Source organism: Meles meles, chromosome 21, assembly GCF_922984935.1.
Source record: "Meles meles chromosome 21, mMelMel3.1 paternal haplotype, whole genome shotgun sequence".
NCBI lineage: Eukaryota > Metazoa > Chordata > Mammalia > Carnivora > Mustelidae > Meles > Meles meles.
In genome coordinates this window covers 26,896,384-26,951,299 of record NC_060086.1, presented here as the reverse complement: position 1 = coordinate 26,951,299, position 54,916 = coordinate 26,896,384, and the positions used below count along the sequence as shown (strand labels likewise).

At 50.1% G+C, this 54,916-nt stretch overlaps 1 protein-coding gene and 2 pseudogenes across 1 annotated transcript; 1 reads left to right on the top strand and 2 right to left on the bottom strand.

Moving 5' to 3' along the window:
- The first annotated feature begins 3,029 nt into the window (after positions 1-3,029).
- Positions 3,030-7,391, top strand: LOC123933606 (thyroid receptor-interacting protein 11-like). Its single transcript, XM_045992946.1, has one exon. The coding sequence runs from the start codon at positions 3,030-3,032 to the stop codon at positions 7,389-7,391; it is 4,362 nt and encodes a 1,453-aa protein (XP_045848902.1).
- Positions 7,392-17,171: 9,780 nt separating this feature from the next.
- Positions 17,172-29,053, bottom strand: LOC123933605 (annotated as a pseudogene).
- A 15,519-nt stretch (positions 29,054-44,572) lies between these two features.
- Positions 44,573-45,917, bottom strand: LOC123933604 (annotated as a pseudogene).
- Between the last annotated feature and the right edge of the window lie 8,999 nt (positions 45,918-54,916).

The window sequence follows — 54,916 nt, the reverse complement described above, 5'->3', positions numbered from 1 at the left end:
ACTTAGGCTGGTATCTCCACACTGTGGCCCACTAGGAGAGTGCTTCCCAAATAGGTTGTAGTGAGCATCTTTAAAGGTTTTGTTTCAAAAACTGTGAAGTTTATTGTGGATGATATTCTACAACATGCAATAGAAATGATTTTCTAGAAACGTAAAATGCAAGATAACCTATAAACTACAAGCTCAAATTATTTATTAGGAGAATCAATAGACCTAGAACTCCTGTATCACATTGCAGTACGCTTCTAAATGCTACTCAAATTTTGTTCTTAAGATAGTTCTACTTTAAGCAACAGGACTTTTAGAACACAGATTTTATATTCCTTTCTCCTCTTTTATTTGCCATCTCCTTTACCCATGCTCCCCACCCTGGAGCTGAATAAGTCCATTTTGGGGGCAGTGTTTGCTCATGCCTTCCTCTCCTGCAGATGGTCTATGAGGGCAATTTATAAGCATAGAGGCTTTTATCCACACAGGGTAAAGATGAAGAAAACATGGTAAGAAATAGGGCTTTATGTTATTTTATTTTATTTCATTGTGCTTGGACATTTATCTGCCCCATATTCTGACTGCAAAATATTATTTCATCATGATCTCACATTTTGAGGTTTAACTGAGTCCTAAGTAGTTTCTACCTGGCCACGAAAAAGCATATTTCCAAGAGGAACATTAAGATCTGATGTTTTGATGTAAAACACTTGTGTTTCCTATATACAATCATGGGACATCTTATTTTAATTTTTAAAGATTTTACTTATTTATTTATTTATTTATTCACTGGAGAGGGAGAGCTTCAGTGGGAGGACCGGAGGGAGAGGGAAAAGCAGGTTCTCAGCTGAGCAGGGAGCCCGATGCGGGGCTTAATCCCAGGACCCTGAGATCCTGACCTGAGCCAAAGGCAGATGCTTAACCGACTGAGCCACCCAGGTGCCCCAAGGGACAATTTAGTTCTAAGATCTTTAATTCCATCATTAAATCATTAAATAGATTGCACTTACTTTGGTTCCAGCAGCTTTAAGTAAAAAAAAAAAAAGAAGAAGAAGAAGAAGAGGAGGAGAATGTGAAAGTCCTGATTTCTCCCGTGAGTCCAGAGAAAAATCACGGACCCCAAGAAGAGAGCAGACTCCTCATTTGCCTGGGTGACTCAGTGCGTTAAAGCCTGTGCCTTCAGCTAGGGTCATGATCTCAGGGTCCTGGGATCAAGCCCCACATCATGCTCTCTGCTCAGCAGGGAGCCTGCTTCCTCCTCTCTCTCTCTCTGCCTGCCTCTGCCTACTTGTGATCTCTGTCAAATAAATAAAATCTTTTAAAAAAACAAAACAAAAAAAAAAACAACAAAAGAAAACAAAAACACCCCACAGAGACCAGAGAAACCTGGAGAAGGATCTGCTTCCAAATCCAAAGGGAGAAAGGCTTTTTAAAAAGCTCTTAAAAAAAGAAAACAAACAAACTAAAAGTTGCCCAAAGCAATTCCACAGTCTGACCGCCCAGAGGCCTGTGCTCGGAGGCAGCAGCACCTCTACAGTCCCTCCATGGACACCAGGAACTCCGGAGGCGGATCCTGTGCACTCTGATGGTCCCTTAATTCTTTCCTGCCATCAGGCACTTGGAGGCATAGGGTCTACAGAGGCGGGGCACCCCCGAAAGGCAGAGAACAGTGCCCCCAGAGCACAGCATGGGAAGTCCACCAGGCCTCGGGCACATCCCTGACTGGAGTTTGGCCCAGGGCAAACCCCCGGGGAGGGCAGGGAAGGCTCAGGTGTAGTACCCCCAGGGTGATGCGGGCCAGGGAACCGTGCAGGGAGCCTCTCTGAGGGCCGACCCACCAAGTGGCTCCTCTGGGACTCTGGCGACGCCCCGGAGCTGGGCTCTAGTCTGTGGCGTGGCGCAGTGCTGGGCCAGGACCCCCTGTGCCTGGTGCGTGGTGGCGGCAGGGGACCGGAGCACGCCACCAAGAGAGCAGCCAGTCCTCCTGTTCCGACCCCGGACCGCACCCCCGCGCGATTGCAGCGGTGGGAATGGGCGCACTCCCCTGCCAGGGTCTGGTTGGTTAGCTGCGGCTTCACCATGGCGATGGCAGCGGGCCCTGGGGCTCCGGCGGGGCAGCTGCGGGAGCGGTTCCTAACCATCACCAGTGGACTAGCGCCAGGCCCGGACCCCGCGGGGCGGACTCGGGTCTCTGCCGCCCCACACCTGGGCCACTCTGTGCAGAGCAGAGGACCCGCGGACCAGGCACCTCCACCAGCCTGCGCAACCGCCTGCCTAGTCTAGGCGCATAGCCTCGGGAGGTGACAGAGGCGCGGCGCAGGCGGCGGCCAGTGAACCGCCAAACCAAGGCACTGGCCGAGATGTCCTCGCAGGGCTGACGGGGCAAGGAGGGACAGGACAGTCTGGAATCTCTGGAGGCTGGAAATTTCAAAGTCTCCGTGAGGTCCGTTCTCTGCGCTAGGGTAGACATCTGTGAAATGCACTGAGCATCCTCTCTCCTAGCTGGATGGTTGCCTGTGACTGTACTTTTCACCTCAATGAAAAAGATACTGTTGTGTGGAAAGCTCATGCCACCAGACTTTGTGTACTGGGATCCCACTTAGGGGGAAGTGGAGGGCCAGGTGCATTTTCTGGCGGCTGGCACCAGGGGGCAGTCAGGCAGGAGCATGCACAACCCCCCCCCCCCCGCCCCCTTTCCCGCCCCCCCCCCCCCCATAGCCAGCAAAGCAGGGGAAGGAGGGCAAGGGCCCAGGCCTGGCATGGGAAGTTGCAGGGAGGAGTGGTTGGGACCCAGACCAGTGGCCAGAGGACCTTAGCTGTTTGGAACTACCTGAGCAGCAGTGGCATGCGGGAGCGCGGGACGCGCGCGCGCGCGCGCGTGAGGAGGGGTAAGGGAGGGGCACGCAGGTGCTGCCTAGAAAGGCCAGTTGGCTTTTGATTCTTTGCCTCGCGCAGGCAGGGGTTCTGTGACACTTGGCGGGGTAGTCCGACTGGACTGGACGCTTTCCCACGGCGGACCAGGGCAGTTGTAGGACCGTCAGATGTTCTCCTGGGCTGGTCGCCTGGGCTGTGGCCTAGGCCGTTCCCTAGGGGCCGTGGACAACAACAGCCAGACCTCTTTGACCAGGGACATCTCTGATATTAACAGACATGTGCTGGGGAAAGGGACTTTCCCTGGGGACGCCATGGATTTGCCTGATGTCATCTCATCCCAGACCCAGATCAATAGACGCCTCCGTGAGATCGAAACACTAGAGGCTGAAGTGACTCATTGGATGACGTTGTGGCCGTGTTCCACCCAGGGACCCAATACCATGGACCCAGAAACTGTGTGGAAACTGAAGAGCCACATCAGAGACCTAGAGCAGCGGCTGATGCGGGAGATGGACGAACATCAGCTGGAAGTGGCGGTGTTGCAAAACGTCCACCAGCAGAAGCTAGCAGACCTCACTGACCGGCACCGCCAACAACTGATGGACTATCAACGACAGCTGGAAGACCTGCAGAACCGAGACGCTGCCGGGAACGTGAACGATGACCTTCTTCAGAAAAGGGAAGTGGGGCTCAGAAGGTTAAAGCAACAACTTACACAAATGCAGCGAATGAACGACAGTTTGAACAACCTTGCTTCGGATCTCCGAGCAGAAAAGCAAAAGTTGGTTCGCGAGCTCCAAGATGCAAGACATCAGCTGGAGGAATCCGTTCTGCGCAACAACGAGGATTCTCTGAAGAACAACATTGCTGTGAGGGCTTTAGAAATAGAGAAAGAACGGTTAGTGGCAAAATTGTGTCGGGCCGAAAAGAAGCTGTTTGAAGAGAAGTCTGAGCGAAGTCTCAAAGACTGCTTACCAGTAGATAATTCACATTTCTCTCAACTCGGTCAAGAGAAAGACCTGGAGATACTACATCTCCGAAAGAGGATCGAGCAGATGGACGCTGACCATCAGAAAACGAAGGAACAGCTGTCCTTTGCTTTGGAGGAGCAGAAGCAGTTGACAGAATGCATCAGAGAACAAGACGAGTACATCAAAGAACTTAGAGAAAGGCCAGAGCTTCAGGAGGAATTCGGTAAGTCGACCGAAACCTTGAGAAGCCATGGCATTTTACCCCCATCCGTGGAGGGCAAAGACATGCGTCTCCCATCCATGACAGACCAACATCCTCATGTGGACCAAGACCTGGAGCGCCTAACACAACAGAGTCGCGCTGTCCCTCTGGTTGACCCTAAAATCCTGGAGGAGATGGTAGAACTAGAAGGTGAGGTCTTCCAGCTCAACAGGTTAAAAGATGGTCTCGAGGAGGAAATAAAAGAACAACAGAAGATCATTCACAACCAGCAGCAGGGGAAGAGAGCACTGCTTCAGTCCTTACAGGAGCAGAAGGAGAAAGTGGACCGTCTCCAACACCGGCAGGAGGAGATGAACACTGAACACGCTCAGCTCCTTGCAGCGAAAGACGAGACGATTCGGAATCTGCAGGTCACGCTAGAAGAGCTGAAAGCCCAGTTGCCCGACAAAAGCCCACAAATTCCAAGAGATCCCTGTGAGGATGAGGAAGTGCGAGGGAGCCAGCCTCTCCCCAGAGAAAACGGAAGTGAAGAGCATGATCCATCTAAAGCCGAAATTCAAAGATTAGTCCAAGGAATCAAAGAACAGGAACTGGAGGTGAAGCTTCTCACTGAGCAGAACGTCCGACTGACCGAGCAGGTGGATCGGCTCTCCAAAGAGGAGATCGGGAACCTCACTCGGATTATCTGGCAAAAGGATGTGGAGATTCAGGGTCTTTCCAGCAGCCTCTCTGCGGCTTCTCACAGCCAGAACAGGCACGTGGAACAGCTTCAGCGGCAATTGCAAGAGTGTGCTTTGAAAAGCGAACAGGTCTTGGCCGTCCTAAAGGAGAAGACGAGGGAGAAGAGCGATCTGAAAAGGGACTATCAGGAAATGGCCCATCGACTTGCTGCCAAAGAAGCAGAGCTCCAGAGGATGCAAGAGGAAAATCAAGAACTGTCCACGAGAGTGGAAAGCAGCGGCCAGGAGGTGTTTAGAGAAACGATTCGGAATTTGTCACACGTGATTCGAGAAAAAGACCTGGAAGTGGATGCGTTAAGTCAGAAATGCCAGACTTTAGTGACGATCCTGCAAACACCGAGCACCGGTCATGAGGTTCGAGGAGTTTGTATCGATCAGTTCCAGCAGCTTCTACAGGAACGGGACATGTTAACACAACGAGTGAAGATCATGGAGGAGTGGAAAGAGCAGGTGCTGACCACGGTCCAAAATATGAAGCGTGAGTCACCCCAGCTTCAGAGAGATCTGGGACAACTCCAGGCGTGGGCTTGCGCCAACAGCGAGAACGTTTTGAAACTGCAGACAGCCTCTCTTGACCAGACCCTAACTTACCAAGGACATGAAATCAACCTACAAGAGCTAGAGAAGGAACTGGCACAAGTTCAGCTCCACATGGGGGAGCTTTGCAATGCCAAGGACCTCCTTTTGGGGAACCTTGACACGATTTTCCTCCAGCCCTCCAGCGACTCCGCAGAGACCGCCAACTCCCTGAAGGCCATGAAATCTGACCTAGTGAGTGAGTCTTCTCAGGGGCTCCAAGAGGAGGTAGAAGAGCTCCGAAAATCAGGGCAAGGAAAAGAGACAATGATTCGAACCCTCCAGGAAGATCAGCAGAGATGGATTGCTTCTGGGGCTGCCACGAGGGAAGGAGAAGGCAAAGCACAGGAACACAGCGATTCCGAATCCGACATGGAGCAGCTGGAGGAGAAACAGGCCGTTCTACAAAACTTCCTTCAGGCTGAGGAGCTCCGAATCCAAGCGAAAAGTGAGGAGCTGCTTTCTTTACAGGAGAAGCTCAGTGGCCAGCTGAGTGAGAATGAGCTGCTGAGGCAGGCAGTCACCACTCTGAAGGAGAGCATAGCAGATTTCGAAATGGATGTGTGTCGGCTGAAAGAGGAAAATGCCAAGATCGTGGAAAGATCTAGAGAAAAGGAAATGGAAAATCAGGCGTTGCAGGAGACAAATCGGCTGCTTTCTGGGATGCGGAGAGAGGAGGAGGCATCCCAGCACGCTGCGATGAAAGAGAAGGCACTGGCGTTGGAGCAACTGTTGCAGGAGAAAGAAGAGGGCGAGACCGGGGAATTGAAGCGGCTCACCGACGCCGTTCGGTCAATGCAGGAAAAGGCAGCTGTGTGTCAACGGGAGAGAGATGAGGTGGTGTTGGCCCTGACACAGAAAGAAACGGAAACCTGTGCCCTCCAGAAGGAGGTTCACCAGTTACGTGAGAGAGAATTGCTCCTAAGCCAGGAGCTGGAGAGAGCGCGGCACCTCGCTGCAGAAGCCCAAGATTCTGGTCGCCGGGAAGCCTTGGCCTCAGAAGACCAAGTGGCTCAGCTAAGAGAGGAAGTGACGGTCTTGCAGGGAAAACTCCTTTTGTCTTCCGCTGCCATGGAAGAGGCCAGCCACGGAGCCAGTCTGCAGGCAGAGTCGCTGCGGGAGCAGTTGCACGTGGTCACCCAGCAGAAGGAGGAAGCTGAGCTGCGGCTTGCTACCTCCCAGGAAGAGGGAAGGCGCTATGAGCGAAGACTAGCGAACCTGAAGCTGGAACTGGCCGAATGGATGGAAAAGGCAGACGCCCTCGAAGGAAAACTGAAGTCGTTACAGGGACGATTGCATCAAACAAATGCCGACTTGGAGGTGAAGGAAGACCAACTCCAAGAGTTCAAGAAACAGAATGAGGTCCAGCAGGAAATACTGGAGGACACACAGAAGAAACTGATGACCTTAGTAAGTCAGTCCGAAGGAATGGTGGACAAAACCCTCCTAAGGAGACTCTTCGTGGGATCGTTCCAGGCAGCTGATGCGGAACGGCAGGAAGCGTTGAGGTTGATGGCAAGCACGCTGGGGATCCGAGAAGACCAGCTGCGGCAGCTGCGCAGCCAGGAGCCCGCGGGTGTGCCCAGCGGGGTGACTGGGGGGCCTGGATCCCAAAGCGCCCCCAACACACCTGCAAAACCAAATCACCAGGCTGTGGCCAAACATTCCTTTTCAGAACTTTTTGTCCAGTTTCTAGAAGCAGAATCTCATTCAGCTTTTCCACCCCCAAAATCCTCTGGTTGTGACGTGAAGCCCCCAGATTCAGGAGGAAGGGGAAAACTGGCTAAGAAACAAGGCCCACCACGACTGAACGCTACCTTGGGATCCACACCCCCCCAAAAAGATGTCAAGCCCCGCACCACAGCTGTGTCTCTTATTAACCCACCGGGACCGGAAATGGGTGGATCGCAGCACCTTCTTCTGAGTGCTGTCCCTGATGCTTTACCCACGTACACACCGCATATCCTGTCACCGGCCAGGAAGGTTGGAAAGGCGGCCGAAGACCTCTCAACGAAATAGACGATTGTCAAGCCAGAGACGAGACCACGGTTTGAAGATCCCAAGTCACTCTGTGTGTCTACCTTATCCCCTAATGTCCTTTTTCAAAATGTCCAAAGTTCACAGTTTTGCTTTCAGCTTAGGAAACATATTCTTTTATGACTTAACAAAGAAGGGGTCTCTTAATGACTGCAGATGTATTTGCCAAAGTGAAAACACTGGTGACTTTTTTTTTTTTTTTCTTAAGATTTTATTTATATTTTTTTGACAGAAATTGAGGGCACACATACAGGGGGAGCATCAGAGGGAGAGAGAGAAGCAGGCTCCCCACGGAACAGGTATCCTGACCTGTGACCTGATCCTAAGACCCCGGGATCAGGACACGAGGCAAAGGCAGACAGTTAATAGACTGAGCCACCCAGATGCCACAACAGTGCTGACTTTTGTAGCAGAGTCGACACTGATGGGCCTGGAGGCTGTGGTCCAAGGATTCTTCCAACAATGTTTGTAATGCTTAAGGTTTTCACAAGGGCCAGGTGTCTAGGTATACTTTATGTAGAGAACACGTCAACTTGTTTTAGTGTTCCAAATTTACCAGATACACGAGCACACACTCCTTATATGGGAAACGAGGTGAATCGCACGAATGTACAAGATGAATATAAGGTAAAAAAAAAAAAATGCAAGTTGCCTTTCCCAGTTAAGTCTCATTTCTCTTTGTTTATTTTTTATTTTCTAGTTTTTAAAAGTCATTTCCTTTTCTGTTGTCTGCAAAAGCATGCTAGGCGTAACCCGATTTCTCTCGGGCCTTATGTATGTTGGCCTGTTTAGGAGTATACTATTCTCTGACTTGCTTTTTTCCCTTTTTTTCCCGAAATCACTCTGCCTTAGAGACTATTTGAAATGAAAATGAATTCCATCTTATTCTTTAAATGAAAACCCAGCAGCTTATGGTTCTACCCTAAATTATATAAGTAGATCTTCTTGATCAGCCTTTAAGTGGTTTTTACCTGGAACGTCCATGGTCAGCTCCCTTGTTCATTTCTTCAAAAGCCCCTTCAAATCTTCATTTGCCCTTCAAGGCGAATTGCTCCATTGTACCTTGGAAAGGATCCATTCATATCTCTTTAAGGACCTCATTCCATTAATTTTCCATTCTGCTGTCTCTTCAACCTGCCAAATACGGTAATTCCTTCCCTGCCTTCCTGTTGTCAGTGCTCAGATTCACCCACTCCTGTCTCAGACTGGTGCAGTCGACTCCCTACCGATCTTGTTTGTTCCACTCTTGGCCTCCCTTGAATCCATTCTGTACACGGCTGTCAGGGTGAACTGAGATGACAATGTGACGTTCCTTCCATGCTGTAATTACTGGAGGGTTCGCCCACTGCCTGGAGTTGGACATTTAAGAGACCATCTAAGCCCTTGCCTTCGCGGTCTTCATTCCTCTTCATCGTTCCCATAAAAGCCGCCCTTTAGTTCCAGGTGAATTCTTGCAAGCCCCAAATACATTACTGTCCAAATCACTTCAAGCCCATGAGCCTCATCATTGTGCCTTGACAAAGGTACAAGTGAGAAAGATTTCATTCTTCTTTTCTTCACCCGTTGATAAAGGGAGGGATTTCCACCCTAAAGTTATGGGATGTCCAGAGGCTGCACAGCTGAGCTCCACCATAATTAATTCAAGGCCTATCATATGGTTATAGGAAAGGAGGGACACACACACCATGCAGGGCCACGGGGGATGTTGCACCTGGGACCGTAATGGACAAAGGCTGTGCATGCAGACTGTGTAGTACCAGGAGAGCGAAGGTGAGACCTACTTCCTGCAGGAGGCACTGATTGGCTTGCTGGGTCATTGCACAGGCTATCAGGGAACTGCAGCTTACTTGGGAAGAAACTGCCTGGTCCCTGTGTTAAGTAGGGCTTGTTGGTCAGGAGATCTGATCTGTGGGAGCAGAGTGGGAAGGGAACATGGAGTGAGGCCATTTGAGGCCCTCCAAAGTTCCCGGATGCCAAGACAACACTTGCTATTGAATCTTCATCTCAGGCTTTCCATCACAGTGGACTCTGATGTGTGGACATCACTTTCAACCTGAGAGTCTTAAGGCTTAGGACGGGTGCTTCTCTAGGACGTGAAGTTGTCACGTGAGCAGGAGGGAGATGTGGTCATCAAGCCCCAAATGTAATAACTTCCATTGATGTTCACGCAGTTGATCCCAAGGGAATCCCTGGGTGGCCAAGGCGTAGAAGGAAGAGCTGACGTCCTCCAGCACCATGGAGTCTGGCAGTGACTGTGGACAGAAGCCGCCACCTCCACCTGCAGGTAGGATGTGCAGACTTTGGCTTCAGCCTGTAGCAAGTAGGCCTTGGTGACTCTATGGAGCTGGTGGGGGTGCCATGCCCCAGAGAATAATAGACAGCTGGATAGGAAGGCTCAGAGTCTGTGGGAGACTGTGTTTCCAGGAGAGCGCAGTCATGGCCAGCAATTGTTGCTTTCATGGTCTCTACCCAGGGCCGAGGAGGGCCGTTTCTTGCATTGGGAGCCCATGGACAATTGACAGATGGCATGGGTGGTCCAGGGACTCCAGGAAGCAGGAGCAAGGCTGCTACAGCCGTTTCACCTGGGCACAAGCAGGTGGTTTTTTCGAAAGCTTTTATTTATGTAGTTCAGAGAGAGCTCTGGCTGAAGAGGAGGTGAAAGGGAGAGGGAGAAGTAGGCTCCCCACCGAGCAGGGAACCCCCTGCCAGGCTCGATCTTAGGATCCCAAGATCAGGACCTGAGACAAAGGCAGACGCTTCACCAACTGAGCCACCCAGTCACCCCAACAGTTGATTTTTACTTTCACAGATCCTAGAGCCTTTTGTTGAGGGGAGACCCTCCCTCCTCAGCTCATTACCATGTAACAGCTGAAATGGGCTTCCATAAAATTTATAAACAAGGAATATGTTGCCTCCAGAACCCAAAAAGTACTGAAAGAGGTTGGACTTCTGTGTCCTTTTTTCTTTTTACGGATTTTATTTAGTGACTTCATAGAACACGAGAGAGAGAGACACAGAGAGAGACAGTACAAGGGGCTGGTAGGGGCAGAGGCAGAGGGAGAAGCAGCCTTCCCGCTGATCAGGGAGTCTGATGCAGGGCTTCTTGCCAGCACCCTGAGATCAGGACCTGAGCCCACGGCAGACACTTAACTGACAGAGCCACCCAGGAAGCCCCGCATTTGTAGGTCCTTAACAAGTTTGCCAAACAAATATCCTCACAGTAGGATGTCCTAAATGTGACGTCCCATCTATGTTCCTGGAGAAAGCTGGGTGCAGTAAGGTCCTGCCCACAGTTTGCCTGTGATAGCAGAGCAGTTTGGGTGCCCTGTGCATAACCAGGGAAATCGTGTCTCCTTCAAGGTCAAGGCACGTGTGACCGAGAGGATGTTGAAATGGGCACTGAACAGAATATATTGGCCAAATCTATAATAGCAAAATATTCACCATCTTTAAATTTGTTGGACTCCCTTGTGGTTTTTTGTAATGACTCTGTTTCTTTATTTTAAGGAGAGAGCAAGAGAGAGAGAGAGCTAGCAAGGAGCGGGGGCAGGGGGTGGTGGTGGGGAAGGAAGGGCAGAGGGAGAGAAAATCCCAAGCGGACTCCACCCTGAGCACATAGCCGGACATGGGACCCGATCTTATGACGCTGAGATCCTGACCTGAGCCAAAAGCTCAACCCACTGAGCCTCCCAGGTGTCTCCAGTGTTTTAAGGGTACAGGGATTTATTTTATCAGGTATGGTAAGACAAGCAGATATACAAGTAACTCTCACAACGCATGAAGCATTTGTAGACTCACTGATCCCAAGAAAGGAGGTCCTGAGAGCCGTGGAGGGCCACCCAGGGAAGCACCAGGGTCGGTCAGCAGAAAGAGGGAGTGAAGGGACAGACAATATGGGCAAGACCCTTTATTGTGGTTTCCATGGCAAGGGGCAGGTGAGTCCGGGTAAGCACCTTTAAAACTGCCTATTTCCTGTCATCTCAGTGGGTACTGGACACAGTGGTGTCTGCCTGGAGTAGTCTGTCCCTGCCCCTGGGGTGATCAGGGCAGAGGATAGTGGCCCAGAGTAAGAGTTTCTTACAAGAGGTGGTTGGGGGTAAAGGCTCTGAATTGGTTGGTTTACATGTGAAAGGTTTGCCGGCAGGCAAGCTGTTGACCATCTCTAGGAATTAAGTCAGCCTGCCAGGGACAGTCCCTCCAAAGTCAGCAAGGCCTGAGATGTCAAAGCTTTAAATACAGAAGGTAGAATCTATGGTTATTATACTTGCTATAAACAGAACTTGAAATTCCGTGAAGGTTAGCTAACCGGTGCATGTTAGCAACATTAGAGTTCATTCAGAACCTATGTTGTAGAGGCACAGAAGGCAATCGGCCTCCTTTTAATGTTGCCAATTAAATTGTTCTAGTAAATTTTGGATTTCCTTTTTATTTTTTATTTTTTAGAAATTTTATGTATTCATTTGAGAGAGAGAGAGCAAGCAAGTGTGACAGAGCAGGACCCAGGGGGAGCAGCAGGGAGAGGTAGAGGGAGAAGCAGACTGACTCCTTGTCCAGCAGGGAGCTTGACATGGGGCTCTATTCCAGGATCCCGGGATCAAGACCCGAGCTGAAGTCAGAAAACTAACCATGTGAGCCACCCAGGTGCCCTTGTAAATGTTGGATTTACAATTGGGTCAAATTTTGAACCTATGTTGAATTAGTTGTTGGGTGGGTTGGGGGTGGTGTCCTGATCCTGTATTCAGTTTTCTCTCTTCCACTCCTCCTTTGCTTGGGTTTGTCTTCCTGGATATGCATGTGGGGTGGGGGAGTGTCTTTTTGCCCTGCTCCTCTTTCTCGGTTTTTTCTTCCAGACAGTCTCAAATCAGCATCATCAACCTTGGAGCTTCTGTCGTGGCAATGGTTGTATGATTTCAATCTCCTGGCATAAGTCAAGGTGGGAATTGATCCCCTCACTGTGCCTACAGGGTCCCCCATATGTGTCTCCCATAACCCTGAAGATCAGGATCTTGTACCAAACAGGTTTAGGCATAAGAGTGGTCACTGGAAGCCCACAGGACCCACAGCCTAGTCGCTGATGAAGCAAAACCATCTTCTGCTACAGCCCTACCTTCTCTCAGTGTGGACTGTTTCCCCTGCCCCCTTTTCCCACTCTACAGATTCCCTCAGGATAGATTTTCATTTATAGCCATGTAAACTCAGGAGTTTTTGTTTCTCTCCCCTTCTAATCATACATGGTGCACACGTTCTGGGTGTTTATGGGGAAGGGGACTGGGTGGGTCAGCCCACAGGTGGCTGTCCTCTTCCTGTGGGAATGCCAGTCCATCTCCCCAGTGTTGGAGTCCACAGCCAGCAAAATCATTCTCTCCATGGCCAGAGTCAGAGAACCTCAAGCCCCTGGATCACAAGAGGAGTCTATGGACGAGTTGGGGAGCAACACTACGAGAAAGGCAAGTGTGCTGGGGAGGGGTTTGGCACTGGGAGAGAAGTGGAACACCAAACGCCCCCCCTCCACTTTCCTGTTCTTCATCAGCTCATGGGCCCTGGGCTGCCATGGATGCGCACCTCAAAACCCTGAGGGCTCAGGAAGACACATGGTAACCGGGAGAGGAGCCGGGCAAGGCCACTCCCATTGCCTGAACCACAGTGACTCAGGAGGCAGCCAGGGAGCCATTCTTACATTTCCCTGGGGTCGGGGCCTCCCTCCTTTGCACCCACAACACAGAGGGTCACCTCCAGGACTGTGCTTGGGGTGTGCTTTCCCCCATAGGATCTGGACGTCAGTGTCAAGCACTGGCCCAACACCCAGTCCCTGGAACTCAAGCACACCAGGCAGCATGTCCTGCGGTTGCCAACCTCAGGGGGGAGCCTTGGAGACCAATACAGGCCACATGCAGGTCACATAGGTGACACCTCCCCCCAAGATAGAGTCAATTCTCATTCATTCTCACCTTGTTGGCAAGGATGGGACATTAGTTTGGAGGTGGATGGCGACCTCCGTGTGAGATAACAGAACACGAGCCAACACACAAGCTGGCCAGCGATGGCCAGTTCCCTCCCAGATCGTGACTCTCGGCTCTGAAGCCAGTTAGTTAGTGAAGGAGGAGGTCAAGCTGACCCCCGTGTCCTCATTTAATGTGAGTACACCCTGTTTGTGATACCACTTGTTTTAATCCCCTTCTGATGAGAGAGAGATTCCTGATCCAGACTTGTGGGGATCCCCTGACACCTGACACGTGTGATTGACAACAGTTTACTAGTCACATACACTCACACTTCAGGGGAGGAGGATACTACACACCGTGCAGGGCTGCACCGAGATTGCGCTTGCGAACAGAGAGAACCAGCAGGGCCTTGGAAGGCAAGACTTGCTTGAAACAAGAGGGTGTGGCAAGTCCTGGTTCCCATGGGAGGGTGTGAGTGGCTTGCTTGAAGAATTCAGTGGGCTTCTAGGGAACTGAACGCTGCTCCCCAAAAACCAATAGGCACTATGGCTAGTCCCTGTGATGAGAAGGGTGTTTGGTTAAGAGACCTCCCCTGTGAGGGAAGCGGGAGAGGAGAGCATGCGTGATGCCATTTGAGTCCCTTCTTGATCTTCCAGGTGTCAAGACAGCCCTTAATACGGAATCTGAATTTCAGGCCTTATGCCACAAGAGGGTATGAGAAAGTAATTCTTCTTAGAACTAATAATGGAATTTCACAGTGAAACAGTATACGGGATAAACACGTAAAGGTAAGTTGTATTGCTCTATGGTAGCGATGAATATGTAGGCTCCACAATCAAACACACATTCACAATTACTCGTACAAGGAAACTACTTCGGGATAAATCTAACAGTGCCTGTCCAGGCATCACATGCTGAAAGCACTGATAGAGGAAATCAAAGATATGAATAAATGGAGAGATACCCCATGTTCGTGATTTGGAAGACTAAGCATCGTCATGATGTCAGTTCTCCCCAGATTGATAGAGAGATTTAATGCCATTCCTATCACAATCCTGTCAGCTTTGTTCATTTTTGTAGAGATAGACAAAAATACTCTAAAATGTATGTGGAAGGACAAAGGAATTAGAGTAGTTTCAACAACAGTTTTGAAAATAATACTAATTTGGGATCACAGTCTCTGGAGTTTCTGAACTTAGTAGTAGTTACAATAAGAAAGCCTGTGTGGTATTTGCAGAAGGACAGACACATAGAACAGAACAGAGCAAAGAACCCAGAAAGAGTCCCCACAAATATGCCCATCTGAGTTTTGAAAAGCGTGCTAAAGCAATTCCATTCCAGATAGCTCGGTCTTGTACCGAGTACAGCCATCCAAAGCTTGTGATGAACTCAGAGAGGCCAAACTCAGAAAACAGCAGCAGCAGAGAAGGAGGATGGTGGTGTGAGCGAGGCCATACCAGGTGGGAATGGGAGAGAGAGTGTGTGCCCAGGGTTGTGCGGGCGGGGTCCAAAGAACCATCCTGTGATGCTTTCCGAAGACCGAGCGAGCGGGGAAATTGTCCATTCAGCATGTGGGCACAGGTGCCAGTGAGCGGGAAGGTTGTCAGGACAGCTGCCGTGGGCGGGTCACAGACGCCTCAGCTGAGCCTGGGCAGAAGCAACTCCCAATTTGCAGCCATCTGTGAGGCTTGCTTCTTGCCTGGCGTCTGAGGATCCCGCAACCTTGCCCCGGTGGGTGCAGCACCTCAGAACCTCCAGCCCCATGGCCACTGGTCCGAGGACCCCCCTTTTCACCTCCTGTACTTCCTCCTCAGGGTCGACGCAGAGGACGAAGGAGTGAGCGGCCCTTGGGAAGATGCTTCTCTGCACGGAGGTACCTGTAGGGCATGGTGTCAGGGCCCTGTGTCCCCGGGGGCTGGGGCCTCGCTGGGAGGCGGGCCTGTGTCTCAGGAATACGCTGGTTTGCCAAAACATAGCCGTCAGCTCGTGTCCCCCTCGTTTCACAGCTGTGAAGAGCCCAGAACGGGGCTTCATTTATGGAGCTGCTAACTATGTGCGCGGCCTGGAGACAGCGAGAGTGGAAATGCGGCCGAACCAGGCAGATGAGGTTTCAGCCTTGTTGGGGCTCAAGCCCTGCTACAAGATCGACTTGAAGCCAGTAAGTGTAGTGTTGACAGGGGAGAAGTTCCGTTCTCCTTCTTGAGTAGGTTACATTCCACTATGGGTTGTCAGGATCCCCACCGTGCACCTGAGATCAGGCCAGTCAGGGGTCGGGGTGGGTGTGTGTGTGTGTGTGTGTGTGTGTGTGTGTAATGGCCTTCTTTTTGGGTGGGTTGTGGGTATCAGTGATTTGGAATACATGATAAATAGGACTGACAGGTTGTGTGAGGGACTCACCACCTGGCTGGAAAAGACAGGAAGGAAATAATGAACTGTGAAATTCGTCATTACTGTTTTGCATTGAGTGCTGAGAAATATAGGGTGCATTAGAGTTTGTAATGTCCTGAGTAATGTTCGAGCTGAGACCAGGAGGCTAAGAAATCAAGGCGGATGTGGGAAGGTGGTCAGTTAGAGCCAGGAAGGATGTGTATTGTTCAAGGAATTGAGAGAACGTCCTTGAAGCTCGGGGCATGTGGGGACTGTAGGGTGGGGAAAACCAAGGTTTGGGGTGAAGACTTGGACTTTTTGTAGGGTCTTGGAAAGTAATCCTAGTGATTGAAAACATGGGGTCCAGACCCAAGCAGATCCTAGCTCTGCCTCTTCTTATGAGCCGTGTTGCTAAAGCATTGTACATCTCAGTTTCCTCATGGGAGAAATGGGGATGATGATAATCCCACTTCATAGATGATCGTGAAGATGAAGTGATATTTAACATGAATAAAACACTTAGCGCCATGTCTGACAGGTAGTAGGGGTCAGTGGTGGTTGGTTCCAGAAATAAATAAACACATGGATAAGTTTTGAAGACTCGGAGGCAGTCCGCGGAGACATTTGTGAACAGCTTTCAGGTGCTGCTGACCACGTGTGTCACACTGTTGAACTCGAAATAATTTTTCTCAAATGGACAGTTATTTGCCCAGAGAATCTGCAGTGCCATTGAAATGACGAGAGGGAAATAAAATGCTTTTCAGAACCATGTCCCAATTAGGTGTCCTTAAAATTTCCTGATAAATTCATTTATTTAATATTTGTTGGTAACCGTTTGTGCAAACTTGCTTACTTAAAGTAAATTGACTATAGAGTAATGGAGACACACAGTGAGGTCAGAGAGCTTGGCTTTTCTTGACTCTCTATGGGATAGGTGTTTTCTGTTTTGTTTTTGTTTCAGGTAGGAAACATCTTTATTATTGGCCTTGATTCATTCATCATATAGTGTCCAACATGGATTCCGGATCCAGACAATCTGCCTGGTGCATTACTACGCTGGCCCCTCTAGTCCTGGCGCCAGGCCGTCCCCCGAGGGAAGCCAACCCCACCTGCCCCAAAAGTTCATACTTGGGGTGCTGAGTGCCAGGCTGTCCCAGGAATGGGCCCCTCGGTCTCTGGCCCTCTATTCTGGCCAGGAGTTCTGGGGAGGCCGAGGCTGGAGCCTGGACAATCACTCTCTTTGGTTTCGTGATCATCAAAAAACAAAAAAACAAAACAGAGGAGATAAACGTTTCACAGTCTTAAAAAAAAATAGGAGCCTGAGGAGAGAAGCCAAGGTTCTGTGCTTGGGAGCCCCGTGGGAGTCCGAAGCATCCGTGTCCCTTGAGGTGTGCTGACCCAGCCGTGGCGAAGTCACTGGCCAGAACTGTAGGGCCAACAGAAGGTACTTGGTGACAGCAGTATGTCTCAGAACAGCTGGGAGTTGAGGGAGGCTGGGAGGGCGTGCAGGGCCGGAGCCGCAGCAGCGGACGCCCAAAACTCTGGGGCTGGGACGGGGACTGGGCCGGCACATACTCCGTGAGGGCCACCTGTGCGTTCTCCTGCAGGCGTTCCACGTGCACTGGGTCGGAGAGGCCACAGGCGTAGGAGTGAAGAACGCGATGGCCCTGAGGCAGCCGATTCGACCTGCAGGTGGCCCAGCTTGTCCACCTGCTCCTGGAAGGCGCACACCTGGTCCCTGAAGGGCGCGGCGTGCAGACTGGCAGCGGCCAGGAGCTGTGCCCTGTGCAGGGGCAGTGCCCCCTTCGCTGCCATCAGCTGGAAGAGCTCGCCCCAGCGGAGGCGCAGCAGCGCCACCTGCCGGCCACAGGCAGCTCCGGGAAGAAGGGGGCGTGGCGCGCCCACCCCAGGGTGCTGAAGAGCAGCCCTGCCGCCAGCTCGCACACGTTGTCGGTGCCCACCCCGCCCCGCCCGCGCCTCCAAACGCGCCCGAGCCGAAGTGCCTGGACGCCGCACTGTAGGTATTGGCTCGCAGCAGCTGCGTGATCAGCTCCGACACCGGCTGCCCTGGGAAGTGGTCTCTGCCCAGGGTCGCTGTCGGAGGAGGCGGCCATGGTGCCAAGCAGCAAGTGCGGGATGCGGCCGCGCTGCACCGCCTCCTTCCTCATGCCCACGCGGAAGTACTTTTTCAGGCGGCAGAATTGTCATAGGTGATGCTGGGCGATCTGGCAGTAACGGTTGGACCCGCCGGTGTCACTGAGGTTCGCTGAGGTTGCTGTGGATGCTACACTTGAAGCAGCTCTTGCAGCCCTCGCAGGTGAAGACGCCGTAGTGCTTGCCGATCGACATGTCCCCACACACCATGCAATCCACCTGCAGCCCGGACCGCTCTTCTTCAACAGGATCAGAGTCCCTGGCAGCGCCTGGGGGTGAGGACCAGGAGGCCACTGGGGGCCTGCAAGGCCCCGGGTCTAGGGCTTCCCGAGCTCCGCCCCCCTCTGTGGCCACACCTTCCCTGCCTGGACTTAAGGCAGGGCCCCAGCCTAGCTTGCTGCCGCCCACCCTGGGATCCGGCCTCGCGCTGCAGCCTGTTTTCTCTGGGATAGTTTTTATAATTTCTCTGTTCTTCTCTGTCTCAGTTTCCAGTGCCTTCCTGTGTCTGCAGCCTAAACATTGTAGGGGAAGTTTGGGTTTGGAATTGCAGAGACTAAATAGTTGGACCCAACCCAGTGCAAAGCATGAAGGACTTTATTTATTTATTTATTTATTTATTTTTTAAAGATTGTTGTTCATTTGACAGACAGAGATCACAAGTAGGCAGAGGCAGGCAGAGAGAGGGGGAGGCAGGCTCCCTGCTGAGCAGAGAGCCCAATGCAGAGCTCCATGCAGAGCCCGATCCCAGGATGCTGGGATCCTGACCTCAGGCGAAGGCAGAGGCTTTAACCCACTGAGCCACCCAGGCGCCCGCTGTGGGGATTTTTTAAAGAAAAGACAGATGCTTAAGTCCTCCTCTAGACTCACAGAGTCAGAGGCCTCTGGAATAGGCCCCAGGGTACAAGGACCAAGCATGTTTACCATCTAGATGCATTTCTTGAGAGCTTTTTTGGCACTGGGCTTTCCATTTTCTAAAAAAAATATTCTGCGAGTTTGGGAGAACCCATAAACTACCATTTGATGACACTTAGCAGGGTTCTGTCCTTCGGGTTCTGGGATATCGTGATCTGCATGTTTGGTGTAATGTGTTACAGCCTTAGCTCTTGTCAGAAAGTTACGAATTGGGGTGTCTGGGTGTCTCAGTGGGTTAAAGCCTCTGCCTTCAGCTCAGGTCATGAACCCAGGGTCCTGGGATCAAGCTCCGCATCAGGCTCTCTGCTCAGCAGGGAGCTTGCTTCCTCCTTTCTCTCTGCCTGCCTCTCTGCCTACTTGTGATCTCTGTCAAATAAATACGTTAAATCTTAAAAAAATAAAATTTAATTTAAAAATTTTTTTAAAGTTATGGACTGTTTTTTCTTTTGTTTTCAAATTTTATGTATTTAATAGATCGAGTCAGAGAGCATAAGCAGGGGGAACAGCAGAGGGAGAGGGAGAAGCAGGCTCCCCGCTGAGTAGGGAGCCCAACAAGAGGCTGGATCCCAGGACCCTGAGATCATGACCTGAGCTGATACCAAGAATCAGATGCTTAGCCAAACTGAGCCACCCAGGCACAATTACAGGACCTGATGTCGTAGAATATAAGTTGCAAGGCTAAAGAAAGAGAAGGGAGAAAGTGAGGACTGTAAATAAAAGAGGCTTGTGAGACCTGTTAACCAATGGCAAGGTATGGGTCTTATTCTCACTCAGGATTTAACAAATACAGAGAGTCAAAATATTTATGAGATAATCAGATCAATTTGAACTGTGGCTTGACATGTCTTGATATTGAGAAATTATTTTGAAATGTTTAAAGAGTGATGATCGTTTTGTGGGTATGTCTATGTGTGTGTCCATCAAGGGCAGTTTTGTTCCCTGGGAGATGTTCGGCAACATCTAGGACATATTTGGTGGTCAGAAGCAGGAGTGAGGAAGAGGCTACCCTCATGTCGTGTATGGAGACCAGGGGTGCTGCTAAGCATCATAGTAAGCTCAGCACAGGGCCCTCGGCAAAGAATGATGGGGCCCAAGATGTGGGGAATGCCAAGGTTGGGAAACCCTGTTCTGGAGACACATGTTGAAGCAGCCGTGGGTCAAATGATAGGATGAAGATATTTGCTTCAAGGGGCGCCTGGGTGGTTCAGTGGGTTGAGCCACTACCTTTGGCTCGGGTCATGGTCTTGGGATCCTAGGATCGAGTCCCCAGTCAGTTTTTCTGTTCGGCAGGGAGCCTGCTTCCCTCTCTCTATCTCTGCCTGCCTCTCTGCCTACTTGTGATCTCTCGCTGCCAAATAAACAAATAAAATCTTTAAAAAAGAAAAGATATTTGCTACACTATATTATGAGGTTGTGGGGATGGGCCGTATGTTGAGAATTATTTAAGTTAGTGATGGGAGTTCCTTATACCATTCTCTCTACTTGGGTGTGTGTACGTGTTTCCGTCTGTATGTTTATATCGTTTGTGTGTGTATTATATACGATTGTAAATTTCCATAACAGGATCTCACAAGCTTGCTACAGGTGACATAGAGACTGCTCACCTGGTGCCAGGGGCCAGCAGGTGGGGAGGGTGGACAATCTGAGACCGTGGGTTTGCAGGAGCAGCAGCAGCGGCGTCCTTACTGGGCTCGGTCTGCAGTGGGATGTTGGTGGTGTCTGGATGTCTAGGTTCTCTTTATGCCTGTTGTTTTTTTTCATGTTCTCTCTTGTTCTTTTGCCTTCCTAATAGCCTTTCAATAAATTCTTTTTCTGTTAAATTCAGTCAGAATCAGTTTCTGTGAAGCAAGAATTCTGCCTTACACAAGAAAAGGGTGAAGCCCATGTATAGAGAAAAGGTGATTTGACAGACTGTGGCAGGAGACAGAGGAATTAGACATAGATAAATAAAAATGTATATGTCTTTTATATATCTAACAACAAAAATTTATAGTGTGTATAGTATATATATTTTTATACGCACGTATATATGTATAAAATATTTGAGAGCAAGAGAATCTCATGGCTTCTGTTTTTCTTGTTCTTAACTTCTATCCCTCTCGAGACCACAGTTTAATTCTCCCTCAGGGATATTATGAGATAGCCCCATATTTATTTATTTAAAGATTTTATTTATTATTTGACACAGAGAGATCACAGATAGGCAGAGAGGGAGACAGAAGAGACAGGGAAGCAGGCTTTCTGCCAAGCGAAGGGCCCGATATGGGGCTCGATCCCAGGACTCTCAGACCACGACCTGAGCCGAAGGCAGAGGTTGAACACACTGAGTCACCCTGGCCCCCCCCCCGCTTTCTTTAAATAAAAAACTCTCCTTCCTACTTAAATGCAAGTGGACTTCTGTCCCCTACAACCCAGAGAAGCTCGGCATAGTTTAGACGATGCCGTGCTCACCTAACCACCTTTTTGTTATACCTGCCCTTGCTCACCGCTGTGCAGAGGTTCCACAAACGTCTGTTTCATGGGCACATGATTGTCATTTGGCTCCAGACAAGGAACGAATGTGCTATCATGGCAGCAGAGGCACTCTGGTCTTCTTGGTCTCTCAAATAATCATTGTAAGTGGACATACTTATTGAGAGTTCTTTCTGTCGTACGTGTCCGTCTTTCGTAAGTTTTGCCAGCAACCTTCAGTCTCTGAACACCACAGACTGTAGGGTCCTCAGTCCTTGGGTTTGTGAGGCACGAGGAATGAATGAATCCAGCGGGGCCCCTTGAGAGACGCCTGCTGGACTCTCCTGGTGGGTCCTATACCGACGGACACAGGACATTCCAGCTTCATCGAGGAAGGGGGCATCTAAGGTGGGAGCGTGTACAGGCAGGGTAGCCTGGGTTTTCCAAGAACAGGCTTTGAGGCCAATAGCCTTAGACTATCACCCTAACTCTGCCCCGTGCTCCTGTGCTTCCTTAGGCATGTTACCTAATCTCTCTATGTCTCGGTTTCCTCATCTGTAAAATGGACTGTTTTAACGATTAAATGTAAAAAATATGTTTACATACGTAACTTCACAGAGAAGATGGCACATGGGGAACACTCGAGAAGTGGTATTTTTATTGTTACTCAACATTGTGGTTAATATGATCACAGGAAAGTTCTTCCGGTGTAAAGAGCACAAAGCAGGAGATACTCCATGTAGAGGATGGTCAACCTTTTGGCCCCTTCCAGGCCCTGCGGTTGCCATGATGCCATTTACCCATCAGCTCAGTGATCTCATGCTTGGGTGACCCCTTCTGGGCCAGCACATTCATTATGCAGCCTTGGTAGCTCGCAGGGGCCTGGTCTGGTGGAGAGGGTTTGTGTGTTTGAGTTCTTGGGTCCTGGCTACCTGGACTCCACCACCTTCTACCTGTGTGACACTCGGGACCTAATCACCCCGTGACAGGAAAGCAGTTGGGACTATCCCATAGGGTTGTTGGTGACCATTAGAGGGAATGACACATACAAAATGCCAGGCACATGCCACGAAATGTTTCACCTCATTGCATTTTCTTATTCTTTTTTACTAGCTCCCAGAACAACCCATTTCTGCCCGTTTCTGTGTCAGAGAGGTGAGGTGATTCGCTGCAGGGCTTACTGTTAGGCGAGTAAGTTGAGAAAAAGACCTTGCAGGTGTAGGAAAGAGCATGAGTAAAAGCGGGGAAGTGAGAACCTGCTGTGAAGCTGCAGGTAACCCGGCGTGGCTAGAGAGCCAGATGTGGGTGAGGGAAGGGCGCGGAATGAGGTTAGGAAGGACTTTGGATGCTCTGTGCTGAAGGACAGTGGATCTCTGAGGGCTTTTGAAGTTGGAGTGACCCCGTTTAATTTGCATTTTCAGAGCATTGCAGAGGGGAGGTTGGAGGAGGAGCCAGAGAGACAGAGTGACTCAGGAGGAGGATCTTCTCTTGTGGATCAGGGCAGCAGTGCAGAGGGTTTGAAGCAGGACACGATACGGTCTGGGCCCTTAAGAAAGGCACAGCCCACTGGGGAAGAAGAGGCCTGCATGGGAGGGAAAATGACGTAGTACAGTGCCCAACGCAGATGCCAAGAGCATCCAGCCTGGAACCGCCAGTCACCCAGGTATACGGTGCCAGGTCCCATAGCACGGAGCATTGTATTCAGATCAGATGGGATCGGAGCAACAGATGCTCCCAGTTCTGCCTTGGTCACTAGTCCTGCTTTATTATGGCTGCTCTCTCTTCCCAAGGGGTATGTGTGTGTGTTGGAACAAGGGACCAACATCTTAGTCACCAAACCAGGAGAGAAACCTTATTTTTGTTTTTGAGATGCTACCTGCCTCCAGCCCTCAAAAAACAGTGCAGCATTTTTTGTTATCAGGCAGATGCGATTTCCCCTACCACATCACTGTACGACCTTGAGAAGCTCACCTCATTTCTGTGTCCTTGGTTTCCTTATATAGACAATGGGGTTATTATGTTGTCTTCTACCTAGAGTTGCTGTAAAGATGAAATAATGCATGTGTACATGTTATCTCAGACCATAGTGTGAAGTGCAAAACGAACACCAAGCATTGTTTCTTGCCTTGTCATTTGTGCCGTATTCCCAGGTAGGATAGTTTGGGTTCCCATCCCGACATCAAGTCGTGAGACTTGATTCCAAGGCACTTCCTGCCCAGTGCATTTCTATCAGCTGCTCATCCCATCCCGAGTGCCTTCTGCACAGCTTTCTCCAGTCCTGTAGGACTCCATGCAGCCCTCCCCTTTTCAGAGAGGCCTTCTCTTTGACCTCGTCTGATGCAGGTCCTTCGGTCCCCCATGCTGTTGTCCTTCATCTGGCGTAAGCTCTTCCTTTGTCTCTGTCTCTTCCCGGGTTCCCCACTGTATCCCCAATGCCTGGTACTTTGCAGACACTCAAGAAGTATTGTTTGTCTGGATCAATAGTGTTAGCTGAGGGCGAATACAGAAGCTGCTCCGTGTCATCCAGGAGAGGGCAGTAGGAAGTCCAGGGAGGAGCTCCTAGAGGAAGGCAGCTTGGTCAGCTTTTCAGCAGGTAGAGCTGCTCAGCGGTGGAGCGAGTGCTTTCTTTGTAGGGCGTGCTCAGGCGGTGGCTTGGTGTTGTTGAAGGGTTCTTGCCCTGGGTGTTTGAGTTGACCAGGTCGTTTGGAAGGCCCCTTTGAACCTGACATCCATGTTTGTGGACTATTCTCACTGGTCTGTGGTTCTTTCTCAACTGCAGATACGGCTCTTACCACTAGAGGGCACTAGATGATGCCTTTGAAGGTAGTGCCCATCAAATCCCCACCAGTGAGAACACAATTTTCTCTCTTTAAATTATTGAAATAGAGTTTGATGTATACAATGTTATGTCACTTTGAAGCGTGCAACATTACTGATTCGACAAGTCTGTACATTATTCAGCACGCACCACCATACATAGAGTCAGTGTCTGTCACAGTACATTCTGATGATATTATTGATGATATTCCTATGAAACTTTTCCTTTTTGTGAGTTATTTATATAAGTGGAAGTATGTACTTCTTAATCCCCATCACCGGATTCACTCCCCCTCCTTTCCCTCTGGCAATCACCATTCTGTGTTGAGGAGTCTCTTTGGTTTTGTTTGTTTGGAGAACAGACTCTTCATGGCACTTACACCCAAACACACACTTCAACAACAGCTTCACAAAACAGTCTTTAACTCTTACAGTATGTAATGCATGCCGATATTTTCTGTTTAGCTCTTGTCGTCTGCATTTTCTAAGCCGGGGATTTGCAGACTAGTACATTGATGTTACGACATGGGTGGGTCATAATTCATTGTCTGAAAAGCACTATTTTAGACACGCTTGTAAGACTCCTCTGGTCTGGGTTCCTGGACAGTCTGGGCTTGTAGGTAATTGTGTCCTTTAGTGTGTACTTCGTGTGTTTCTGTGCTGAGTTGCTGCCTTGAGTGGCCGAAGGTATTTGCTTCCTTACGGGTGCCTGCTGAGGTGGGCACATGGCCATCTGTGGGAGACTGGTGGGGACATGTATGGGATTAGCACAGACCGTAGTCAGGGCAGCGGTAAGCCTTGTCAGTGGATATGAAGAGAACATATGATATCTATCTGAGATGGAGATCTGAGAACTTAGAACCTAGCTGGGTGGAAACACACACACAACCAGACACATAGACACACACGGTTGCGTGCTCCCTACCTCTTTGAGCTCACTGATCAGGCAAATGGAAATGAGGTAGTGTGCTCAGAACAGACCTTAGGATGTTTCACGGTGTAAGTAACAGAAGACCAACTGCATTTGATTGATTACGTTTTTTTAAAGATTTATTTGAGCGAGAGAGAGTAGTGGGGGGAAGGGCAGAGGGAGAGAGAATCCTGAAGCAGACTCCCCACTGAAGGTGAAGTCCGGGGATGCCAGGCTGGAGGCCAGAACCCTGAGATCATGACCTGAGCCGAAACCAAGAACTGGCCACACACCTCCATTTGGCTTAAATGGTAAAGATGTTTATTAATTCCCAAGATATCCATTGAAGGGCAAGGGCCAAAATGGCTTCACATGGCCTTAGGGATCCAGGCTCCTTCCACTACTTCTTGTTTTCCTAAGGCTGCTTCCTTACAGTTGGCAGAAGACCTCCAGCGGTAAGCCGGGCTCTAGCTCCTGGTTGAGAACACTAAACCTTTGGTTCCTTGTAAAATAGACCGGGGAGAGTTTAGGCTACCATTGCATTTTCCAGGTTATTTAGACCAGAGGTCAGGCGAGTGCACCATTTTCTGGGTTGTAGTTTTTGTGTTGATTGGTTCCTGGTTTTCCCACTATGACCTGCCTGAGGGATGTGGAAGGACTGGTACCTAATACAGAGCTGGGGGAAAGGCTTAGGTAGTCATTCATGAGTTTTAGGAAACAATCCTGGATCTCCTTTCCTATGGACACAGAACTTGTGGTCGAGCAGAGTTGTCTGACGGGTTCTTGCCAGTGAGTTTGCTGAGGGAATACATGGTGGCAGGTCTTGTAGGTGAGGTATGAGGTGAGGTGCTGTGCTCTGTAGGGTCCTGGGAAGGGAGTTAGGCACATGAGCAGAGAGAGAGAAGAAATGGCCACCGGGGGATGGGGGGGTGGTGATGAGGGGCCGTGTATGTGAGCACCAAGATGGATGGCTGAGTCTCCTGACATTTGTCATGGAGCACGAAATGTGCCTCTGTTGACCCTTGGAGGTAGCCGATGGTCCTCCTTGACCTGGTTCCTGAGAACTGGGCCAGAACCTACTGACCTGATCTTGCCTGCCTCCTTTCCTTCCTTCCAAGTCTGCAGTAAGCCTTGGCTACTGGCTTGACCCTTCCATCCAGCATTTTGTAAGACTGTCTAAGGAGAGGAAGGCCCCCAGAATTAACAGAGGCAAGTGACTCCTTCCTTCCCAACATCCCCTCATCAGCCCAGAGGCCTGAGGTTTTAGGGATTCCTACTTCAAAAGAGCATTCCCTCTCTCCAGTGGCGTATGAAAGTGCTCACTTCCCAACATCCTCACCAACACAGGAGCCTTTACATTGTGGTTCCTCTGATATGTGAAAAATGGTATCTTATAATAAATGTTTTTAGTTTTATTCCTCTGATTTCGGGGCATAGGTTAAGGATCATTTTTATATGTTTAAGAGCTATTTCCGTATCTTTGCCTGTGAACTGTCCAAGTAAGGAATCGCCTCTTTGGCCTTATTAAAGTGATAGTAACACTATTAGGCTCTGCAAGCCCTTTCTATCAAGGCAGTGAAAGGATTTGAGAGGGGAGGGTGACTCATTCCCAATCAGATTGAGCACTTAGCCAAATGACCCCAAGTGCTCGGGCATGCAGGGAATCCTGGCCCTAAAGATGGAGTCTGTGGGTAGATTCTGGAAGAAATGCAAAGACAGTTTAAAGTGGTGGTCCCTGGGGGCGCCTGGGTGGCTCAGTGGGTTAAAGTGGTGGTCCCTGACAGTAAGGACATGCACCTTACTTTGAGCTTAGGGTGACTCCAGGCTTTAGGAAGATGGGGCCAGGCTTGCCTAAGAGGCCTGAAGCCTCTGTCCCTGGCTCCTGAGGCAGCTTTCCTAACCAGAGGCAGGGACCCACCTTGGAGGCACCCCACCGCCACCCCCACCCCCCCCCCGCCACGAGATGGGTGCCCCCAGGCAGCGTGTCAGTGACCTGCCTTCCTTCTCTCTCTACTTAGGCTGGTATCTCCACACTGTGGCCCACTAGGAGAGTGCTTCCCAAATAGGTTGTAGTGAGCATCTTTAAAGGTTTTGTTTCAAAAACTGTGAAGTTTATTGTGGATGATATTCTACAACATGCAATAGAAATGATTTTCTAGAAACGTAAAATGCAAGATAACCTATAAACTACAAGCTCAAATTATTTATTAGGAGAATCAATAGACCTAGAACTCCTGTATCACATTGCAGTACGCTTCTAAATGCTACTCAAATTTTGTTCTTAAGATAGTTCTACTTTAAGCAACAGGACTTTTAGAACACAGATTTTATATTCCTTTCTCCTCTTTTATTTGCCATCTCCTTTACCCATGCTCCCCACCCTGGAGCTGAATAAGTCCATTTTGGGGGCAATGTTTGCTCATGCCTTCCTCTCCTGCAGATGGTCTATGAGGGCAATTTATAAGCATAGAGGCTTTTACCCACACAGGGTAAAGATGAAGAAAACATGGTAAGAAATAGGGCTTTATGTTATTTTGTTTTATTTCATTTTGCTTGGACATTTATCTGCCCCATATTCTGACTGCAAAATATTATTTCATCATGATCTCACATTTTGAGGTTTAACTGAGTCCTAAGTAGTTTCTACCTGGCCACGAAAAAGCATATTTCCAAGAGAAACATTAAGATCTGATGTTTTGATGTAAAACACTTGTGTTTCCTATATACAATCATGGGACATCTTATTTTAATTTTTAAAGATTTTACTTATTTATTTATTTATTTATTCACTGGAGAGGGAGAGCTTCAGTGGGAGGACCGGAGGGAGAGGGAAAAGCAGGTTCTCAGCTGAGCAGGGAGCCCGATGCGGGGCTTAATCCCAGGACCCTGAGATCCTGACCTGAGCCAAAGGCAGATGCTTAACCGACTGAGCCACCCAGGTGCCCCAAGGGACAATTTAGTTCTAAGATCTTTAATTCCATCATTAAATCATTAAATAGATTGCACTTACTTTGGTTCCAGCAGCTTTAAGTAAAAAAAAAAAAGAAGAAGAAGAAGAAGAAGAGGAGGAGAATGTGAAAGTCCTGATTTCTCCCGTGAGTCCAGAGAAAAATCACGGACCCCAAGAAGAGAGCAGACTCCTCATTTGCCTGGGTGGCTCAGTGCGTTAAAGCCTGTGCCTTCAGCTAGGGTCATGATCTCAGGGTCCTTGGATCAAGCCCCACATCAGGCTCTCTGCTCAGCAGGGAGCCTGCTTCCTCCTCTCTCTCTCTCTGTCTGCCTCTGCCTACTTGTGATCTCTGTCAAATAAATAAATAAAATCTTTAAAAAAAAACTAAAAAAAAAAAAAATCAAAAACAAAAACACCCCACAGAGACCAGAGAAACCTGGAGAAGGATCTGCTTCCAAATCCAAAGGGAGAAAGGCTTTTTAAAAAGCTCTTAAAAAAGGAAAGAAAGAAAAAGAAAAAAAACAAACTAAAAGTTGGCCCAAAGCAATTCCACAGTCTGTCCTCCCAGAGGCCTGGGCTTGGGGGCGGCAGCACCTCTACAGTCCCTCCATGGACACCAGGAACTCCGGAGGCGGATCCTGTGCACTCTGATGGCCCCTTAATTCTTTCCTGCCATCAGGCACTTGGAGGCATAGGGTCTACAGAGGCGGGGCGCCCCCCGAAAGGTGGAGAACAGTGCCCCCAGAGCACAGCGTCCACCAGGCCTCAGGCACATCCCTGACTGGAGTTTTGGCCCAGGGCAAACCCCCGGGGAGGGCAGGGAAGGCTCAGGTGTAGTACCCCCAGGGCGATGCGGGCAGGGGACCCGTGCAGGGGGCCTCTCTGAGGGCCGACCCACCAAGTGGCTCCTCTGGGACTCTGGCGGTGCCCCGGAGCTGGGCTCCAGTCTGTGGCGTGGCGCAGTGCTGGGCCAGGACCCCCTGTGCCTGGTGCGTGGTGGCGGCAGGGGACCGGAGCACGCCACCAAGAGAGCAGCCAGTCCTCCTGTTCCGACCCCGGACCGCACCCCCGAGCGATTGCAGCGGCGGGAATGGGCGCACTCCCCTGCCAGGGTCTGGTTGGTTAGCTGCGGCTTCACCATGGCGATGGCAGCGGGCCCTGGGGCTCCGGCCGGGCAGCTGCGGGAGCGGTTCCTAACCATCACCAGTGGACTAGCGCCAGGCCGGGACCCCGCGGGGCGGACTCGGGTCTCTGCCGCCCCACACCTGGGCCACTCTGTGCAGAGCAGAGGACCCGCGGACCAGGCACCTCCACCGGCCTGCGCAACCGCCTGCCTAGTCTAGGCGCACAGCCTCGGGAGGTGACAGAGGCGCGGCGCAGGCGGCGGCCAGTGAACCGCCAAACCAAGGCACTGGCCGAGATGTCCCCGCAGGGCTGACGGGGCAAGGAGGGACGGGACAGTCTGGAGTCTCTGGAGGCTGGAAATTTCAAAGTCTCCGTGAGGTCCGTTCTCTGCGCTGGTGTAGACATCTGTGAAATGCACTGAGCATCCTCTCTCCTAGCTGGATGGTTGCCTGTGACTGTACTTTTCACCTCAATGAAAAAGATACTGTTGTGTGGAAAGCTCATGCTGCCAGACTTTGTGTACTGGGATCCCACTTAGGGGGAAGTGGAGGGCTAGGTGCATTTTCTGGCGGCTGGCACCAGGGGGCAGTCAGGCAGGAGCATGCACTACCCGCCCCCCACCCCCACCCCCCAGCCAGCAAAGCAGGGGAAGGAGGGCAAGGGCCCAGGCCTGGCATGGGAAGTTGCAGGGAGGAGTGGTTGGGACCCAGACCAGTGGCCAGAGGACCTTAGCTGTTTGGAACTACCTGAGCAGCAGTGGCATGCGGGAGCGCGGGAGCGCGGGAGCGCGGGAGCGCGGGAGCGCGGGAGCGCGGGAGCGCGGGAGCGCGGGAGCGCGGGAGCGCGGGAGCGCGGGAGCGCGGGAGCGCGGGAGCGCGGGAGCGCGGGAGCGCGGGAGCGCGGGAGCGCGCGCGAGGAGGGGTAAGGGAGGGGCACGCAGGCGCTGCCTGGAAACGCCAGTTGGCTTTTGATTCTTAGCCTCGCGCAGGCAGGGGTTCTGTGACACTTGGCGGGGTAGTCCGACTGGACTGGACGCTTTCCCACGGCGGACCAGGGCAGTTGTAGGACCGTCAGATGTTCTCCTGGGCTGGTCGCCTGGGCTGTGTCCTAGGCCGTTCCCTAGGGGCCGTGGACAGCAGCCAGACCTCTTTGACCAGGGACATCTCTGATATTAACAGACATGTGCTGGGGAAAGGGACTTTCCCTGGGGACGCCATGGATTTGCCTGATGTCATCTCATCCCAGACCCAGATCAATAGACGCCTCCGTGAGATCGAAACACTGGAGGCTGAAGTGACTCATTGGATGACGTTGTGGCCGTGTTCCACCCAGGGACCCAATACCATGGACCCAGAAACGGTGTGGAAACTGAAGAGCCACATCAGAGACCTAGAGCAGCGGCTGATGCGGGAGATGGACGAACATCAGCTGGAAGTGGCGGTGTTGCAAAACGTCCACCAGCAGAAGCTAGCAGACCTCACTGACCGGCACCGCCAACAACTGATGGACTATCAACGACAGCTGGAAGACCTGCAGAACCGAGACGCTGCCGGGAACGTGAACGAGGACCTTCTTCAGAAAAGGGAAGTGGAGCTCAGAAGGTTAAAGCAACAACTTACACAAATGCAGCGAATGAACGACAGTTTGAACAACCTTGCTTCGGATCTCCGAGCAGAAAAGCAAAAGTTGGTTCTCGAGCTCCAAGATGCAAGACATCAGCTGGAGGAATCCGTTCTGCGCAACAACGAGGATTCTCTGAAGAACAACATTGCTGTGAGGGCTTTAGAAATAGAGAAAGAACAGTTAGTGGCAAAATTGTGTCGGGCCGAAAAGAAGCTGTTTGAAGAGAAGTCTGAGCGAAGTCTCAAAGACTGCTTACCAGTAGATAATTCACATTTCTCTCAACTCGATCAAGAGAAAGACCTGGAGATACTACATCTCCGAAAGAGGATCGAGCAGATGGACGCTGACCATCAGGAAATGAAGGAACTGCTGTCCTTTGCTTTGGAGGAGCAGAAGCAGTTGACAGAATGCATCAGAGAACAAGACGAGTACATCAAAGAACTTAGAGAAAGGCCAGAGCTTCAGGAGGAATTCGGTAAGTCGACCGAAACCTTGAGAAGCCATGGCATTTTACCCCCATCCGTGGAGGGCAAAGACATGCGTCTCCCATCCATGACAGACCAACATCCTCATGTGGACCAAGACCTGGAGCGCCTAACACAACAGAGTCGCGCTGTCCCTCTGGTTGACCCTAAAATCCTGGAGGAGATGGTAGAACTAGAAGGTGAGGTCTTCCAGCTCAACAGGTTAAAAGATGGTCTCGAGGAGGAAATAAAAGAACAACAGAAGATCATTCACAACCAGCAGCAGGGGAAGAGAGCACTGCTTCAGTCCTTACAGGAGCAGAAGGAGAAAGTGAACCGTCTCCAACACCGGCAGGAGGAGATGAACACTGAACACGCTCAGCTCCTTGCAGCGAAAGACGAGACGATTCGGAATCTGCAAGTCACGCTAGAAGAGCTGAAAGCCCAGTTGCCCGACAAAAGCCCACAAATTCCAAGAGAACCCTGTGAGGATGAGGAAGTGCGAGCGAGCCAGCCTCTCCCCAGAGAAAACGGAAGTGAAGAGCGTGATCCATCTAAAGCCGAAATTCAAAGATTAGTCCAAGGAATCAAAGAACAGGAACTGGAGGTGAAGCTTCTCACTGAGCAGAACGTCCGACTGACCGAGCAGGTGGATCGGCTCTACAAAGAGGAGATCGGGAACCTCACTCGGATTATCCGGCAAAAGGATGTGGAGATTCAGGGTCTTTCCAGCAGCCTCTCTGCGGCTTCTCACAGCCAGAACAGGCACGTGGAACAACTTCAGCGGCAGTTGCAAGAGTGCGCTTTGAAAAGCGAACAGGTCTTGGCCGTCCTAAAGGAGAAGACGAGGGAGAAGAGCGATCTGAAAAGGGACTATGAGGAAATGACCCATCGACTTGCTGCCAAAGAAGCAGAGCTCCAGAGGATGCAAGAGGAAAATCAAGAACTGTCCACGAGAGTGGAAAGCAGCGGCCAGGAGGTGTTTAGAGAAACGATTCGGAATTTGTCACACGTGATTCGAGAAAAAGACCTGGAAGTGGATGCGTTAAGTCAGAAATGCCAAACTTTATTGATGATCCTGCAAACACCCAGCACCGGTCATGAGGTTCGAGGAGTTTGTATCGATCAGTTCCAGCAGCTTCTACAGGAACGGGACATGTTAACACAACGAGTGAAGATCATGGAGGAGTGGAAAGAGCAGGTGCTGACCACGGTCCAAAATATGAAGCGTGAGTCACCCCAGCTTCAGAGAGATCTGCGACAACTCCAGGCGTGGGCTTGTGCCAACAGCGAGAACGTTTTGAAACTGCAGACAGCCTCTCTTGACCAGACCCAAACTTACCAAGGACATGAAATCAACCTACAAGAGCTAGAGAAGGAACTGGCACAACTTCAGCTCTGCATCGGGGAGCTTTGCAATGCCAAGGACCTCCTTTTAGGGAACCTTGGCGCGATTTTCCTCCAGCCCTCCAGCGACTCCGCAGAGTCCGCCAACTCCCTGAAGGCCATGAAATCCGACCTAGTGAGTGAGTCTTCTCAGGGGCTCCAAAAGGAGGTGGAAGAGCTCCGAAAATCAGGGCAAGGAAAAGAGACAATGATTCGAACCCTCCAGGAAGATCAGCAGAGATGGATTGCTTCCGGGGCTGCCACGAGGGAAGAAGGCAAACCACAGGAACACAGCGATTCCGAATCCGACATGGAGCAGCTGGAGGAGAAACAGGCCGTTCTACAAAACTTCCTTCAGGCTGAGGAGCTCCGAATCCAAGCGAAAAGTGAGGAGCTGCTTTCTTTACAGGAGAAGCTCAGTGGCCAGCTGAGTGAGAATGAGCTGCTGAGGCAGGCAGTCACCAATCTGAAGGAGAGCATAGCAGATTTCGAAATGGATGTGTGTCGGCTGAAAGAGGAAAATGCCAAGATCGTGGAAAGATCTAGAGAAAAGGAAATGGAAAATCAGGCGTTGCAGGAGACAAATCGGCTGCTTTCTGGGATGCGGAGAGAGGAGGCATCCCAGCACGCTGCGATGAAAGAGAAGGCACTGGCGTTGGAGCAACTGTTGCAGGAGAAAGAAGAGGGCGAGACCGGGGAATTGAAGCGGCTCACCGACGCCGTTCGGTCAATGCAGGAAAAGGCAGCTGTGTGTCAACGGGAGAGAGATGAGGTGGTGTTGGCCCTGACACAAAGAAACGGAAACCTGTGCCCTCCAGAAGGAGGTTCACCGGTTACGTGAGAGAGAATTGCTCCTAAGCCAGGAGCTGGAGAGAGCGCGGCACCTCGCTGCAGAAGCCCAAGATTCTGGTCGCCGGGAAGCCTTGGCCTCAGAAGACCAAGTGGCTCAGCTAAGAGAGGAAGTGACGGTCTTGCAGGGAAAACTCCTTTTGTCTTCCGCTGCCATGGAAGAGGCCAGCCACGGAGCCAGTCTGCAGGCAGAGTCGCTGCGGGAGCAGTTGCACGTGGTCACCCAGCAGAAGGAGGAAGCTGAGCTGCGGCTTGCTGCCTCCCAGGAAGAGGGAAGGCGCTATGAGCGAAGACTAGCGAACCTGAAGCTGGAACTGGCCGAATGGATGGAAAAGGCAGACGCCCTCGAAGGAAAACTGAAGTCGTTACAGGGACGATTGCACCAAACAAATGCCGACTTGGAGGTGAAGGAAGACCAACTCCAAGAGTTCAAGAAACAGAATGAGGTCCAGCAGGAAATACTGGAGGACACACAGAAGAAACTGATGACCTTAGTAAGTCAGTCCGAAGGAATGGTGGACAAAACCCTCCTAAGGAGACTCTTCGTGGGATCGTTCCAGGCAGCTGATGCGGAACGGCAGGAAGCGTTGAGGTTGATGGCAAGCACGCTGGGGATCCGAGAAGACCAGCTGCGGCAGCTGCGCAGCCAGGAGCCCGCGGGTGTGCCCAGCGGGGTGACTGGGGGGCCTGGATCCCAAAGCGCCCCCAACACACCTGCGAAACCAAATCACCAGGCTGTGGCCAAACATTCCTTTTCAGAACTTTTTGTCCAGTTTCTAGAAGCAGAATCTCATTCAGCTTTTCCACCCCCAAAATCCTCTGGTTGTGACGTGAAGCCCCCAGATTCAGGAGGAAGGGGAAAACTGCCTAAGAAACAAGGCCCACCACGAATGAACGCTACCTTGGGATCCATACCCCCCAAAAAAGATGTCAAGCCCCGCACCACAGCTGTGTCTCTTATTAACCCACCGGGACCGGAAATGGGTGGATCGCGGCACCTTCTTCTGAGTGCTGTCCCTGATGCTTTACCCACGTACACACCGCATATCCTGTCACCGGCCAGGAAGGTTGGAAAGGCGGCCGAAGACCTCCCAACGAAATAGACGATTGTCAAGCCAGAGCCGAGACCACGCTTTGAAGATCCCAAGTCACTCTGTGTGTCTACCTTATCCCCTAATATCCTTTTGCAAAATGTCCAATGTTCACGGTTTTGCTTTCAGCTTAGGAAACATATTCTTTTATGACTTAACAAAAAAGGGGTCTCTTAATGACTGCAGATGTATTTGCCAAAGTGAAAACACTGGTGACTTTTTTTTTTTTTCTTAAGATTTTATTTATATTTTTTTGACAGAAATTGAGGGCACACATACAGGGGGAGCATCAGAGGGAGAGAGAGAAGCAGGCTCCCCACGGAACAGGTATCCTGACCTGTGACCTGATCCTAAGACCCCGGGATCATGACAGGAGGCAAAGGCAGACAGTTCATAGACTGAGCCACCCAGATGCCACAACAGTGCTGACTTTTGTAGCAGAGTCAACACTGATGGGCCTGGAGGCTGTGGTCCAAGGATTCTTCCAACAATGTTTGTAATGCTTAAGGTTTTCACAAGGGCTAGGTGTCTAGGTATACCTTATGTAGAGAACACGTCAACTTGTTTTAGTGTTCCCCAAATTTATCAGATACACGAGCACACACTCCTTATATGGGAAACGAGGTGAATCGCACGAATGTACAAGATGAATATAAGGTAAAAAAAAAAAAAATGCAAGTTGCCTTTCCCAGGTAAGTCTCATTTCTCTTTGTTTATTTTTTATTTTCTAGTTTTTAAAAATCATTTCCTTTTCTGTTGTCTGCAAAAGCATGCTAGGCGTAACCCGATTTCTCTCGGGCCTTATGTATGTTGGCCTGTTTAGGCGTATACTATTCTCTGACTTGCTTTTTTCCTTTTTTTTCCCGAAATCACTCTGCCTTAGAGACTATTTGAAATGAAAATGAATTCCATCTTATTCTTTAAATGAAAACCCAGCAGCTTATGGTTCTACCCTAAATTATCTAAGTAGCTCTTCTTGATCAGCCTTTAAGTGGTTTTTACCTGGAACGTCCGTGGTCAGCTCCCTTGTTCATTTCTTCAAAAGCCCCTTCAAATCTTCATTTGCCCTTCAAGGCGAATTGCTCCATTGTACCTTGGAAAGGATCCATTCATATCTCTTTAAGGACCTCATTCCATTAATTTTCCATTCTGCTGTCTCTTCAGCCTGCCAAATACGGTAATTCCTTCCCTGCCTTCCTGTTGTCAGTGCTCAGATTCACCCACTCCTGTCTCAGACTGGTGCAGTCGACTCCCTACCGATCTTGTTTGTTCCACTCTTGGCCTCCCTTGAATCCATTCTGTACACGGCTGTCAGGGGGAACTGAGATGACAATGTGATGTTCCTTCCCTGCTGTAATTACTGGAGGGTTCGCCCACTGCCTGGAGTTGGACATTTAAGAGACCATCTAAGCCCTTGCCTTCGCGGTCTTCATTCCTCTTCCTCGTTCCCATAAAAGCCACCCTTTAGTTCCAGGTGAATTCTTGCAAGCCCCAAATACATTACTGTCCAAATCACTTCAAGCCCATGAGCCTCATCATTGTGCCTTGACAAAGGTACAAGTGAGAAAGATTTCTTTCTTCTTTTCTTCACCCGTTGGTAAAGGGAGGGATTTCCACCCTAAAGTTATGGGATGTCCAGAGGCTGCCACAACTGAGCTCCACCATAATTAATTCAGGGTCTATAATATGGTTATAGGAAAGGAGGGACACACACACCATGCAGGGCCACGGGGGATGTTGCACCTGGGAACGTAATGGACAAAGGCTGCGCGTGCAGACTATGTAGTACCAGGAGAGCGAAGGTGAGCCCTACTTCCTGCAGGAGGCACTGATTGGCTTGCTGGGTCATTGCACAGGCTGTCAGGGAACTGGAGCTTACTTGGGAAGAAACTGTTCCTGGTCCCTGTGCTAAGGAGGGCTTGTTGGCCAGGGGATCTGATCTGTGGGAGCAGAGTGGGAAGGGAACATGGAGTGAGGCCATTTGAGGCCCTCCAAAGTTCCCGGATGCCAAGACAACACTTGCTATTGAATCTTCATCTCAGGCTTTCCATCACAGTGGACTCTGATGTGTGGACATCACTTTCAACCTGAGAGTCTTAAGGCTTAGGACGGGTGCTTCTCTAGGACGTGAAGTCGTCACGTGAGCAGGAGGGAGATGTGGTCATCAAGCCCCAAATGTAATAACTTCCATTGATGTTCATGCAATTGATCCCAAGGGAATCCCTGGGTGACCAAGGCGTAGAAGGAAGAGCTGACGTCCTCCAGCACCATGGAGTCTGGCAGTGACTGTGGACAGAAGCCGCCACCTCCACCTGCAGGTAGGATGTGCAGACTTTGGCTTCAGCCTGTAGCAAGTAGGCCTTGGTGACTCTATGAAGCTGGTGGGGGTGCCATGACCCAGAGAATAATAGACAGCTGGATAGGAAGGCTCAGAGTCTGTGGGAGACTGTGTTTCCAGGAGAGCGCAGTCATGGCCAGCAATTGTTGCTTTCATGGTCTCTACCCAGGGCCGAGGAGGGCCGTTTCTTGCATTGGGAGCCCATGGACAATTGACAGATAGCATGGGTGGTCCAGGGACTCCAGGAAGCAGGAGCAAGGCTGCTACAGCCGTTTCACCTGGGCACAAGCAGGTGGTTTTTTCGAAAGCTTTTATTTATGTAGTTCAGAGAGAGCTCTGGCTGGAAGAGAGGGTGAAATGGAGAGGGAGAAGCAGGCTCCCCACCGAGCAGGGAACCCCCTGCCAGGCTCGATCTCAGGATCCCGAGATCAGGACCTGAGACAAAGGCAGACGCTTCACCAACTGAGCCACCCAGTCACCCCAACAGTTGATTTTTCCTTTCACAGATCCTAGAAGCCTTTTGTTGAGGGGAGACCCTCCCTCCTCAGCATGGGCTCATTGCGATGTAACAGCTGAAATGGGCTTCCGTAAAATTTATAAACAAGGAATATGTTGCCTCCAGAACCCAAAAAGTACTGAAAGAGGTTGGACTTCTATGTCCTTTTTTCTTTTTAAAGATTTTATTTATTTATTTGACAGAGTAAGATCAAAAATAGGCAGAGAGGCAGGCAGAGAGAGAGGAGGAAGCAGGCTCCCTGCTGAGCAGAGAGCCTGATGCGGGACTCGATCCCAGGACCCTGAGATCATGACCTGAGCCGAAGGCAGAGGCTTTAATCCACTGAGCCACCCAGGTGCCCTCTTTTTAAGGATTTTATTTAGTGACTTGATAGAACCTGAGAGAGAGAGAGAAACAGAGAGAGTACGAGGGGCTGGTAGGGGCAGAGGCAGAGGGAGAAGCAGGCTTCCCGCTGATCAGGGAGCCTGATGCAGGGCTTGTTGCCAGCACTCTGAGATCAGGACCTGAGCCCAAGGCAGTCACTTAACTGACAGAGCCACCCAGGAAGCCCCGCATTTGTAGGTCCTTAACAAGTTTGCCAAACAAATATCCTCACAGTAGGATGTCCTAAATGTGACATCACATCTATGTTCCTGGAGAAAGCTGGGTGCAGTAAGGTCCTGCCCACAGTTTGCCTGTGATAGCAGAGCAGTTTGGGTGCCCTGTGCATAACCAGGGAAATCGTGTCTCCTTCAAGGTCAAGGCACGTGTGACCGAGAGGATGTTGAAATGGGCACTGAACAGTACATATTGGCCAAATCTATAATAGCAAAATATACACCATCTTTAAATTTGTTGGACTCCCTTGTGATTTTTTGTAATGACTCTGTTTCTTTATTTTAAGGAGAGAACAAGAGAGAGAGAGAGCTAGCAAGGAGCGGGGGCAGGGGGTGGTGGTGGGGAAGGAAGGGTAGAGGGAGAGAAAATCCCAAGCGGACTCCACCCTGAGCACATAGCCGGACATGGGACCCGATCTTATGACCCTGAGATCCTGACCTGAGCCAAAAGCTCAACCCACTGATCCTCCCAGGTGTCTCCAGTGTTTTAAGGGTACAGGGATTTATTTTATCAGGTATGGTAAGACAAGCAGATATACAAATAACTCTCACAACACAAGAAGCGTTTGTAGACTCACTGATCCCGAGAAAGGAGGTCCTGAGAGCCATGGAGGGCCACCCAGGGAAGCACCAGGGTCGGGCAGGAGAAATAGGGAGTGAAGGGACAGACAATATGGGCAAGACCCTTTATTGTGGTTTCCATGGCAAGGGGCAGGTGAGTCCGGGTAAGCACGTTTAAATCTGCCTAGTTTGTGTCATCTCAGTGGGTTCCGGGACATAGTGGTGTCTGTCTAGAGTAGTCTCTCCCTGCCCCTGGGGTGATCAGGGCAGGGGATAGTGGCCCAGAGTAAGAGTTTCTTACAAGAGGTGGTTGGGGGTAAAGGCTCTGAATTGGTTGGTTTACATGTGAAAGCTTTGCCGGCAGGCAAGCTGTTGACCATCTCTAGGAATTAAGTCAGCCTGCCAGGGACAGTCCCTCCAAAGTCAGCAAGGCCTGAGATGTCAAAGCTTTAAATACAGAAGGTAGAATCTATGGTTATTATACTTGCTTTAAACAGATTTTGAATTAAGTCCGTGAAGGTTAGCCAACCAGTGCATCTTAGCAACATTAGAGTTCATTCAGAACCTATGTTGTAGAGGCACAGAAGGCAATCGGCCTCCTTTTAATGTTGCCAATCAAATTTTTCTAGTAAATTTTGGATTTCCTTTTTATTTTTTAGAGATTTTATGTATTCATTTGAGAGAGAGAGAGAGAGCAAGCAAGTGTGACAGAGCAGGACCCAGGGGGAGCAGCAGGGAGAGGTAGAGGGAGAAGCAGACTGACTCCTTGCCCAGCAGGAAGCTTGACATGGGGCTCTATTCCAGGATCCCGGGATCAAGACCCGAGCTGAAGTCAGAAGACTAACCATGTGAGCCACCCAGGTGTCCTTGTAAATGTTGGATTTACGGTTGGGTCAAATTTTGAACCTATGTTGAATTAGCTGTTGGGTGGGTGGGGGTGGTGTCCTGATCCTGTATTCAGTTTTCTCTCTTCCACTCCTCCTTTGCTTGGGTTTGTCTTCCTGGATATGCATGTGGGGTGGGGGAGTGTCTTTTTGCCCTGCTCCTCTTTCTCGGTTTTTTCTTCCAGAGAGTCTCAAATCAGCATCATCAACCTTGGAGCTTCTGTCGTGGCCATGGTTGTATGGTTTCAAGTCTCCTGGCGTAAGTCAAGGTGGGAATTGATCCCCTCACTGTGCCTACAGGGTCCCCCATATGTGTCTCCCATAACCCTGAGGATCAGGATCTTGTACCAAACAGGTTTAGGCAGTGGAGTGGTCAGTGGAAGCCTACAGGACCCACAGCCTAGTCACTGATGAAGCCAAACCGTCTTCTGCGACAGCCCTACCTTCTCTCAGTGTGGACTGTTTCCCCTGCCCCCTTTTCCCACTCTACAGATTCCCTCAGGTTTCTACAAAATTTCTACAAAATCCCTCAGATTTCGCACTCTACAGATTCCCTACTCCACGTAAAGTCAGGAGTTTTTGTTTCTGTCCCCTTCTAATCACACAGGGTGCACACGTTCTGGGTGTTTATGGGGAAGGGGACTGGGTGGGTCAGCCCACAGGTGGCTGTCCTCTTCCTGTGGGAATGCCAGTCCATCTCCCCAGTGTTGGGAGTCCACAGCCAGCAAAATCATTCTCTCCATGGCCAGAGTCAGAGCCTCAAGCCCCTGGATCACAAGAGGAGTCTGTCGACGAGCTGGGGAGCAACAACACTACGAGAAAGGCAAGTGTGCTGTGGAGGGGTTTGGCACTGGGAGAGAAGTGGAACACCAAACAACCCCCTCCACTTTTCTGTTCTTCATCAGCTCGTGGACCCTGGGCTGCCATGGATGCGCACCTCAAAACCCTGAGGGCTCAGGAAGACACATGGTAACCGGGAGAGGAGCGGCAGCTCGGGAGCCGGGCAAGGCCACTCCCATTGCCTGAACCACAGTGACTCAGGAGGCAGCCAGGGAGCCATTCTTACATTTCCCTGGGGTCGGGGCCTCCTTCCTTTGCACCCACAACACAGAGGGTCACCCCCAGGACTGTGCTTGGGGTGTGCTTTCCCCCATAGGATCTGGACATCAGCGTCAAGCAGTGGCCCAACACCCAGTCCCTGGAACTCAAGCACACCAGGCAGCATGTCCTGCAGTTGCCAACCTCAGGGGGGAGCCTTGGAGACCAATACAGGCCACATGCAGGTAACATAGGTGACACCTCCCCCCAAGATACAGTCAATTCTCATTCATTCTCACCTTGTTGGCAAGGATGGGACATTAGTTTGGAAATGGATGACAACCTTCGTGTGAGATAACAGAACACGAGCCAACACACAAGCTGGCCAGCGATGGCCAGTTCCCTCCCAGATCGTGACTCTCGGCTCTGAAGCCAGTTAGTTAGTGAAGGAGCAGGTCAAGCTGACCCCCGTGTCCTCATTTAATGTGAGTACACCCTGTTTGTCATACCACTGGTTTTAATCCCCTTCTGATGAGAGAGAGATTCCTGATCCAGACTAGTGGGGATCCCCTGACACCCGGCACATGTGATTGACAACAGTTTACTAGTCACATACACTCACACTTCAGGGGAGGAGGATACTACACACCGTGCAGGGCTGCACTGAGATTGCGCTTGCGAACAGAGAGAACCAGCAGGGCCTTGGAAGGCAAGACTTGCTTGAAACAAGAGGGTGTGGCAAGTCCTGGTTCCCATGGGAGGGTGTGAGTGGCTTGCTTGAAGAATTCAGTGGGCTTCTAGGGAACTGAACGCTGCTCCCCAAAAACCAATAGGCATGATGTCTAGTGCCTGTGATGAGAAGTGTGTTTGGTTAAGAGACCTCCCTTGTCAGGGAAGAGGGAGAGGAGAGCATGCATGATGCCATTTGAGTCCCTCCTTGATTTTCCAGGTTTCAAGACAGCCCTTAATATGGAATCTGAATTTCAGGCCTTATGCCACAAGAGGGTATGAGAAAGTAATTCTTCTTAGAACTAATAATGGAATTTCACAGTGAAACAGTATACGGGATAAACGCGTAAAGGTCAGTTGTATTGCTCTATGGTAGCGATGAATATGTAGGCTCCACAATCAAACACACATTCACAATTACTCGTACAAGGAAATTACTTCGGGATAAATCTAACAGTGCCTGTCCAGGCATCACATGCTGAAAGCACTGGTAGAGTAAATCAAAGATATGAATAAATGGAGAGATACCCCATGTTCGTGACTTGGAGGACTAAGCATCGTCATGATGTCAGTTCTCCCCAGATTGATAGAGAGATTTAATGCCATTCCTATCACAATCCTGTCAGCTTTGTTCATTTTTGTAGAGATAGACAAAAATACTCTAAAATGTATGTGGAAGGACAAAGGAATTAGAGTAGTTTCAACAACAGTTTTGAAAATAATACTAATTTGGGATCACAGTCTCTGGAGTTTCTGAACTTAGTAGTAGTTACAATAAGGAAGCCTGTGTGGTATTTGCAGAAGGACAGACACATAGAACAGAACAGAGCAAAGAACCCAGAAAGAGTCCCCACAAATATGCCCATCTGAGTTTTGAAAAGCGTGCTAAAGCAATTCCATTCCAGATAGCTCGGTCTTGTACCGAGTACAGCCATCCAAAGCTTGTGATGAACTCAGAGAGGCCAAACTCAGAAAACAGCAGCAGCAGAGAAGGAGGATGGTGGTGTGACCGAGGCCATACCAGGTGGGAATGGGAGAGAGAGTGTGTGCCCAGGGTTGTGCGGGCGGGGTCCAAAGAGCCATCCAGGGATGCTTTCTGAAGGCCGAGGGAGCAGGGAAATTGTCCAATCAGCCTGTGGGCACAGGTGCCAGTGAGCGGGAAGGTTGTTAGGACAGCTGCCGTGGGCGGGTCACAGACGCCTCAGCTGAGCCTGGGGAGAAGCAACTCCCAATTTGCAGCCATCTGTGAGGCTTGCTTCTTGCCTGGCGTCTGAGGATCCCGCAACCTTGGCCCTATGGGCGCAGCACCTCAGAACCTCCAGACCCATGGCCACTGGTCCGAGGACACCCCTTTCACCTCCTGTACTTCCTCCTCAAGGTCGACGCAGAGGACGAAGGAGTGAGCGGCCCTTGGGAAGATGCTTCTCTGCACGGAGGTACCTGTAGGGCCTGGTGTCAGGGCCCTGTGTCCCCGGGGGCTGGGGCCTCGCTGGGAGGCGGGCCTGCGTCTCAGGAATACGCTGGTTTGCCAAAAGGTAGCCGTCAGCTTGTGCGCCCCTCGTTTCACAGCTGTGAAGAGCCCAGAACGGGGCTTCATTTAGGGAGCTGCTAACTATGTGTGCGGCCTGGAGACAGCGAGAGTGGAAATGCGGCCGAACCAGGCAGATGAGGTTTCAGCCTTGTTGGGGCTCAAGTCCTGCTACAAGACCAACTTGAAGCCAGTAAGTGTATTGTTGATGGGGCAGAAGTTCCGTTCTCCTTCTCGAGTAGGTTACATTCCACTATGGGTTGTCAGGATCCCCACCGTGCACCTGAGATCAGGCCAGTCAGGGGTCGTGGGGTGTGTGTGTGTGTGTGTGTGTGTGTGTGTGTAAGGGGAGTGGCCTTCTTTTTGGGTGGGTTGTGGGTATCAGTGATTGGAATGCATGATAAATAGGACTGCTAGGATGTGTGAGGGACTCACCACCTGGCTGGAAAAGACAGGAAGGAAATAATGACCTGTGATATTCGTCATTACTGTTTTGCATTGAGTGCTGAGAAATATAGGGTGCATTAGAGTTTGTAATGTCCTGAGTAATGTTCGAGCTGAGACCAGGAGGCTAAGAAATCAAGGCGGATGTGGGAAGGTGTTCAGTTAGAGCCGGGAAAGATGTGGACTCTTCGGGGCGTCTGAGTGGCTCAGTGGGTTAAAGCCTCTGCCTTTCGCTCAGGTCATGATCCCAGAGTCCTGGGATCGAGCCCCGCATCGGGCTCTCTGCTTGGCGGGGAGCCTGCTTCCTCCTCTCTCTCTCTCTGCCTGCCTCTCTCCCTACTTGTGATCTCTATGTCAAATAAATAAATAAATAAATCTTTAAAAAAAAAAAAAAGATGTGGACTCTTCAAGGAATTGAGAGAACGTCCTTGAAGCTCGGGGCATGTGGGGACTGTAGGGTGGGGAAAACCAAGGTTTGGGGTGAAGACTTGGACTTTTTGTAGGGTCTTGGAAAGTAATCCTAGTGATTGAAAACATGGGGTCCAGACCCAAGCAGATCCTAGCTCTGCCTCTTCTTATGAGCCGTGTTGCTAAAGCATTGTACGTCTCAGTTTCCTCATGGGAGAAATGGGGATGATGATAATCCCACTTCATAGATGATCGTGAAGATGAAGTGATATTTAACATGAATAAAACACTTAGCGCCATGTCTGACAGGTAGTAGGGGTCAGTGGTGGTTGGTTCCAGAAATAAATAAACACATGGATAAGTTTTGAAGACTCGCAGGCAGTCCGCGGAGACATTTGTGAACAGCTTTCAGGTGCTGCTGACCACGTGTGTCACACTGTTGAACTCGAAATAATTTTTCTCAAATGGACAGTTATTTGCCCAGAGAATCTGCAGTGCCATTGAAATGACGAGAGGGAAATAAAATGCTTTTCAGAACCATGTCCCAATTAGGTGTCCTTAAAATTTCCTGATAAATTCATTTATTTAATATTTGTTGGTAACCGTTTGTGCAGACTTGCTTACTTAAAGTAAATTGACTATAGAGTAATGGAGACACACAGTGAGGTCAGAGAGCTTGGCTTTTCTTGACTCTCTATGGGATAGGTGTTTTCTGTTTTGTTTTTGTTTCAGGTAGGAAACATCTTTATTATTGGCCTTGATTCATTCATCATATAGTGTCCAACATGGATTCCGGATCCAGACAATCTGCCTGGCGCATTACTACGCTGGCCCCTCTAGTCCTGGCGCCAGGCCGTCCCCCGAGGGAAGCCAACCCCACCTGCCCCAAAAGTTCATACTTGGGGTGCTGAGTGCCAGGCTGTCCCAGGAATGGGCCCCTCGGTCTCTGGCCCTCTATTCTGTCCAGGAGTTCTGGGGAGGCCGAGGCTGGAGCCTGGAGCCTGGACAATCACTCTCTTTGGTTTCGTGATCATCAAAAAACAAAAAAACAAAACAGAGGAGATAAACATTTCACAGTCTTAAAAAAAAATAGGAGCCTGAGGAGAGAAGCCAAGGTTCTGTGCTTGGGAGCCCCGTGGGAGTCCGAAGCATCCGTGTCCCTTGAGGTGTGCTGACCCAGCCGTGGCGTGGCCGGCTGGCGAAGTCACTGGCCAGAACTGTAGGGCCGATAGAAGGTACTTACTCGGTGACAGCAGCATGTCTCGGAACAGCTGGGAGTTGAGGGAGGCTGGGAGGGTGTGCAGGGCCGGAGCCGCAGCAGCAGACGCCCAAAGCTCTGGGGCTGGGACGGGGACTGGGCCGGCACATACTCCGTGAGGGCCACCTGTGCGTTCTCCTGCAGGCGTTCCACGTGCTCTGGGTCGGAGAGGCCACAGGCGTAGGCGTGAAGAGAGCCATGGCCCTGAGGCAGCCGAGTCGACCTGCAGGCGGCCCAGCTTGTCCACCTGCTCCTGGAAGGCGCGCACCTGGCCCGCGCCGAAGCGCCTGGACACCGCACTGTAGGTCTCAGCTCGCAGCAGCTGCATGATCGGCTCCGACACCGGCTGCCCTGGGAAGTGGTCTCTGCCCGCCACCGCCGCCAGCTTGAGCCCGGGGGGCGCTGCCGGAGGAGGCGGCCACGGCGCCAAGCAGCGAGTGCGGGATGCGGCCACGCTGCACCGCCTCCTTCCTCATGCCCACCCGGAAGCACTTTTTCAGGCAGCAGTATTGGCACAGGTGATGCTGGGCGATCTGGCACTCCCGGTTGGACCCGCCGGTGTCACTGAGGTGTCGCTGCGGCTGCTGTGGAAGCTCCGCTTGAAGCAGCTCTTGCAGCCCTCGCAGGTGAAGACGCCGTCGTGCTTGCCGCTGGATGTGTTCCCACACACCATGCAGTCCACATGCAGCCCGGACCGCTCTTCTTCAACAGGATCAGAGTTCATGGCTGTGCCTGGGGGTGAGGACCAGGAGGTCGCTGGGGACCTGCAAGGCCCCTGGTCTAGCGCTTCCCGAGCTACCGCCCCCTCTTTGGCCACACCTTCCCTGGCTGGGCCTCAGGCAGGGCCCCAGCCTCGCTTGCTGCCGCCCACCCTAGGATCCGGCCTCACGCTGCAGTCGGTTTTCTCTGAGAAAGTTTTTATAATTTCTCTGTTCTTCTCTGTCTCAGTTTCCAGTGCCTTCCTGTGTCTGCAGCCCAAACATTGTAGGGGAAGTTTGGGTTTGGAATTGCAGAGACTAATTAGTTGTACCCAACCCAGTGCAAACCAGCAAAGCATGAAGGACTTTTTTTTTTTTTTTTTTTAAAGATTGTTGTTCATTTGACAGACAGAGATCACAAGTAGGCAGAGGCAGGCAGAGAGAGGGGGAGGCAGGCTCCCTGCTGAGCAGAGAGCCCAATGCAGAGCTCCATGCAGAGCCCGATCCCAGGATCCTGGGTTCACGACCTCAGGCGAAGGCAGAGGCTTTAACCCACTGAGCCACCCAGGCGCCCGCTGTGGGGATTTTTTAAAGAAAAGACAGATGCTTAAGTCCTCCTCTAGACTCACAGAGTCAGAGGCCTCTGGAATAGGCCCCAGGGTACAAGGACCAAGCATGTTTACCATCTAGATGCATTTCTTGAGAGCTTTTTTGGCACTGGGCTTTCCATTTTCTAAAAAAAATATTCTGCGAGTTTGGGAGAACCCATAAACTACCATTTGATGACACTTAGCAGGGTTCTGTCCTTCGGGTTCTGGGATATCGTGATCTGCATGTTTGGTGTAATGTGTTACAGCCTTAGCTCTTGTCAGAAAGTTACGAATTGGGGTGTCTGGGTGTCTCAGTGGGTTAAAGCCTCTGCCTTCAGCTCAGGTCATGATCCCAGGGTCCTGGGTCGAGCTCCGCATCAGGCTCTCCGCTCAGCAGGGAGCTTGTTTCCTCCTTTCTCTCTGCCTGCCTCTCTGCCTACTTGTGATCTCTGTCTGTCAAATAAATAAATTAAATCTTAAAAAAATATAATTCATTTAAAAAATTTTTAAAAGTTATGGACTGTTTTTTCTTTTGTTTTCAAATTTTATGTATTTAATAGATCGAGTCAGAGAGCATAAGCAGGGGGAACAGCAGAGGGAGAGGGAGAAGCAGGCTCCCCGCTGAGTAGGGAGCCCAACAAGAGGCTGGATCCCAGGACCCTGAGATCATGACCTGAGCTGATACCAAGAATCAGATGCTTAGCCAAACTGAGCCACCCAGGCACAATTACAGGACCTGATGTCGTAGAATATAAGTTGCAAGGCTAAAGAAAGAGAAGGGAGAAAGTGAGGACTGTAAATAAAAGAGGCTTGTGAGACCTGTTAACCAATGGCAAGGTATGGGTCTTATTCTCACTCAGGATTTAACAAATACAGAGAGTCAAAATATTTATGAGATAATCAGATCAATTTGAACTGTGGCTTGACATGTCTTGATATTGAGAAATTATTTTGAAATGTTTAAAGAGTGATGATCGTTTTGTGGGTATGTCTATGTGTGTGTCCATCAAGGGCAGTTTTGTTCCCTGGGAGATGTTCGGCAACATCTAGGACATATTTGGTGGTCAGAAGCAGGAGTGAGGAAGAGGCTACCCTCATGTCGTGTATGGAGACCAGGGGTGCTGCTAAGCATCATAGTAAGCTCAGCACAGGGCCCTCGGCAAAGAATGATGGGGCCCAAGATGTGGGGAATGCCAAGGTTGGGAAACCCTGTTCTGGAGACACATGTTGAAGCAGCCGTGGGTCAAATGATAGGATGAAGACATTTGCTTCAAGGGGCGCCTGGGTGGTTCAGTGGGTTGAGCCACTACCTTTGGCTCGGGTCATGGTCTTGGGATCCTAGGATCGAGTCCCCAGTCAGTTTTTCTGTTCGGCAGGGAGCCTGCTTCCCTCTCTCTCTCTCTGCCTGCCTCTCTGCCTACTTGTGATCTCTCTCTGTCAAATAAACAAAATCTTTTTAAAAAAAAAAAGATACTTGCTACAAAATGTTATGGGAGCTGTGGGGATGGGCCATATGTTGAGAATTATTTAAGTTAGTGATGGGAGTTCCTTATACCATTCTCTCTACTTGGGTGTGTGTATGTGTATCTGTCTGTATGTTTATATCGTGTGTGTGTGTGTGTGCGTGTGTACATGTTGTATGTGTGTATATTAGATACGATTGTAAATTTCCATAACAGGATCTCACAAGCTTGCTACAGGTGACATAGAGACTGCTCACGTGGTGCCAGGGGCCAGCAGGTGGGGAGGGTGGACAAGCTGAGACGGTGGGTTCGCAGGAGCAGCAGCAGCGGCGTCCTTACCGGGCTCGGTCTGCAGTGGGATGTCAGTGGTGTCTGGATGTCTAGGTTCTCTTTATGCCTGTTGTTTTTTTTCATGTTCTCTCTTGTTCTTTTGCCTTCCTAATAGCCTTTCAATAAATTCTTTTTCTGTTAAATTCAGTCAGAATCAGTTTCTGTGAAGCAAGAACTCTGCCTTACACAAGAAAAGGGTGAAGCCCATGTATATGAAAAGGTGATTTGGGGAGCCTGGGTGGCTCAGTGGGTTAAAGCCTCTGCCTTCGGCTCAGGTCATGATCCCAGGGTCCTGGGATCGAGCCCCACATCGGGATCTCTGCTTAGCAGGGAGCCTGCTTCCTCCTCTCTCTCTCTCTCTGCCTGCCTCTCTGCCTACTTGTGATCTCTGTCAAATAAATAAAATCTTTAAAAAAAAAAAAAAAGAAAAGGTGATTTGACAGACTATGGCAGGAGACAGAGGAATTAGGAGACATAGATAAATAAAAATGTATATGTCATTTATATATCTAACAACAAAAATTTACAGTGTGTATAGTATATATATTTTTATACGCACGTATATATGTATATAATATTTGAGAGCAAGAGAATCTCATGGCTTCTGTTTTTCTTGTTCTTAATTTCTATCCCTCTTGAGACCACAGTTTAATTCTTCCTCAGGGCTATTATGAGATAGCCCCATATTTATTTATTTATTTATTTAAAGATTTTATTTATTATTTGACACAGAGAGATCACGATAGGCAGAGAGGGAGACAGAAAGAGACGGGGAAGCAGGTGAAGAGCCCGATACGGGGCTCGATCCCAGGACCCTGAGACCACGACCTGTGCCGAAGGCAGAGGTTGAACCCACTGAGCCACTCTGGTGGCCCCCCTCCACTTCTTTAAATAAGAAACTCTCCTTCCTACTTAAATAAATGCAAGTGGACTTCTGTCCCCTACAACCCAGAGAAGCTCGGCATAGTTTAGATGATGCTGTGCTCACCTAACCACCTTTTTGCTATACCTGCCCTTGCTCACCGCTGTGCAGATGTTCCACAAACGGGGGCGCCTGGGTGGCTCAGTGGGTTAAGCCGCTGCCTTCAGCTCAGGTCATGATCTCGGGGTCCTGGGATCGAGTCCCACATCGGGCTCTCTGCTCAGCGGAGAGCCTGCTTCCCTTCCTCTCTCTCTGCCTGCCTCTCTTGTGATTTCTCTCTGTCAAATAAATCTTTAAAAAAAAAAAAAAAAAAAAAAGATGTTCCACAAACATCTGTTTCATGGGCACATGATTGTCATTTGGCTCCAGACAGGGAACGAATGTGCTGTTCATGGCAGCAGAGGCACTCTGGTCTTCTTGGTCTTTCAAATAATCATTGTAAGTGGACCTACTTATTGAGAGTTCTTTCTGTCGTACGTGTCCGTCTTTCGTAAGTTTTGCCAGCAACCTTCAGTCTCTGAACACCACTGATTGTAGGGTCCTCGGTACTTGGGTTTGTGAGGCACGAGGAATGAATGAATCCAGCGGGGCCCTTTGAGAGACGCCTGCTGGACTCTCCTGGTGGGTCCTATACCGATGGTCACAGGCCATTCCAGCTTCATCGAGGAGGGGGGCATCTAAGGTGGGAGCGTGTACAGGCAGGGTAGCCTGGGTTTTCCAAGAACAGGCTTTGAGGCCAATAGCCTTAGACTATCACCCTAACTCTGCCCCGTGCTCCTGTGCTTCCTTAGGCTTGTTACCTAACCTCTCTATGCCTCGGTTTCCTCATCTGTAAAATGGACTGTTTTACGGATTAAATGTAAAAAATATGTTTACGTACGTAACGTCACAGAGAAGATGGCACAGGGGGAACACTCGAGAAGTGGTATTTTTATTGTTACTCAACATTGTGGTTAATATGATCATAGGGAAGTTCTTCCGCTGTAAAGAGCACAAAGCAGAAGATGCTCCATGTAGAGGATGGTCAACCTTTTGGCCCCTTCCAGGCCCTGCGGTTGCCGTGATGCCATTTACCATCAGCTCAGTGATCTCATGCTTGGGTGACCCCTTCTGGGCCAGCATATTAATTATGCAGCCTTGGTAGCTCCCAGGGGCCTGGTCTGGTGGGGAGGGTTTGTGTGTTTGAGCTGGACTCCACCACCTTCTACCTGTGTGACACTCAGGACCTAATCACCCCGTGACAGGAAAGCAAGGGACTATCCCATAGGGTTGTTGGTGACCATTAGATGGAAGGACACATATAAAATGCCAGGCACATGCCACGAAATGTTTTACCTCATTGCATTTTCTTATTTTTTTACTAGCTCCCAGAACAACCCATTTCTGCCCGTTTCTGTGTCAGAGAGGTGAGGTGATTCGCTGCAGGGCCTACTGTTAGGCGAGTAAGTTGAGAAAAAGACCTTGCAGGTGTAGGAAAGAGCATGAGTAAAAGCGGGGAAGTGAGAACCTGCTGTGAAGCTGCAGGTAACCCGGCATGGCTAGAGAGCCAGATGTGGGTGAGGGAAGGGCACAGGATGAGTTTAGGAAGGACTTGGATGCTCTGTGCTGAAGGACAGTGGATCTCTGAGGGCTTTTGAAGTTGGAGTGACCCCGTTTAATTTGCATTTTCAGAGCATTGCAGAGGGGAGGTTGGAGGAGGAACCAGAGAGACAGAGTGACTCAGGAGGAGGATCTTCTCTTGTGGATCAGGGCAGCAGTGCAGAGGGTTTGAAGCAGGACACGATACGGTCTGGGTCCTTAAAGGTACAGCCCACTGGGGAAGAAGAGGCCTGCATGGGAGGGAAAATGACGTAGTACAGTGCCCAACGCAGATGCCAAGAGCATCCAGCCTGGAACCGCCAGTCACCCAGGTATACGGTGCCAGGTCCCATAGCACGGAGCATTGTATTCAGATCAGATGGGATCGGAGCAACAGATGCTCCCAGTTCTGTCATGGTCAACAGAACTCAGGAGTTAGCTTCCTAACGTCCTGCTTTATTATGGCTGCTCTCTCTTCCCAAGGGGTCTATGTGTGTGTTGGAACAAGGGACCAACGTCTTAGTCACTGATCCAGGAGAGAAAACTTATTTTCATTTGTGAGCTGCTACCTGCCTCCAGCCTGCAGAAAAGAGTGCAGCATTTTTTGTCATGAGGTAGATGTGACTTCAAGTACACACCCTGCCACGTCACTGTAGGACCGTGAGAAGCTCACCTCATTTCTGTGTCCTTGGTTTCCTGATATAGACAATGGGGGTATTATGCTGTCTTCTTCCTGGAGTTGTTGTAAAGATGAGATAGTGCGTGGGTATACGTTATCCCAGAACATAGCGTGAAGTGCGAAACGAACATCAAGCATTGTTTCTTGCCTTGTCATTTGCGGCCTTATTCCCAGGTAGGATAGTTTGGGTTCCCATCCTGACATCAAGTCATGAGAGCCATTTTGTTCTCTATATGGATTTCAGTGACTACAAGAGAGTCTGAATACATGACCACACAGACTTGAATTGTCCTCTGTGGTCTGGAGCCTCCGATTTCCAGGAATGGTTCAAGGCTCCCCATGGGGGCATAGCCCACATGGAACTCACTGGGGAGCTTTCTGGGACTTGGTGACCCTTCTCACTGTGATAATGGCACAGCTGAATTTCCCAGCAGGGATTATTCATCACAGCAGCCACTGATCCCACAAAGGATGGAGCTGAGCTCTTTGCCAGGCCTCCAGGACAATTACGATTCTTGCTTATGATTCTTCATTTCAATCCACTAGGGGGAGGAAAAGCAAACTCCCCCTTTTCCATGGAGTGGGTCATGGGTAGATATAGACCATGGATTAGCTTCCAACTTCCTTTACCTCTAAAACTCAGCCCTTGCTACCTTGCAGCCCGTCTGTCCCCCAAATCATAACAAACGCTGACCTACTGGGATATATGATGGGGTTGAGAGGGAGGAAAGGCAAAAGGGGAGCAAGGATATACCCCATATCTTCTCACATATTCACCGTATGTGAATTCCAGGTTTTCCCATAGATTCCTCACCACGCTATGTGGTAGGCACTGTCATTCCCATTCCCACTGTAATTTTAGGTGAAGAAAGTACAGGGGAGAAAGGGGAAGAGGTAAAGTGCCCCTGACACCCAGCTACCAAGAGAGTCAGTGGTGCCATATCGTCCTTCTTCCTGTTGGTTCTTGCAGTTGTTTCACGATTGCATTTAAACAGGTGGGGAAACAGGCTCGAGGATACTCAAGGAGCCTCAGTGAAAAAGAGGTAGCGATGGACTTTGACCTCAGGTCTGTGGTCTTTAACCCTCGGCTACCTCCAGTACAAACAGCATCCTTGTTACTCCGAGTGTGAACCTGCAGCATCTGCCATCACCTGAAAATTGTTAGACGTGGCTTCCAGGACCCACTTAGAGCCACTGAGTCGGAGCTGCATTGCCACACAACCTCCGGGGGATTCCGGGTACTCTGATGTTTGAGGAGCAGCGGTCGGCATAGTTCATCCCGGCTGTGAAGGAGATGTTATAAGGCAGGAAAAGATGCACGTCTTAAGTAGATGAAAGAAGGGGTTTTCCCAGCAGGGAGACAGTCCTGGACTCTTTTGGGAGTTTATCGGGGGGAGAATCCTGGATGGCTCCTAAACAGCATGAGGATGGAGGGGACAAGTTCGTGCTGGGCGTGGCGCAGAAGTGAGAAGAAGGGCAGAGGGTAGAGGGGATCCCAAGTCTAGGAAGGTGGGCAGTTCTGTGAGACTGGCTCCCTCCCAAACTTTGGGGTGTCCGGACCTCAGTGTGGGCGGTCAAGGTGCACCCACAAAGGTGTTCTTAGACACTGGGCTTCGCATTCTTTGGGGCTCCCATGGCCAAGCAGGACCCACCTGAGTAGAGCTGCCTGCTTTCAGAAAGCAAAATGGCTCCCAGACTGTTCTGTTCTTTCTAACTTTAAGGCCTTTTGCTAGTCCTGGAGAGTGAGAGGAAGGTCTGATAATGGTGGGAATCGAGTATTCCTGCCTGGCTGATGGAGTGAGGCTGGGGTTCAAATTTGATTTAGAGAAGATAAATGTGACAGTTTTTGTCTACTGACTTTAGACAATAAGAATAAATTCATATATGTTACTTGTCTGTTACATGTGTTAAATAAGTTTTTAAAAAAGATTTTATTTATTTATTTGACAAACAGATCACAAGTAAGCAGAGAAGCCAGCAGAGAGTGAGAGGAGGAAGCAGGCTCCCTGCTGAGCAGAGAACCCGATGCGGTGCTCCATCCCAGGACCCTGGGATCATGACCTGAGCTGAAGGCAGAGGCTTTAACCCACTGAGCCACCCAGGCACCCCTCAAAGATAAACTCTTAACAGGGACAGCAAGAAAGTATTTGAAACAAAGGAACCACAAAACAACTAACTGTATAGAAACAGTATACTCGGGGCGCCTGGTGGCTCAGTGGGTTAAAGCTTCTGCCTTCAGCTCAGGTCATGATCCCAGGGTCCTGGGATCGAGCCCCGCATCGGGCTCTCTGCTTAGCGGGGAGCCTGCTTCCTCCTCTCTGTCTCTCTGCCTGCCTCTCTGCCTACTTGTGATCTCTGTCAAATAAATAAATCTTAAAAAAAAAAAAGAAAGAAAGAAACATTATACTCTGTGAGAGTGAGCCTGGGGGAAATCAAATATGCGTTATTGTGAGTGCTGCAGTGGTGATTCTTACAATTGCTACACATGCAAGAAATTCCAAACAAGTGCTGCTTATCAGGCCCTCCAGAATTTTGGCACAGGTTTCTTCCAGAAAGACATTTTTTCTTATGTCATTTCTCTATCAGGGAAGTAGTTGAGTAGAAAGAACACCAAACCTAGAAGAATGTAGATCTCCTAGGGAGACTGGGAGACTCTTTTGCCCCTCCAAACCCTCCCCTCCCCCACTGTCTTCTCAGGCTTCAGCTCTGTTCTTTCTGTCTCTGGGTCCCGGTGTCCCGGTGTGGGGATCTGAGCATCGCGGTGTCCATTTCTCTTTGGGCGCCCCTGCTGTGTGTGTCTTTCTTTGCTGCCACTTCCCAATGGTGCACAGGAGAAGAATGAGGCACAAACAAGTCAGCTGTAAGACAGAGGGAGCAGGGGACGACAGCTAGAAGGACTGTATTTATGAGATACAAGATAACAACCAACAAAGGAGAAGAAGTACATATAATAGTCATAGGTCTTGCGAGTAAACAAGAAGGAATGTGAGTCAAGCGTTGATCACAAGTCTTACAGGTAAACAAACAGAGGAGTAGGGGGTGCCTGGTCAAGCAGCAGGGAATTTGTAGATGAGCAAGTGCACTTAAAGGGATTCTTCTCACAGCAGCCTCTCTTTGAGGCTGGGGAGGCAACCAAAAAAGGAAGCCCGGGGTGTCCTACCCTGAGTGGGCCTGGCATCCCCAGTGGCTTGGCTTCAAGGGTGTATATATCCTCTCCACCAGAGGCCTGATGCTAGTACGTGTTTTTCTCAAGGTCATCTTAAAGCATGCTTGCGTGACCAGTACAGATTCTCCTTAGTTATGTTTTTTCCCCCCCTTAAAGATTATTTATTTATTTACTTGACAGAGATCACAAGTAGGCAGAGAAGCAGGCAGAGAGGAAAGGGGAAGCAGACTCCCTGCTGAGTTAGTGTTTGGTGACATCTGTGTGTGGTAAGTCAAGGTTGAGGCCCAGTTGAGAAGAGGGCACAGGGGACACTGGCTAGAGTTTGGTCGAGGAGAAAGTCTTTGTCAGTGTAAAGATAGTTTGCTCCTTCATATGTAGTGTGCATATACCACGATTTGTTCATCTGTTCACCGGATGATTAGACATTTCGTTGTATCCAAGTTTTTGGTCATTGTGAGTAGGCTACAATAAACATTCTTACAGAAGTCTTCAATTTCTCTTGAACTTGCTTAGTGGGATTGCTTAGTCACGGGGTGGGGATATATCGAAGTGCTAGCCTAGTTTCCAAAGTGGTTGATCAGTTCACACTTGTCCCCAGCAATGTAGTGACACTCCAGTTGCTCAGCATCCTCGTTAACATTCTGTGTTGTCAGTGAGGGTGAAATAGCAGCTCATTATGGTTTCACATTGCATTTCCCTGGTGACGAATGGTCTGAGTTAGGCACCTTTTCGTGTGTTT

Excerpts from the sequence above, each read along its gene's own strand:
- LOC123933606 (XM_045992946.1), top strand. The coding sequence starts at position 3,030 with ATGTTCTCCTGGGCTGGTCGCCTGGGCTGTGGCCTAGGCCGTTCCCTA.